This window comes from Saccostrea echinata, unplaced genomic scaffold, assembly GCF_033153115.1.
Source record: "Saccostrea echinata isolate AGI-Se365-2 ecotype Australia unplaced genomic scaffold, CSIRO_AGI_Sech_v1 ptg000004l, whole genome shotgun sequence".
Taxonomy (NCBI): domain Eukaryota; kingdom Metazoa; phylum Mollusca; class Bivalvia; order Ostreida; family Ostreidae; genus Saccostrea; species Saccostrea echinata.
In genome coordinates this window covers 11,226,349-11,287,928 of record NW_026889753.1, presented here as the reverse complement: position 1 = coordinate 11,287,928, position 61,580 = coordinate 11,226,349, and the positions used below count along the sequence as shown (strand labels likewise).

Here is a 61,580-nt window from a genome sequence, read left to right as displayed (position 1 = left end):
CTTTACTTCTGGGGGCTTTACCTCTGAGTGAGCTTGTTTCTGTGCATTCCCCTGATCTGCTACCTGCTTTACTTCGGGGCGAGCTTGGCTTTTTGCTTTCTCTGGATCTGCTACCTGCTTTACTTCTGGACGAGCTTGGTTTTTTGCATTTCCTGGTTCTGCTACCTGCTTTACCTCTGGGGGAGCGTTGTTCTTTGTGTTCCCCGAATCTGCCTTATTCTTTACTTCTTGAAGACTTTGGCTCTTTACTTCAAGGGGAACCTGTTTTTGCTCATTCCCCTGAGCTGCTTTATACTTTTCATGTTCCTTGTTATAAATATACATCTTCTTGCTTTGGTCCTTTGGTATTGGTTTGACAGTCTAAAAAATATAGTCAGAAATTTATAGAGCGCCACATTAATATTAAAAAAATCATCGAAGTTACATGTATTTAAGTTTATGTTTATTTGGAGCTCCATGAAAATCCGCCCTTTATTATTAAGGTCTTCCATCCATATGTATAATTGATCATTTTACCTCTGGTTTTATTTTCTGAAATCTGTTTCTTCTTTTTACTGAATGCTTCCTTGCTTCTTGTCTTGTTTTACTAAAATGTTCAAAAGGTTCTAAAATAAGAATGTCTTCCAGATTAATTTACGCCTGAGTATTTAATGCAACACAGCATTTTGTTATAGTTTCAAATTTGTATTTAAATATTTGCATCTATCCGTAATAGCCTCTTATATATTCAAATGAAATTGCGGAAGGAAGAAGGGGGCAGTGATCGGTTTGCTAGAACATTATTTTATAAGCCATCATGTAAGGAGTATCTTAGATCTTCTTTACATATATCTGTAGATGTAGAAAAAAAAATCCAATTGTTTGATCACTCAGAGATATAAATCATATCACAGAAAAAGAATCGTCTATTCCATACAATATTTGACAAAAAGAGAAGACTGAGCCAATACCTGTGACTGTCCAACTGCTGTCTACATCTGCTTCTCCGAGATTGATCAAGTCGATTTTTCTCCGTGTTTATTCTTTGTCCTACAGCATTCTCTTCCTATAAACAAAATAATGGCCTCAAAACATATTTGAATTATAAGATAAATGTGGTATATTTTTGTAGTTTATTTTAAAGTTTTTTGTGTATCATGTTTCATTTTATTTACATGATCATTGCGGATTGAAATAAAAGAATCAAACATGAACGTCTTTAAAAATATACGTGTAAGAAGTGATAAAATTTGCATCTCTCTGAAATACCTCAATTCTTTTCTTCTTCTCCTCCTCTACCCTCTCAGACCAGGAGTAATCGAATTTCAAAATCTGATACGTTGATCTCTGAAAGTAAAGAATAAATATTAGAAAAACGTAGAAAATGTGTAATTTATGTGCTTTATACATGTATTCAGATTTAGTGGTTTTGGATTAAATTAATTTTAAATCGCTGTCTACAATCTGTTTACCGTTCACGGTAGCTCAGTCGGTAGAGCGCTTCCTTCGTGATCTGGAGGTCTTGAGTTCGAATCATGGCCGCGACTGACCCAAGTCGATAAAAAATGGGTATAACGTAGCAACTGTCCCTTCGTCATGCGCTTGGCACTTTGAAGTGAAAGTTGCGGGTCCTTCGGATGAGACCTTAAAAGCCAAGCCCCCTTGTCACGGCAGGCGTTGGCACGATAAAGATCCCTCACTGCTCAATGGCCCTGAGTGCCGAGTAAAGGTCAAAATTTGAAGCCCTTCATCGGTATATGGTGACGTCTCAATATGAGTGAAAAGTTCTCGAATGGGACATAAAACAACATGCAATCAATCAATCTACAATCTGTTAATAAAAGATTAAACCCAGACTACACTTACCCAGTCTCTAACGGGTTCGTGTCCAAAATTTAAAATTGCTTCTTCTCTGCAAAAAGAATACAAATTATGTATTATATAATACATATGAATATTCACATATGAATACATATTAGAAAGCATGAAATGTGTCGTACCTAAAACAAATTCAGACATGTTTTTTTGCAGTGACAGTAGTACCTGCTGTTGTCAATGGTTTTGTCCCTCGTCTCCTCGCCTGTAATCTCTCTATTCATCACTCTCGCCATTTCTTCCTGCTGCTTTTGCGCCTGAAGATTCAATGTATATGTGGGCACAGATGAGAAAATTATTCATATTTCAAAAATTCATTGAAAAGTTTATCTTCTAAGCACATATTCAATACTGATCCAATATTGTTAAAAAACGCAATAAAAGTTAAGTAACATATTTTATTTTTTGAAAAATCCGCACTTGGTTCATAAATATGTACGTACCTCCAAACGTCTTTCACTTTCCTCAACTACATCTGCCCAGTTATAGTTAAATTTCAATATCTTGAGCTTTGATTCCTGGAAACAATTATTTAGTTGATTATTAGATTATATATTTACTTTATGAAATATTAAGAAAGGTGGAAGTGACACCAAGATAAATGAATACAAAAAAAAAAAATTGAACTTTTTCTGAAAAGCTGTATAATATGTTTTTGTGCTTTTTTAAGGATGACGTATAACGTGTATTTTCATTTCAGTTATTCATAAGAAAGACTTTCATAACAAACATCAAGACCCAACCACTCTTTCTGCTTTGGACATCCAAGATATATCAAATAAATAATAACTATACAGTATGTACTAAATTTGATTGCTTGTTTTGCAATCAAAAATCATGAAAATTACAACTAACGTCTTGCTTATATGTGAATATGTTTAACCGTACAGATTTTAATTTCTCATTTAAAGTTTCACAATAATGTGATTTAAAGTGACAAAAAGTTGTATAGATTAATAAGGATGATTGCAGAAAGATAGAATATTGAATATCATAGAAAGTTTACAATTTCTTAATATTTCAGAATTTAATATTCGCCTCATTTACGACCAAAATGTGTCCAAAAATATTGATAGCAACCCAGGCATCTATTTTGTTTTTTGTTTTGTATCATCTGTCTTTAATGACGTACTATAACTATAACCAGACTTAAATCCTGACTTTAAACACTCGCAATTTTTTTTTTAAAAAGAAGCAAATCAATTTAGTTAATACCAGGCCGTAGTACGAGGGGGGAGGGGGTAGTCCTTTGTTGTATAGTTTTATGTAAATGTTTGTTTAGGCCTTGTTGCCCCCACCCCAACACACTTTTTGTTGTTGCTGCAAGGTCGAACTCGGGAAAATTACAGCGTTTGAAAAAAAATTACCGAGAAGTCAGAAAGTTCCACCCCCCCCCCCCGGAATAGGATTTCAGGATTTTTAAGATTGAGCAGTTAACGTTTTTTTCCTTCTTTCTTTTTTTTTTTGCTTGTCAAATCCCCTCCCCTTTCCACTTTGAAAAACACAACCATGGGCATGACTACATGCAATGTGTTTTCAATGATAAACTTACAACATCTGTGACAGCATCTTCTCCGAAATCTAATATTTCATTCATGTCCATCTTTGTTTGCTCTACGATGAAGAAACAAATATATTTGTTAGAAAAGTTGAAATATATATGATACTGATCATAATAAATATATCCTCTGAAAAGAAGAGCTAAAAAATAGCTCTACAGTTTTAATTACCTTCCACTTCTAAACTCTACTTGGTTTAGTTTTGTTGGAGTGATGATTGTTACGTCACACTATTTGTGACGTCGAGCTCGTGAAATTATGACATCATAGTAGATATCTTAAACATTGTTACAATAATCAAAGATATAGATTACTAAATATTTTTATTAATAAAATACCATCAATACACTGAATATACTCGTGCTTAACTCACACGTACACCTGACAGCTTTTGGGTATCCATATTTTCGTGATTATCAAGGAATTACAATATTTTTTTTTTTTTAAATTATACGATCTTGATTTATATATACGTAAGTGTTATATTATATGTTGTAGCTAACTTGCGGAGACGAAATTATGCATTCCTGTCCGTCAGTAAACGTTGGTATTAACATAGCCGCATTAATATACAGGCGGATAAAAGCACATATAGCTGCGAATAGTACTTAATTTTATTTTAAGTTATCAATTAGTTTACGATCAAACAGAGATGGAAATTTAAATATACTAAGTGGATATCGGCAAATACAGAGAAATTTTTATTAATATGAATGCAATATGTACCATGACAACAATTGGCATTAAATTACTTTTTTACAAGACTAAAACTTTTCAAAAATGTCAAATGTTGGAAACCTATTAAATTATCCATTGCTTCCTATTGTATTGTTTATATTTCATAAAAGATAACAACAACAACAATAGATGCAGAAGAAAAAAAACTCCTACTCACTTTCTTTGCTCTTCTTTTGTTTGGTAGTGAAGTCAATAGTATTGTGACGTCAAAGATCGTCAACAAACACCCTGTAACGTCACAGTTAAACATAGCTAAAAAGTATATCCTATAATAAAATTGAAAACAATTTGTTGAGGCACACAGTAAGCGTACTGATCTACAGTGGAAAGGGGATGTTTTAAATTGTACACATATTAAAATTTGACTATTAATATAATTATAACATTTAAGGAAATGGCCAAACTTGTTTTTTTTTTTAAACTTGGCAAATGCTTATCCATCCGCCTTGATATCTATATGATTGTGTCTATATTTTGTACAAAGCTTCCCTGTGTTGAGGGAATTTATTAAGTTTATTCCAAAGAAATTACAAAACCCATTCGAAAGGCAGATAATGAAGAAATAAAGGATAAGGTTGGATCTTAAAAATCTTTCGTAGAACTAAATCATTTTTTTGTGATCGTTTTTCTTATAGAGTATACATTTAAGTTTGTTAAGAGCAATATTTCTGATTTAGGATGGAGGTACAAATGCGGCTGAAGATTCTCATTGGAGTATATACGGAATAATCTTATTCCAATTATTGAGCTTGAAAATATTCTCAAATCCTGAGAAGGTATTCTTCGATCGGCACTTATTCTTGGAATATTGAAACTTCCATTTAAAGCTTAAACAAATCTCCAACATATACGGCATATTATGTTTTTAACATTAACATTAACAGGGCTATGTCATCAAATCATGCGTCATTGATTCAAAATAAAATTAATCAGTATTTTGTAGTTTTACAAAGGCTATCACAAAATTTTAGTAAAAAAATCGAATGGCATAAAAAGAAGATCTATGTGTGATTTTATTGATCAACTCGCTGAAATAGCGAATATTTGAGAGGCTTGCTGAAAACAGAAGGGCCACATTAAGCCATATTATATTTCACACATCCCCATGTAGTGCAGAATAATGACACACAGGGCTACATTATATTATGCATTTCTTTAAAGTGGTTCTTGTAGCATTACGCAAGATTCTGAGCTATCCTTAGTTCTATTCTACCATTTTCGTTCCTGGCTGCTGATTAGCTGAAAATAAACAATATGTATAGGGCGACGGGTAACTAGGTATTACGCAGGAAATATGATAAACCGCCGTACAAGTTACTAAAATGAATTCGAAGTACAAAGGGGGTCAAAATTTACAAAAGGGGGCCAAAATTTTACAAAGTAGCATAGGTATATGGTTATATAGAGAGAAAAATTTCAATTAATAACTTCCTTGCAAGACCAGAAGGGGTATGATTAGTAAATTGAGAGGCATAGATGCCTCATGTATTCAAATCATGTCATTGTCCCTGGAGTAAGGGTGTTGCCGATTGGGGAAAAAAGTTTTACCTTGGAAATTATCAGGGGAAAACTATACAAATCTTAAATAAAGCAGGGCTAATGTACATGTATATTAGTTTGTGTTTTAGACAATAGACATTTTGTTAAAATACATTTTCATATTTGATTCTGACAAATTTGCATGAACGATTTACTACAGTACTGTACAACGCCAAACATTGCTGAATGTAATTCTTATAAGTAAATAGATATAGATGTACCTCAGGAAAGTTAGACTACAATGACATAAAGCTGTCCTGTGTCTGCTCAGTAATAAGACCAGGAATGTAAAATAGGTAATGGTAGGATCACTGTTCGCTATCTTCACAATTCATGACAGAAATAATAAACTTAGTCTATTTAAGCACCGATTTTTTACTTTTGGATGTCGTCGGTCGTTTTAGAGAACATGACCAAATCGACAAATTGAATACCGCACATTAGCGCGGTATGATAATTTGTCGGCAAGGACAGTTCTGTTATACGACTGACGACATTCAAAAATAAGAATTCAATGCTTATATTTACATTTAAGGAATGTTTTTAAGTTTTGAGTGAGTTATTGGTTTGTAAATCACACAGACTTGTCACCTAGGCATATTTCATGAAGCGCGCTAGCGTTTGAATTTCTCGCTGCCCTATATCGTCATATTTTTATTAACGTCTCTGTAGCCTCATTATGACGCCACTTTAGCGCGAGGTTCTCCATGTATATTTCAACGCGTGAGTATACCCAAAAATGGCTTTCAAATCAATTTCACAGTTGGTTTAGTAGAAAAACACAGCAAATGCAAATATTGTTTAATATTTTCTCTTCATTAAATGTTAATTTCATTCATATTACTCACAAATTAAGCGCCTTTCGGAACTGGTGTGTTTAATAGACGTTAGATCCGTTTTGGAAAGTTAAATAACGCAAATAAAAATTGTGAGTGATTTAAACGTACAACAGTTATATTTTTATAACAATTTCTTGTATAAAAAGCTACAGTAGAGGGGTATAAATCAAACAAAAAATATAAGATTAAATTTTGAGCAGATCTAACAAGTATTCTGCGAACACGTAGATTACAGTCTTCTGTGTATCTGTTTGATAAAATGTTTGTCCATCTACCAGTGGTTGGGATTTTCAGTCAGGGCGAGATTGCTTGCATGAAAAGAATCAAACAAATCATCCTACAGTTCACAAAGCTGTCATCTGATCTACACTTTTGATATTATAAGACTGAAAATCTTTAATTTATAGATTCTCAAAACACAATAGTATGCAAAATTCTATAACTATTTATTCATAAAAACTAACATAAATTACAAGTTAGTCTACACTGCTGGTGTGCCATATCATAAGTGAGCTTTTCGTCTGGAGAAGCGTTGCAGATCCCATAGATAAGGTTCCAGTTACTACAACCATCCATGGTATCTGTACAGGAAAATGTTTGGTCCTGTCCTCTAGTTGATTTAATTGTTGTTGAGAAAAAGGTATTGGTGGGTGTTAAGCTACTTTGGTTGGTTGCAACGGACGCATTTGTTGTTGAGGAAGCGGTATTGGTGGTTGTTAAGCTACTTTGGTTGGTTGAGGAAGAATTAACCTGGGTCATTACTGTCAAGAGTAACGCAGGATTTTGCAAAGGAGTCACAAAATGTGTCGAGTCGGCAGTAGAAGAGGGAGGCTGGGAGCTTGGTGTTCTGTTTGCTGTGTATAAGAATGACTGGGTTAAAACGGCTAAAAAGTGAACGATTTCATAAAGTAAACCTTCCTTCATAATAAGGTATCCTCCGGAAGATTAACTTTACAGTAGAGTATCCAAAATTTAAAATTTTGTAAAACGTTCCGAGAGTATTGCTCTCTGCTTTCAAACTCAACATTATACCGCTTTGGATGAGGGGACATACTTATGTTACAGCTTGCAAGAGCGATGTGTCGTTCTGTTTTCTTTCTGGTTTTGGCAAATACTCACAAAATAGTATCTTGAACCTATCAATAAATTAAATTTTAGAAATTTCCCTCACACTCTTTGTAAAAAAGCATCGATCCATAGGTAAAATACTGGGTCGTTAGAAGGCAAACACATTAAATCTCTAAAAGTGGCCTGATGTGCATCTTAAAAATTGGTGAACAAACCATCTTCGCTAGCCAAGGGTTTTCGGCTTATGGCGAACGGAGTGGACTGAAAACCCTTGGCTAGCGAAGATGTGAACAAACAGGTATCACTGCGCCTAGAGACGTGTTGAGACATGGAGTCTTACCTTTTTTCTGTTATTTTACAATATCCTATGAGTTAAAATTTTGGGTTGAGACTCATTGTTTTAGATTTCATACTAGATATGAACAATTCTTGAGTCGAAAACACTCATATTAATTTCAATTAAAAAATCAGTTGAAATTCATATAAACGTTTAGTTAAAATATGGACGATATGATTTTAGAATTGATAAAATAGGGGAAATTCTACTCTGGGAAAGAAAGTGGGGGGATTTGGCTCTAGTGTGAGATTCCCCCTGAGAAATCCCCAAGTCTAGAGACTGAGTACAGATTCCAGGGAGGAAGCTAGCTTTGGGGGGAAATCCTACTCTACAACACTGATCCCCATTTATGTCACACGGCCTTTTCCGACAAGTCGAGAATATCATCGGCTTTTTCCGTCTATAAAAAAGCATAGTTTCATATCGGCTGACGGTAAAGACAGAGTGATGTTCCTCATTTAAATTTTAGTTTGCATGATTAATGGAATTAATACATTTTGAAAGACTGTAATTGTCATGAGGTTATAAACATGTACATATAGGACTCATAATAAACGCTGGTTATAAACATGTACATATAGGACTCATAATAAACGCGTGTTATCAAAGCCCTCTCAAAATTAATACGACATAAAGAACTTGACGGTTAGGACTATTTTTGAAAAATAGGTCAAAGGTCAAGTGGACTGTAACCCTGATATTTTTCAAAATATAACAGCAGTGCCAAATAACACAGATTTACCTCTCAAAGGTCAAAGAATATGTGAATATCGGCACAGTGGTGTTATTTGAAAAGTAGATCAAAGGTAAAGTTCAAAGGTAACGAGGTGTATTCTTCCAACTTGAGCAAAATATCAAATCCATACTCTATCTGTTCTCAAAATACAAGGTTTGACAGACGGACAGCTAGGCAGACGCCGGGCAAATTAATCTCTTCTAAGTGTCGCTCTGTTCTGCCAGGCGACGCAGAAAGTGGAATAAATACTGATTTATTAAATGCATGTTACTGTGACATTTACAAACCAGTGGTGTAAACAATGTTTTCATGATGCTGTTTCTTATGATCATTGTTCTACAATGTCTCTGTAAAATAATCCATCCATGAATGCATTCCATATACATGTATAAAATTTAAATTTGAAAATTTTTTCAACATAAAATTTCATACCCCTATTCTCGCGACCATGTTATATATATAATTATAATCCTTCGTAAAAAATAAAATTCCCTTGTATTTGAAAATTAATACATTTTTTAGTTAAATGTTCAGGTCCAAAACTATTAAAATATACGTAATTCTGAATAATCTTTGAGTATTTTACAATATCGTGGCCAGTGGAAAACATATAGTATTTCCTTACAGAGTACTATATAGTATATGGATAAAAATTATTTTAGCTTTAAAATTTGAAATTGATTTCCACGTACCTGAGCTTGAAGTGCTCCTATGAGTGCTGAAGGATAAGGCTAAATCTGAAGGTCCTCCAGTATTCACGTTGTTGGTATGACCGACGTCTAAAAGTCAGATATGGTTTGAGAAATAAAGACAATTGCTTGAAAATGCTAAAAATTACTTACAAACTTAAGGATGACGTTTACTCAGGGTTTTGAATGAGAGAAACGGAATGCTATAAAGTACAATATGTTAAATAAAAAATGTTCTAAATAAGCAAAATAACCAAGTTATAACTCAATATCAATTTAAAAATTAAATATTTTATTATTTGTAGAAAATATGCAAGAACAAAAATAAATCATATGTTGATGCAGAGGAAATTCGGACTAAACTTCAATTTTTCATTTTTATCATAATTTTTTTTCTTGCAATATCATTCACAAAGTTAAAATTCTATGTGTTTTTAAACATAATTTTGCAAAAATTATGAGTGTTAAAGTCCCTGTATTATTTAAAATAATTAAATGACATGCAACGAGGAATTTCAAAAATATGAACGAAAACCACTCCAGACAACATATCTCAATAATTTGATCATTGACCTCATATAATTTTTATACCAGCAGAATAAGGCCAACAAAAGTAAACTGATCATTCAGATTTTTTGAAATATTGGATTAAAAATGGGTAAAAATTAGAAAACTGACAGAGAAAATTCGGAATGTAATTCACAAGTTTATGGTTCAAACTCTAATTGGTTATTTACATTAGGAAAGCTATTCCATTCCTATTATATTTCGTTATTGAAAGAATTTGATTGCTTTTAATATTTTGTGAGTAAAGAAAATATTGGACAGAGTGTGAAAAATTGAGGTATTTTCCGAGAAATACTCCGGGGCCACATGAAAAGTAGGTCATTGACCTGGTTATTTGAAAGTGAATAATAATACTACCATTAAAGGTCTACAATGTCAATAGGTGGTTTTTTCGTTTTTAGCTGTGGAATATTTTGTCATGTGAGTAGACGTCACTCTTAAATGTTTAAAACTTAATGGTTCTATTTCTATTTTCAACAATCGATGATGCCACGTTACCATAAATAGAAACGTCAGAAATTCTTTCAAAACATTACTCCTCCTACAGTTTTTGTCGGATTTCAAATAGACTTAGCACACAAGTAGGCAATACTAAGATACATCTTTCATTATTATAGGTACACAACAGTCTTGTCAGAGAATTCTGGTATCTTAGTTTACGGTTTTGAAAACTTGAGAATCCCAATGCACAATAGGGTAATGATTTAAACAAATTTGTATTTTAAGATAAAAATGAAGAAATTCGCAATATAAAGAAACCATTTTAATCCTTGCTTTAAAGATTTTTTTTCAAAGATCCTTTCTAATACAAAATAAAACAATGACTCCCCCCTCACCCCCGCTCTTGATTTGATTCTGCACTTTATAATGATGACTGCACATTAATTTGATAATATGAAGACCTGTATCCTTGAGATGAAACATTCCAAAAACCAGAAGAGCTTATGCGATAGTAAGGTGTCCGTCGTCTGTCTGTAAACAATTTTTCAAAACATTACTCCTCCTACAGTTTTGGTGTGATTTCAATAAAACTTGGCACAAAAGTAGACTACACCAAGATGCATAATTAAGTGCATCGGTTTTTGATTTCAATGAACAGTGTTGCCATGGTTAATAAAAATAGAAATTTCTGTGGAATTCCTTTAAAACGCTACTCCTGCTACAGTTTTGGTCTGATTTCAATATAACTTGGCACACAGGCTAACTACACAAGGATACATAATGTAGTGCATCGGTTTTTGAATTGATGAACGTTGTTGCCATGGTTACTAGAATAGAAATTCCTGTGAAGTTACTTTAAAACGCTACTACTGTTACAGTTTTGGTTTGATTTTAATGTAAATTGGCATACAAGTAGACTCTACTAAGATACACAATAAGATGCATCGATATTTCGATGAAGGGTGTTGCCATGGTTACAAAAATAGAAATTTCTGTGAAAATCTTATAAAACGCTACTCTTCCTACAGTTTTGGTCTGATTTCAATATGACTTGGCACACAAGTAGACTACTCTCAGATGCATAATTTAGTGCATCGGTTTTTGATTTCGATGAACGGTGTTGCCATAGTTACTAAAGATAGAATTTTCTGTGAGATTAATTTAAAACGCTACTCCTCCTACAGTTCTGGTCTGATTTCAATATAACTTGGCACACAAGTAGACTACACTATGATGCATAATTCAGTGCATCGGTTTTTGATTTCGATGAACGGTGTTGCCATGGTTACTAAATATAGAAATTTCTGTGAAATTACTTTAAAAAGCTACTCGTCCTACAGGTTTGGTCTGATTTCAATATAATATGGCAGACAAGCAGATTACACTACGATACATAATTTAGTGCATCGGTATTTGATTTCGATGAACGGTTTTGCCATGGTTATTAAAAATAGAAATTTCTGTGAAATTCCTTGAAAACGCAATTCCTCCTAAAGTTTTAGTCTGATTTTAAAATAACGTGGCACACAAATAGACTACACTAAGATGCATAATTTAGTGCATCGGTTTTTGATTTTTATGAATGGTTTTGCCATGGTTACTAAAATAGAAATTTCTGTAAAATCCCTTTAAAACATTACTCCTGCTACAGTTGTGGTCACAATTAGACTACACTATGATACATAATTATGTGTATCGGTTTTTGATTTCAGGGAATGGTGTTGTCATGGTTACTTAAACTAGAAATTTCTGTGAAATACTTTCAAAACACTACTCCTCATACAGTTTTCGTTTGATTTTGATATAACTTGGCACACAAGTAGACTACATTAAGATACATCATTCTATTTATTGCTGCGTTGCAAAGTTTCAAATCCAAGTGCTACTTTTCATTTGTCATACGTACAGACCAGTAGAGCCGCAGTCTCATCAGAGACTTCTGGTTTTACATCTACATGTACTAATTTCTTTGTAAAACTTTGTTACTCTATTTGCCTCAGTAGCCATAGCTTGTCCACTACATCAAGATGCTTGAATATAATATTGGCAGAGACTTTTGTAGCCTCGTAATTGTTAGGAGAGTATCTTTAAAGATTATTCGTATTGACTTATTCGTAATGATATAAATCATTGTGATGGCCTCATCCCTGCCTCAGTGGCCAAGGTTTGAAAAACAAACTGTAATTTCCAAAAGATCAAGATGCTTGCCTATAAATTTGGAATACAATTTGTAGCCCATTGTTGTTTAGTTTGTGTTAAAAGATTTATCCTATATATACAGCTTTCAAACGGTGCACTATCATTCCCCAGGGGCCATGGTTTGAACAAACTCAAATCTACATTTTATGCTAATGTTTGTACTTTTTGACAATCTGTATCCATTTATTTCTTGAGAAAATTCTTAAAGATTTTTTTCAGTACATTTTAAGGAAAACTTTGTGGCAACCTTACCCAAAATTGCCGAATGGTTCTGCAGAAGTTGAAAGTGTAAAAAAAAAAGTTTATGCAAAATGCACAACAGTGGATGAAAAGAGATGACAATTGGTCACTAGTCTTGGATGATTGAGGCGAAGTAATTATTTAAATGTTTAGTCTTTACCTTTACAGAAAAGACAGAATCTTGGACAATTGGAGATGGCCCAGTGTCTGTAATTGTGGCACATATCATCACCATAAGAGGCACAGTTGTTGATTTTGTCGATACACGGCCCTTTGTGAAACAATGCAGATACATGTACATCAGTGTGAAGCATATAATTATGTTTCAAGAAGTATTTTTTTAATAAAAGGGAATTTCAATTTTCTTGTTGTTGAGAAAATTAAGTTCCAATCTTTGACGGTTGCAACGTTGCCATTTTAAAATTTATAACATGCCGACGTTGTGTGAAGTAATTTTGACTGTTTTGGATTTGATAATGCTGCACCTATAAAAAGTCCGGAAAACTTACAATTGGAAAAAAATCGGTGTATATTTGTTTGCACAATAATAATGTTCGTGTGTAGAAAAAAGGAAAGTAAATTTTTACCTTCTGGTATTAGTGATGGTGTTATTTCTGAAAAAAAAAATTGTTCATCAACAGTATCCCTTTACTTCCATGCTATTATAATATATCATAAATGCCAGGAAAATACTTAATTCAAACCTTTCGTCTGGAGAGGTGTTGTCATCCTTGTTTTCGTTGCCGTTATTCTTCTAGTAGGCCCCGTTCCAGTATCTGAATATTGAGCCAATATTCATTTTTGAGTTACGAATAATCCAAGGGTCTTTATGTAGTAAGGTCAGATTAATACAATTTTGTGAAAATATTGAATTGTTTGTTTATTTACTTCAATGTTTACCTGGCCATGTGGTTATTTTGTTCAATTTGGTAGTGTCATGTGATGTATTATTTACTATTATTATTGAGGTCTTGCCCTGTCCTGCTATTGATTAGGTCATTTTTGTATAGCTTAACCGGTCAGTCAGGCGGTAGATTTATTCCATGCAGTTCATGCTTTTCATTTTTCTAGCCAGACCTTGGTCCTGATACAGCAGCAGGTGATGGGTTATCATATAATTTTGATGTACGGTAAATTAATTCTGAATCAGTGAGCCTCCAGACACATTGTCTTTGGGCTCAATCAGTCAATCAATCAAGATTTATTAAAACAAAAAGAACCCTCACAGCGTCTTATTTTTATTGGACCTGTAACATTTATGATCATTTGAACTTTTTGCAGACGTGCCTTTGTTTTCTTTTAAATAGATATGATCCCAATACGAAAAATGATTGCGTAAATAAATCTAAATAGTTCACATTGCACCAAAAAATTGTATGTTACATTAATCATTTTGGTCGCACACGTGGCTCAATGATTAGTGCGTTTACTCGAGAGTCGCAGAGTGTGTGACACGGAGACCCGTCCTTCTTATTAACTGAGGTCCCGTGTCGCAGTAGGTGCTGGCACGAAATCGATCCCTCACTGCTCAAAGACCGGAAGTGCCGAGTACAAATCTAAATTTGCAGTCCTCCACCGGCTAGCGTTGGCGTATCACATGGCCGTAGGAACCGGGGGTGGGGGCACGGAGGCATGCCCCCAATAATTTTGCCGATATATAGAATACTATAGAAAACATACCTACTATGTGCTTATGCCCCCTCAATAATAACGTTTGATGACCCTTTTTTGTCAAGAAATTTCGGTAGTTGATAGTGCCCCCCTCCACCTCCCAACTGAAAATGTATGGTTGTGCCCCTTCAAAGTGACTTTGCTTCCTACGGGCATGTATCAATATGAGTGAGAATTTCTTGCAGGAACTTTAAACAAACAAAGAAACAAACTAATATATGGAGATAACGAACAGTATTCAAGCTCAAAAGTCCATTAAACAATACAAAATAGGAGCAGAACAAACACGGACCTCCAAAACATCAGAGATGGGATCAGGTGCCATGGAGGAGTGAGCATCCCCTGCCGACCGGTCATACCCGCCGTGTGCTCCTTGTCATGATCGGGAAATAACGGAAAAATCCGTCGACAATTCTGTGTGTAAATAATGGCATAACAATTAGTATGAAAAACGTCAGTTAGCATTTGACTCAATGAAAAATTGTATTGCTGACAAGGTCATGGTATCGACCATAGAACTTACGAAATGATGACTTTAAACGAGACTGCTGATATTCTTGTTTCATCAACTTGATTGTCAATAATTTACCTCGTTTTAGAAATCGTACATACGTAGAGCATGCTCTTGCGTATCGAATCAACTGAGAGATATAAACCTATACTTTGAATAAAATTATTTTAGTATAAAATGCTTCCTATCCTGACAATATGAGAGTAAACAAATAATTATTTTCATTTCAGCCTATATTTGAGTTGCATATTAATTTATCAATTGCTTCGTCAATCTGGATCTTTTTAATTTGATTTATTGCTAATGAAGAAATACTACCGTGACAAAACAAACAAAACCGTGCGCAGTTTATGACCGACCACTTCCTGTAAGTAACACACACGTTATCTCCATAACTAGCACAGTTTCCTATTTTGTCTACACAGGGACCTGCAAATGGATCTTCATTAATTTTTGTGATTGATATTGCACATTGATACACAGTAAAAGTCATAAATTTAATCTTTACAATATACCGTCTTTAAATTTTGTTCAGTATACGCAACTTCTGGATTTTTACAACGTGTTAAACATACCATTAGGAATGGGAGGCGGTGTTTCAACTGTAAGTAAACAAGATCATTATTATACAGTCTGAAAATTAACCCTGATGTCTGAATTTTGTTTTGACTTAAGAACATTTGCCACATGATAGAATAAATCTGAAGTCACTGCGTTTTGTGCCATATTACATTGGACACCTCCAACTGAGAACTGAATTTTAAGGTTATATTTTTTGGGAAGATTGTAATAGAATATTTTGATTCTATTATAATCAAAAGTTTTTAAGTGTTTAGGGGTTATCAATATTCTAGATCATAAAAGCATTACGCTGTATATCGTCATTTTCAAATTATAGGACATCGGTATGTTTTCTTATAAAATAGCATCCATATGTAAAATATGATCTAGTCTTCTTAAATAGCGAAAAGCTCATAAACCAATAAGACTTTCTGAAAATAAAAGTTAATTTTCGACTGTACTTGTTGATGATGAAGCTGTTGTCGATTTTGTTGTCATTGTTGATGGTGGTGTTGGAGATGTTGTTGCAGACGATGCTTTGACAACTGTCGTCTGCGTTGTTGGTGTTGTTGCAGACGATGCTGTGACAACTGTCGTCTGCGTTGTGGGTATTGTTGATATTGGTGCAGTTCTTCCTATAGAATGGGCTGTAACAGTTGGAGATGCTGCAATGGTAGAAATAGATAGCAATATTGATGTTGATTTCAGAGTTGCTTCTGATATTCTTGTTTCATCAGCCGTTTTAGAAATTGTATATACGTAGAGCATGCTCTTGCGTATCGAATGAACTGAGAGATATAAACCTCGTATGCAGGTGATGAGGGTATATTGCTGCATAAGTAAGGGAAGTTGACGATTGAAAAGTTAAAGTCATCACGTTTATCATAAAGCTTGGTTGTTAGATTACCATTACCGTCTTTTTCAAGTAAAATATCCAAATATGAAACATACGTGTCAGACTCTTGGTATCTTTTATCTCAAGCTCACCAGGATATATCGTATCGACATAAGAATGGAAATAACCGTTGTTAATTGACAATACGTCGTCGATATATCTAAATGTCGAGTTGAGGGCCACAGAAAGTGTTTTCTTCTTTTCACGTATAAGATTTTGGACAAATTCTGCTTCATATGAATACAAAAAAAGTCTGCTAATAACGGGGCGCAATTGGTACCCATGGAAATTCCAATAGATTATTGGAAGACCTAGTGTCCAAAAACCACATAGATATTGTCAATCAGAAACTCAAGCATCTTTTTAATGTCAACTTCAGAGTACTTGTGTGTACAATCAGAATGTTTTTAACAAAATAATTTTGCAAATGACCAATGACAAGGTGAGTAAATTTACGAGTTCCATTTTTATTTTGCAAATTACCAATGACAAGGTGAGTAAATTTACGAGTTCCATTTTTATTGAAAAAGCGGATGTCAATATAAAAAAAGCCTGGACTTTATTTTATCGTGTTTGTTTGTTTGTTTGTATATTGTTTAACGTCCCTCTCGAGAATTTTTCACTCATATGGAGACGCCACCACTTGCCGGTGGAGAGCTGCAAATTTTGTCCTATACTCGGCACTTACGACCATTGAACAGTGAGGGATCTTTTTCGTGCCAGCACCTACTGTGACACGGGACCTCGGTTTATACGGTCTCATCCGAATGACCGGTCTCCACGTCCCACAGTGGGATTCGAACCCGTGACGTAAGGATCAACTCCTTACTTCGCTACTCTAGAGCAGACGCTCTAACCACTGCGCCACGCGGGCGACTACTTAATGTAACGAGCCTTACAAACAAAGACAGTGCTGTTACCTGCTTTGTCAGCAGGAACCAGTACGTACTGATCATGTAATCTATCTAATTCTTTTTTCACTTCTGGATTATTGAATACAGAAGGATAGATGGTTCTCATATTGCCACTCAATCTTTTAATACGCGGTTTTAACATACATCTGATACATTTAATCCATTCTGACAAAGTATCAAGGTCTTCTTTTTCATGTCTGGCCAATCGTCTGGCATAATCCTCTACAGAATCCACAATATTTATGAAATTCCGACGCCAGTTGAAGGATCGGGAGGATCCCTATATTTAGGACCTTTTAAAGTTAGTGATCGTAGGTCCTCATGATTAACTTTATTTACGTCACCAGTAATAACGAGTCCAGCAGGACTATAGTTATAAGGTGAAGAAGAACATGAACACGATGGAGGATTATGTTTCAGATATTCGATATACGAGCCCTGTAAAGTTTTCTTGTAATTAAAAAGTTTGGAAGCAATAGTCGATATGTATATTTGTAGGAAATACAAGGTGTAGTCTTTAACTTGAAATATGGTGGAATATAAGACTGGATCCTTTTGTGATTAAGAATATTACTTATATTAACCACGTCAATCCCTTTGTTGGCATATTAAAGTTTAAGGAAAAAACGGATTGTTTTAGCTGCATTTAAAAACAATTTGCAGCATTACTATTGTTCTTTTATAATTGGAACCTTACTTGGCCACTTCTCCGCCATGATGCCCAAGATTCGAACAAATTAAAATCATCATAAGGCTTCTAGCCAATTTATTCATTAGATAATCTACTGAACAGTTGCGGATTGTCAGGTCTTGAGAAAAGCGGCTACTTTTTAAAAATAAAATATTGCGTAAAAAATGTGTAATCTTTCCTCTGACATCATCCCTACACTTGGAGGCCATGGCATGGAAAATTCTCAACATAAACGCATTTCAGGTGGGGTATGATTTTGCGAATTTTCTCTGATTGCGAATAACGCAAAATTGTAACCCAAAAGCAAACATTTTCACATTTACAGTAGCATCGTCATCATTAATATTCTTAGTCTTTTTGTACATTTTTGCCCAAACGCAAAAGTTTTAAATGTTAAAGTAATGAATATGTTCAGATTTTCATTTTCTATAAAACCCCTTAGTATATTTGATTTTTGAAACAAAATTTCTCCATCAAAGTTTGATCATGGGGGCAGATAATGGCAAATATTTGGATAGAGTCCTTTGATATGAAAATCTTACCCTCACAAAAGACACAGAATTTTGGACATTGAACAGCCGCCCATGATGTATACTTAAAACAGATCTCAGGTCCGTAATTGATGCACGTCGGTACCTTGTCTTCACAAACTGTGTACACTCCTTTCAATTAAAAAGAAAGTTAACAAACATACCTGTTATGTGTTAGTACCTTTTTCTAACAAATATTATTATAGTTTATATATATATTATTATAACAGTAACTTGATCCGAGGAGTCGTATCACGTCAAGTTGACAGGCGCGGATCATCAGATCAAACGAGACGCGAAGCGTCGAGTTTGATCTGATGATCCGCGCCTGTCAACGAGACGTGATACGACTCTTCGGATCAAGTTACTGTTATAATGATAAATTTATTATATACCCCTTTCCAACTAGCAAAATATAATAATAGGAAGCTTTTTGGATCAATTACTTAACTTTTATCCATTAAACAATCCATTTTGTAAAGGAACTTTTTGATACGCGAGAATAAAAACGTCATTTATCTGTGTACTACGTCATCAGTTTCAGAGAGGGGTGATATGGATTCAGAAAACCACAGTGTGGTGATCCGGAACGTCGGATCACACCGTCACATGATTGCATAAATTCAACAGTAAAACTGAGTGACAAACAGTTGGGTATATAATAAATATATTTATTATATATTTTATATATTTATTAGCAAAACCAAAGCACAAAGATGAAATATAAATATCCTACTTGTGGTTGGGACTGGAGTCTGTGGTGTCGTGGTTGAGGTGGTAGTGGTGGTTTGTCTCGTTACCACATCTACAATGACACACAGTCTGGGATAACAAGTGTACAGAACGATGTACATTTATTTTAGAGAGACTGTTAGTTTTTAAAATCATGTATTCACATCCACTGGATATTCTCTCCTTTATTTCCTTTGAAAAACAGCTCCCTTAGTCAATATATTAACGCTTAATCAGTTTAGAATTTCAATGTATAAAATAAATGCAAATATTTTACATGTTTGAATAAATATAAGATTAATTGAATACATACCGTGACAAAACACACAGAATCCAGCACAATTTTCTATGGACCAACGTCTGTAAATAGTGCACACAGAGTCTCCATAGGCAGCACAGTTTGTAATCTTGTCTACGCACGGTCCTGGTTTACGAAGACAAAATAAATGAGTAATTAATTAAATGAGAATGTTTTCTCAGGTTTTGAAACTTAAATTTTTTTTTAAAAATTCAAATTTTGGCCACTATTATTTCTAATCTTTGTGTCTTCTTTTAAATATTTGTAATCTACACGAATCATCGATGTTCTAGTCTTACTCTCTGATTTATACATGTATTGTGGGAAAGGTCCAAAGGTTAAAGGAATTATGATAAAAATGCAACAGTAGTCAGTTACTATCATTGTAAGAATACAAGTTTGTTATAATACTAGTAATCGTATGTTCCTTTCTTACCCTTTATTGATGATGTTTTTATCGTTGATGATGTCAGTTTATTTGTTGTCGAAGATAGAGTAGTTGTTGTCACTGATATAACCGTTGTTGATTTAATTTTTGGTATGGTTGTCAATTGTACTGTTGGTGGAACGGTAGAGTGAACTTAGAAAAAGAAAAAAAAAGATAATTTTAGCAATTGAAAATCTATTTGATCTCATGTGTCACATTTTTATACATGAAATGAAATTGCTGAAACCCTTACTCTGACAAAATCCGCATTAGTTAGGACAATTCATTTGTACCCACGCCACAAATCTAGGTTCCAAGCATTTGCTCTTAGAATATTTATAACAGCTTGAAATCTTGTCAATACACAACGTTCAATTTATAACTAAAATCAAAATAAAATACGCTTAATTAACACATTTCATCAAAATAAAAAGCGGTCACTTCAAAAGAATTGACATCATTATCAACCTTTTTGGTGTTACTATTTTTCCATTGATTGATTGTATGTTGTTTTACGTCCCATTCGAGAATTTTTAACTCATATAGAGACGTCACCATATACCTGTGAAGGGCTTCAAATTTTGACCTTTACTCGGCACTCAGGGCCATAGAGCAGTGAGGGATCTTTATCGTGCCAACGCCTACCGTGACACGGGGCCTCGGTTTTTAAGGTCTCATCCGAAGGAACCGCAACTTTCACTTCAAAGTGCCGAGCGCATGGCGAAGGAACAGTTGCTACCCATTTTTTTTTATCGACTTAGGTCAGTCGCGGCCGAGATTCGAACTCACGACCTCCCGATCACGGAGCTAGCGCTCTACCGACTGAGCTACCGTGAACGGTACTATTTTTCGAATACCAGCGGTCGGCTTTAGCAAATGAAAGTCAAGTACCTTTTGAATGATATGTGTTTTAGAGAGAGAGAGGTTAGAGGGCAAAACAGGGGTTGGAACAATTGTTAATTTGATACCGGAGAAATCCTCCATTGGTGATAAAATGTTGGGTGGCATTACTTTATTAATAATGTATTGAAAAGGACTTGAAATTCTCTATTGCATTGCACATCACTGCTATTCTAAAACTAGTTTTTGAATACTTCTCGGTAATGTTTTTGTTATACCTTTAAAAATTGTTTCCTACATGAATACATACTAAAGAAGTCGAACAATTCCTAACGGTTTCAGGCAAACTTTTTTTTTCAGGTCCGACAAAACAATTCTTGACCTCAAACCCATTCAAAAGATGTAACATTCAATCTTTTTTTTAATATGCGTATTAAATAAGTTACCGTCACAATATTTTGTCTGCACTAGGTGCTGTATAGATTCTAGATCAGTAAAACTGTTCACAGTAAACACGTGTTCATGATCTGTTGCCATGGCAATCAGTTCATTCATAGAAACATGGCCGACTCCAATGGCAAACACCTTAGCCCCAGTGCCTTTGAGATGCTGTGCTGCTATATGTGTATGATATTGGCTATCGGACTCTCCGTCTGTCAGGACGTATACTATGTTTGGAGCAGAGGGACGATCGCCATTTTTTGGAGTAAATGTATAGTGTTCAGCCATATCCAAAGCGAGATCTGTATGCGAGGCTCCAGGTAGGTATGGTATCTATCATGAAGAAAAAAGGACATATCCTTATTTATAATCAATGAAACTCAGTTCTTATATATATGAAAGCGTAAGAAATTAAATTGATTGACCTATTAAATGCTCTCACATTTAGAGGTAACTTTGGGGTATTATGAAAGTATGAACAACGAAGATACTTCAGCAGTAACTGTTTTTTAAATAATTTTTTTCACCAGAAATGATAAGGAGAACGTGTTTAAAAGATGATAATAGTTATTTAAACATTAAAATTATTTCTTTGGTTGTTAGTACGGGAATCTACGAAAGCCGGATAGGCTCATTTTTGACAAGATAAAAAAATAATTAACTCGTTATAACGAGATAGTTATCTCGTTATAACGAGTTAGTATCTCGTTATAACGAGTTAGTTATCTCGTTATAACGAGTTAGTATCTCGTTATAACGAGATAATTATCTCCTTATAACGAGTTAGTATCTCGTTATAACGAGATAATTATCTCGTTATAACGAGTTAGTATCTCGTTATAACGAGTTAGTTATCTCGTTATAACGAGTTAGTTATCTCGTTATAACGAGATAATTATCTCGTTATAACGAGTTAGTTATCTCGTTATAACGAGATAATTATCTCGTTATAACGAGTTAGTTATGTCGTTATAACGAGATAATTATCTCGTTATAACGAGTTAGTTATGTCGTTATAACGAGACAGTTTTTTTGTTATTTCGAGACTTAATAGCAATATAGGAATAAAAATGGCTGCAGTTTTAAATGCCGTTGAATTTTTAGCAAGTAATTATCAGTCAAATTTAACTTGAACAATTGATAAATGGTTGAAAATTTAATTTGCTCTTGGGTTTACTTATAATTAAGAGGCAGTCCACCGAAAAACCAGGCAATGGGTGGCACATCGCATGTCATGGATTTTAATTATTTTTTGCATGTAGACTTATTAAAGCAAGTGTTTACACATGACAACATTAAAAAAAATTTTAGTGCTCCTCTAGTCCTATTTTTGGTAAATGCTTAATTTTAAGTGCAAAAAGGTCAACATAAGGGTAAAAAAAAATACTACGTTTTTATTTTGTTTTATATGTAACAGATACTCAAAAGCTGGATGTGTCGATGAATATTATTTATAGCATAGACTCTTATATTTTATTTTATTAATGAATAAGACTCCAATTTATACTTCTTTAGAAAAAATTTTAAGGTCCAGATTTGAGTTAAGCAAGTAACTTTTTGAATTCAGTATCCAGTTTTCATTACGTTATAAAACCCAATACATTACAAGGACAGATTTTTTTTCTTATGTTATTATGAATACAAAGTACAAACTTTTGAATCACTCAATAAAATCAGTGGGAACAGGTATATTGAAAGAAATAAAAGGAGTCAAATTTACCTATTTTTTTTTTTTTTTTTTTTTTTTTTTTTTTTATAATTTTCCCAAATGAAACCGATCCCGACCGGAATTATATAAAGAAAAAAATACTATAATTGTAATGTTAAATCTGGCTCTTTTGTTGTAATATGAGTAAAAACTTACTTGATTTATTTTTTTAACATGTTATATAGGTGGCAGGTGCCTATAGTTTGATAAATTTGTTAATTTTGCATTATTTTCGATCGGATCGGGATCGGTTTTTACTGTAAATTTAGAAACATTTCCAAAATTTGGCTCTTCATTTTAATTCATCAGAAAAATATGCTTGTCTTTTATTTCTTTTCAGTCAGTTAACTGTTTTTAAATGAGTGTAACCATAGATTCAAATTTATATTATTCAAATTACTAATGTCTTTTACGTACATGAAGATTACATGTAAAACATCTGATTGAATTCTTAATAGATACTCGGTATTTAAAAAAAAGTATTTGTACATGCATTATGCAACAAATGAGAGCAGACAGCTTTCTAGTTTTATTATTTATCTTATTTCCAAGTAAAATTTTTTTTTTATTTCCTCAGGAATTAAAGAGTAAATATTCTATCAGTGGCGAAATTAAACTTGCCTAAATACAGGAAATATTTTTATGTGTACAGTCTCGACTTTATCCAATTTTTTTTTATCTGTCATCTGTAAAGCCTTTTCCTCTTTTACAAAATTTGATTTTATATAAATAAGAAAATAAGTTCTTTCATATATAGTATCATTATTCAAGAGCCGATAAATCGCAAGCAAAAAGCGGGGGGGTGGGGGGGGGGGTGGGGGGTCATGACATCATTATTTTTAAAAATTGGTTTCATAAACGTGAAAACATTTTAGAATTGGCCAACATAGTCACATGTTTAAACTCCATATTAAATGTGAGTGTGTGATTGTTTCAATCGCCAAATTAAAAAAATAAATAAGTAAAATAAAAAAAAACGTAATGTTTCACTAAACCATCTTCCGTTTTAGTGCCAAATTATAGTGGGGAGTTCAGCAGTAGTTTAACTCAATAAATATATTTTTATAACTTATTTTTCAGGGTTTTTTTCATTTTTAATCGTACTTCGGATTGTTTATTTTGATTTGACTGCATAGATAAGTATATTTAAGTTTTTACAAATATCATGAAGTAAACATCTCAACTTCGTTGAATTAAGTGTTGCGTAAATCTAAAACATTCATCATTGATTCCCTATTTTATAAGAAATGTTCATGATAAACACTTCATTAATTATTTTTACGCATATCCTAGTAAATCAGTTTAAAAAAATTAGTTCCCAGACATGTATAAAATTACTTATCAAAACGTCATCTAGCTGAGACACCGCCCGTGTATAAAATACATTTTGATATTAAAATATTATTTAACATTTAGAATAATGCACTCTGAAGAGTAATTAAACAGAAAAAGAAAAATCATTTAAAAAAAAAATCTTTTTCTTTACACTTTTACGCAAAGAATTTACAAACTTCTCTGGAAACTTGTAACTATTTCATTGTGACGCAATATTAGTCAGGTATATGACGTCACTGATACATCAATGGAAACGTGGATTCAACCTGAATAATAGAGCCAATTTTAATCTAAATATTACGTCTGGAGGCGAAAATGAATTATATTTTGAAAATAAATTATTTAGTTTTTTGTTTAATTATTTTCTTTAGTGTATCGATTCTAAATATTTCACTAGGATTCCGATAAAAAGGTGTTGAGCAGATTTATCGATGCCACGGGAGATAACTCTTGCATCGCAAAATTTCATTAAAACGTCCTTATATTTTGCCAGAAAACTACTATCAAAAGTGTTTTTCCCACCGATTTTATTTTTTAAACAAAAAGTTGAAATATTTCTAGATTTAGTTAAGTGTGAATTATAGTCCTGTTAAAAATGTATTAGAAATTACAGTTCTTTGTTTCTGACCTACATTCAATGGTTTATATAGGGGCATTCAAAAACACAAAACACAAGGATATTTTACTAAATAAGCAATTATCAAACAAATCTTCAATTACATTATTCCTTTTGGGCTACATTGATATTGTTTTTAATAAAATATCAAATATTCCTCACATTCGATGTTCCGCCTATTAATACAATACTGTCTGGTTTTTCGGTGGACTGCCTCTTAAATCTTGAACTATCTCGCTGTCAATAATCATAGCAACTCTAAGGCGAACACATTTACACATTTTCATGAACTCCTCCTCAATTTGTTGCATTAGGACGCGATATTTTCTTAAAATAATATTGCCAAACATACTTGCTTCAAAACTTTGGCAATTTATTTATGACAACTATTTCTGATGAATGACACTATTTCGATATGTTTTGGACGACTTACTGGTATACACTTTCATATATCAATTTCTATACCGCTAAAATTAAATATCAGAGACAATATAAGTGCAACATATCGTTTATGCAACATATAATATATAGATTACAGTGTTATACATATGTTACTTCTGAGATTCAGAAATGTTTTGAAGAAGGGGGATGGTGAGACATCAGCAGTAAGATCAGAGGCGTAGTAATAGAGGGGCTAATGTCCACACTACCACTTTTGAAAAGGGGGCGGTCAAGAGTATCTTTGTGCCCCTTCCTCCATATTTTTTTACCTGAGTATATATCTCCCGAAAATAATGGCGAATACTCGTAGTTGGAATATCAAATCTATCTTTTTTTCTTTTTACTTGTCAAATATTTTACTTGGTTTACCCCCCTCCCCCCCCTTTGAACTTCGTGACTTATGCATATTGTCCACGATAATGAGGAATGGTGAAGCAAAAATGATATTACATCCTTTTAAAGTAATAAGACGTTAAATCTGATCTGCTGATATTGACATTTTATCTAATATTCTGTCATGATTCACTGTTTATATTTTTTGCAGGGGGGGGGGGGGGGGAGGAGGGGCCAAGTTGTGGAGATTCACACTTTCACGGAGACCTATTGGAGATTCACGTCTATTTGGCGGATCCTATATGTTTACCACATAGTGTCAGAACGTCAAACCAGAGTTTACAAAACAAAAAAAATTTACAGAGTTTACAAAGCCAGTTTACTTTTATAATCTTTTTACTTAGGATTGATCAACGAATAGGCCTAATGCTACATATGTACATCTATATTATTAATACAACATTGAAGCAATGACGTTAATTATTTTCCTCATCACAATATTTATTATGTATACTTTACAAGCATATAATTTTTATTTCAAAAAGAGATTGATGATTTTTTTGGGGGGGAGGGGGGGTAATAAATAGAGGATATTCAATGTTTTGTAGTTGATATGGAATTTATTTCACGAGTGGGACAGGAATTTTTTTTTATATTTTCATGAGTGCGAAGCACGAGTGAAAATATCAAAAATCCTGTCTCAACATACAATACACATTTCTTGGCAAAATTTATGCTTGAAATACACCTTAAGTAATGCTTATCATATTGTAAACTTTAGATATTAAATAAAGAGCTCCGAAAGTTTTTTTAATTCTACCACATTGATAATAACGCAAAAATTACATATTGTAATTTAAGATTCCATGCCAAATTGGTAAATTAAAATGTTTCTTTCTTTTAATAAACAGAAGAAATATATAAATTATTAAGTGATAAGTACAGTATTAGTTCTTGATATTCATCATATTTATTATTGAGGGGAAGGAGGGATTGATGATAAAAACAACGTGAATTTAGTTTTTTGTCAGACATTGAATTTTGATCTTGCCCCTTTAAGACGATAAAATTGAACTGGTATTCCTTGTTAACAGGCAAGGAATTATCAAAATATGATCGTTAAAGCCTAACAAATGGTTTCATATCCACATGATTTATTCGGAATATTCAAAATAATGGGATTATTTCTATGCATTTTTTATTGCGACAAATATTACGCAAACATTATTATAATTTTAGCAAATTCAAGAAAGCTTGAACAGGGCAGTTAAATCAGCCAGAGTATAACATTTTTTTCTGATCTCCTTGTACAAGTTGACAAAATTTTGATGTTATATACATTCCATTTGAAGATGACACTAATTCTATTTTGCAATTTTAAGGTACAACACAACAACATGAGGCGGTCACAAGTTTCCGTATATTTGTCTTTGGTCTTTCCTATAAACAATACTAATCAAAGGCATAACACAAAAAAACTAGTATGCTGTTCCATAGAATCTTTATCACGCACACTTCAAACAAATTTGATCGACTTGCTTCTGTATATTTCCTATAAATAATGGTCTATTCTTTACTTAAATATATCAATTCTAGATCAATTTTTATCTCGTTATAACGAGATAATTATCTCGTTATAACGAGATAACTAACTCGTTATAACGAGAAAATTATCTCGTTATAACGAGATAACTAACTCGTTATAACGAGATACTAACTCGTTATACCGAGATAACTAACTCGTTATAACGAGATAACTAACTCGTTATAACGAGATAACTAACTCGTTATAACGAGATAATTTTCTCGTTATAACGAGATAACAAACTCGTTATAACGAGATAACTAACTCGTTATAACGAGATAACTAACTCGTTATAACGAGATACTAACTCGTTATAACGAGATACTAACTCGTTATAACGAGATAACTAACTCGTTATAACGAGATACTAACTCGTTATAACGAGATAACTAACTCGTTATAACGAGATAATTATCTCGTTATAACGAGATAACTTACTCGTTATAACGAGATATTAACTTGTTATAACGAGATACTAACTCGTTATAACGAGATACTAACTCGTTATTACGAGATAATTATCTCGTTATAACGAGTTAAATATTTTTTTTGTCTTGTCAAAAATGAGCCTATCCGGCTTTCGTAGGAATCAATGTTGTAGCTGTTGCAGAAAAAAAAAAATGCATAACCCGCGTAAGCGGGTTATTTTTTTTTCTACAATAGGTTCAACGTTAATTCACATACTAACAAACAAAGAAAGACATTTTATTGTTTATATTAACATCTGTACAAATAATCATTTATAGTAGGATTTAGTAGATGAAATATTGTATTATTGATTTGTACGTTTCATTGATGGAACAGACACTGCTCAAGAAATCTGTAGAGGTGATGTGCTAAGCGGTGTTTACTGACTGATAAACGGCAATGGTTTTCTTAAGAAATAAAGGAGATAATATTCAGTGGATGTAAATATTTAAAATGTGTTCTTTGTGCACAAAAAAAATTAAAACAGTTACTTTGAATTAAACAAGACGATGAAGTAACATATTGCCTGTATAAGACTGTGTCAACATGTTACTTTTTTACTTTCGTGAATTAAAGATATACATGTACGAATTGTAATTAGTCCCCTACCGGTGATACTGGAGGGGACTATAGGTTTCCTCTGAGTCTGTCCGTCCGTCTGTCTGTCTGTCCCTCTGTCTGTCCGTCCGTCTGTCTGTCCCTCTGTCTGTCAGTCTGTCCCACTTGGTTTTCCGCACTTTTTTCCTAAACGCTTGCAGATATTGAGCTGATTTTTGGTGTGTGAGTGTATCTTGATGAGTAACAGAACAAGTTTGCATTTCGTTCCGCTTCATTGATTTTTGAAAGAATTACGACCTTTTCAATTTTTAAGGGTTTTCCGCAATTTTTTCCTAAACGCTTGGAGATATTGAGCTGATTTTTGGTATGTGTCTTTACCTTGATTACGTATAGATCAAGTCTGCATTTCGTTCCGCTTCAATGATTTTTGACGGAATTATGGCATTTTCAATTTTTAACGGGAACCAGATTACACTTGCCGGTAGGGGACTAGTATTGCTAATGCAATACTCGCAGAATGCTTTTTTTTTTTTATCCCTGAAGTACTCTTAACAGGAATTTATAACAAAGTACAAACACTGTATGATGGTAAGTAAACTGATAACAGATATTACCGCTACTTTTCTAAAATATAAATAAGAAAAATAAAGTGTTGCAAAAATACACTATTGGGATGTCTGTATACTTTTATTACTTACCCGTGCTATTGCATTTAGGAGACTGTATTGATTGTGATAGGAGTTGAGTAAAAAGAAGCTGTTAGCGTGTGTGGAGAATGTTCCTACAGAGACTTGAGAGTCATTTGGTCCGATGCTCAAAAATGTGACAAATTTTGAGACAAAATTCTTCTGTAGTTCAAAGTTGTGATATCCCTCACTTCTGGAAGAATCCAGTAGAAACAGGATGTCTGCTGGCGTCGCCGCGCATGCTGAAACCCAATAGGTATCATTAAATGTATCTTGACTATAGGAATCAAATTTGTGAATCTATATAATATTTGAAAGTTTTGTTTGTGGTATTATGTTTTTCATATAGAGGGAAATTTCTTTCTATTTTTTGAAGTACAATAAATTATGAATTTATCAATTGTCGTGTTTTTTCATGTTGTTGTAGCTTAATAGCTCATGTTGTATTCAAATATTCATGAATATTGTAAATGTCAAAAATGGATTAAGCATAAATATTATAAAAAAAAAAAATATTCCCTTTAATGCAACATGAAGAAATTTCAAGTCCAAATAAATGTTGTCAACATGGAAATGTGAAGATATCGAACAACAATCAAACTTCACATTCATTTTAACAATACAAAATGAGAACAGGTCGGGAAACCCGGAAACAAGAGTGGGATGCCTTGTCACACCGACCCCTGTTACCAGGAGAGGGATCAGGTACCACGGAGGAGTAAGCATGCCCTGTCGACAGGTCACACTTTGTCATGATCAGGAAAACAGAGTAATCCGTAGGTGAATGCGTACGAAAACAATGGCTTAGCGATGTAGAGAAAATGATTTATTACTTTATATAAAGATAGAACTTTTCTGTAAATTACACAATTTAAATCAACCGCGTTTCAAAGATATCAAAAAATGAAAACAATAACCGATTTATTTACCGACTCCACATTTAAGTAAAAGACACCTTTCAAGTCAATTTAAGTATAGAAACGTGAGGTTATTCAAGTTCAAAATCGGTGAAATCTAAATTTGAACGTAAATAACATTATGTCATGTGACGTCACAAACACGGAGCAAAACATTATTTAACATCTGTTATTTATAGAACATATGTATGATTATATGTATGCCAAATTTCATTCTGATCTGAATTGTGGTTTTGTAAATATAGAAATAGTTCGCGAACTTTTTGATCACCCCTCTGCATCGTTTTAGGACGACTGAAAGAAAGATTTAAACAGGAATCATACATTTGTAAAACCAAAATTAACAGTCAAACAATTAGATGCTTAGGCATATATATTGGAAACGATCAAATTGAATGTAATGAAAAGAATTGGCTGAGTAAACTTAAAGAGTTTGAAAAGATACTAGACTCTTGGAGAAACCGAAAACTTACTATTTTTGGAAAATGTCAGATAATAAATTCATTAATTTTATCAAAACTCATATACACAGCTAGTGTTTTAGATAATCCTGATGGAAATTTTCTTAAAAAATTAAACAGATTGATATTTTCATTTCTTTGGGGAAATCGTGAACGTATTAAACGAAATACACTCATTCGCGAAGTTAATAATGGAGGAATAGGAATCATTGACTTTGAAACGAAAGTAAAGGCATTAAAAGCGGCATGGGTTTCCAAAATTATAAATAATGAAAGTAGCTTGAAAGAACTTTTAAATGCATGTTTAGCGCAACAAGGACTTGAAATACCCTACTTAGTGCGATCAAACATTACTGATATTGCAGACTTTAATATACTTTATAAGTTACCTCGCTTTTACAAGGAAGTTCTTTGTGCGTTTAATCAGTGTAAAACACGAAATGAAATAAATGTATCAGACCAATTCTTACGTGAAAATATATGGTTTAACAAGGACTTTAAATATAAAGGTAAAATGATTTTTTTTTAAGAATTGGATCGAAAGTGGATACAAATATGTAAAAGATCTTTTTGATGAAAACGGTCTCAAATCTCTCACAGAAATTCAGAAAAAAACTTAATAAAACGCAAAACTATCTTTGTGAGTACTTAGTTATTAAAACAATCTTTAGTAAATGGCATGATATTAATTCGTGTAATATTCCATATATCAATATTAACAACGCATGGAATTCATTTTCCTTTAAATTTCAAAATAAAAAAGAAAATATTGAAGAAAAAACATCAAAATTCTTCTACAAAATTTTATTACAACAAAAGTCCCAAAGGCCAATTATGGAAAATATCTGGTCAAAAGAATTTGATATTAACTTTTCAAATCAATGGCAAAAAGTATATGATGAAAAAATTAAAAAAATTCTTGATAAAAATGTTGCCGAGTTTAATTACAAATTATTACATAACTTGTTACCAAATAATCTCTATCTTAGTAAATGGAATAAAGATATTGATAAATACTGTTCTGTATGTCTTTGTGAAGAGAATTCTAAGCACTTGATCTTTGATTGCAGACAAGTTAAATCAATATGGAACAGAGTCTCTGAAGTCATAGGTATAGATATTAGTTGGAGAAATATTGTTGTGGGTTTCAGTCATGGGATTAACCAAAATACTTTCGTTTTGAATAATGTCATATCCTTTATTGCTTGTAAAATGTTTAAATATAAAATGAAATGTAGAATTCTGCAAAATAACATTACAAATGAAGACATGCTTATTTTTTTGAAAAATGCTCTTATGAAATTTTTTCTAGTGACCAAACGATCTCGAAGTATCACATGCAATTTTCATATTATGCAATCCTTAGCATTAAACTTGTAATAATTGCCATTCTTTTTTCCCATTTTTGATATATACATATGTATTTATATTTATATACATTATAATATAATCTTTGTATGAAGTATAAGAGGGTGACCTGGCCCTCTATATATACATGTTGCTAAGGGGTGTGTTGGACAATACTTTAAGTGTTCCCCTTGCAACATACATGTATAAATATCTATCTATATAAATATTATGTCACTATAAAAAAAAAATAATAATAATAATTTCATATCAATTGTAGGTTACAAAATATACAAGTATGAAATGAAATGTAGATTATAAAATGAAAATGTAAATGTATATGCATTGTCTTTTTTTTTTAAATCATCATTATATCAGTATTATTTATTAGCAAAGGTTAAATCAAATTACCTTCTTTAAAAAAAAAAAAAAATTAGCTGACCAAATATGATTTTCTTTGTGTTTTGTACAATATAGATGTTTCATCTACAATATTCATTTTATTTACAAAAACATATGTATAGAAATGAAATGTTAAAAATGATATATATACATATATTTTTCTTGATCTAATATTTATAATTTTGTATATTAAATATTGAAAAAATACCGATCCAGGGAGCTCCTGGCACCCCAGGTAAGGTATATACAGAGGGCTTCTGCGGAAGTTTTGCCTCGATATTTTGTTGTATGATATTGAAAATAAATACATGTATATTTAAAAAAAAAAAAAAAAAAAAAAAAAAAAAAAACATTATGTCATGTATATCTACACTCAATCTCGTATTATCATTTTTCAGTTCAGATACGCCATATATAGCTTTAAATTAGATAAGCATTTATTACAATGAATGTATTTTATGTGAAATGAGAAAAAAAATTAAGTCAAACAATATTGCTTACCATCAGGAATCGGTGGAGGTGTCGATACTGTAAAAAGGAAACTAATATTATGTATTTCTTTATGTAATATGTTATGTATTACGTAAGATTCTAAACTATCCTTCGTTCTATTCGAACATTTTCGTTTATTGGCCGTTTTCCAGGCTGCTGATTCGTTGAAAATAAAAATCTTGTCCATGACAACGGGTAACTAGGTATTACGCAGGAGATTTGACAAACCGCAGTACAATCAATTTGCAGTAGGCGGAGCTAGTTCTGCACTTCTCCACATTGTCTATTTATAGATCATTAAAGAAATGTAAATGTAGTTTTTCAACTCTCTACAGTGCCAAATATCGACAAGACACGCTCCTGTGGACTAATAGTACAGTATATAGGTCCCTGATGTCAGGGACTGTAGATGTGAAGTTTCTTTTTTGATAAAATAGTACACAAATGAAAATCTATTTATGACTATCTGTACATGTATTTTATGCTCACTGTTAACGGAGTTATCAACGACAAATGCGGTCTAATTACGAATAATGCTGAAAATTTTTTAATTCATAACGTGTATTTCAATAACTATAGAAATATGAACTAGTCCTAAGGTATAAGGTTTTTGTAATACTTTTGTTTTTTATTCTAAGCTTTTAGAATCTGTAGATCTGATTACAGTAATTTTTTTATGATGGGGAAATTATTTTTTTCAGTCCGCCAGCCTTTACTTACATAAATTAATATTATAATAGAAATGAACAAAGAAAGTTGTATAATGTTAATCTTGTGAATAAAATTGGTTAATACGTGTAACAAAATGAAAAATCAAGTTGCCTTGTGGACGAGTTTCCTCGTCTTCGCCACGTCTCCCTGATATCTAAATTCATATCGACAAAATCAGTGATTTGGTTCCTCATAACGCAGAAAATCCAGGTTGTATCGCGTATATTTTAGTAAGATTAACGTGAAGAGCTGATCAGCCATTGTCCTCCTTGACATCACACGGTCACATGATCGATATCTAATTAACTTGGATTTTTAAACCAGCGGGTTTCATTTAATCAATTAGAGTTTAGTTACCGCGGTATATCCGCAGTAAAAACATAACATTTATAAACTGTGATTATAAGAAACGTAATTTACACTTTTAATTTCAAGTTATTGAGAAACATACGATAAGCCCTTTAAACCAAGCATTTAAAAGTTATGGCCAAGGTTAAAGTTTTTCAAAAGTACGTCAAACTCCAATGCAAAAGTCAACTGGTCAAAATTGTTGTTACCTTAAGGAAGTTCTTGTCACAAGAATTACACATACGAAATATGAAAGCCCTAGCAACAAAATCAAACGTTATGGCCAAGGTTTAAGTTTTTCAAAAGTAGGTCAAACTCAAAGGTCAAGGTCGTCAAAAGATCAAAATTGTCGGGTACCTAAGAGAAGGTTTTGTTACAAGAAATATCATGTGAAATATGAAAGTCCTAGTTCCAACCATTCGAAAAATGGCCAAGGTTAAAGTTTTTCAAAAATAGGTCAAACTCCAAGGTCAAGGTAAAAAGGTCAACACCATTTGTACTTAAGAAAAAGTCACATGGAATACACATGTGAAGTATTAAAGCCACTAGCACCAACTGTTCAAAAGTTTTGGCCAAGGTTAAAATTTGGTAAAATTTTGCAAAAGTGTATCAAACTCCAAGGTCAAAGTCAAGACGTCAAATTTATTGGTACCCAAAGAAAGGTCTTGTCATAAGGAATACACATATAAAATATGAAAGCCATATGTCCAACCAATCATAAGTTATGGGCAAGGTTTAAGTTTTTGCGGATAGACAAACAGACAGAGCAAAAACTATATGCTCCCGAATCTTCGATTATGGGGGCATAAAAAGGACTGCAAAACATGGACCATTTGCATGTATTTCTAACAAAAATCGGAAGAAAAGTTTTTAGATTATATTGAAAAAATGTATTAAATGTATATAGAAAAATATTTTACTTTCATCTTGAAGAAGTATTAGTTCTAAGTTAAGCTGTTATTATAAACAATGAAAGTAGGGTCATAATATCAAATAAATGTTAATCTAGGTATCTTTTATTGTAATAAAGCCATGATTATTAACCTCAGAATTTAAAGGGGGTTTCAGGTGTCATAGTAGTGTATCATGTATAAAATATGTAGATGTTGAGCTTTTTTTTAATAATTTAAACAGGAATCAAAAACTAGTCCCAACCCCCTCCCCACCACAACGCCCCAGAAAAAAATCATTCTTCATTCCCTACAAGTTTATACCATAGGCAACCCCATTTTAATTGGTGGAAATAAATATTTCTACTAACGGTACACTCAAGTAGAAAAACTAGACATATTTTTATTTACTAATGAAATATATGGAGATAACGAACAGTATTCGAACTCAAAAGTCCATTAAACATTACAAAATAGGAGCAGACAAAGACGGACCTCTAAAACAACAGAGGTGGGATCAGGTAGTTAAGATATATATCTTTGGAGCTAGCATACGCTAATAAATATATACCGATATTTATAATTGTTGTTATCATTTAGATTAAAAGAAATGAAAACTGCGCGTTTACATGCAAGTAGATCTCGTAAAATAGCCAATTTATAATATTTCAATTTCCCTTCTCTGTCATTTGTATGTAGTTGTTATGGTTTCAGACCAGTGATGATGCCATGGTTTCTAAAAATAGGAATTTCTTTAAAATTCTTTCAAAACACTACTCTCAAAGATGCATCTTTATTACAAGTTTACACCAGTAAAGCTACAATCTCGTCAGAGACTTCTGGCTAATTATGCTCAAAGTGTTCTATTGGGTAAGTATCGCCAGGGTCATATAACCCCTCTCATTTTATAATTGTTTAAATATCTTAAAAATGGCTGAGATTCAAACCCTTCAAGCTTATATATTTTTGTTGCAAATGACACGATGCACTGAGCATCAGGTTTTTGTGCATCATTTTCAACCCTCTAATTGGCCCCTTGAGTGAAAATTCTGAAACTTTCTTGCACAACTACAGGACACAAGCAGTCATCTTCCAAAGGATTACATGGGTATTGTACAAAATGCAAGAGGAGTTCTGGGAACTCTTTTTTTTAAGAACCTTGTTTTTCGACCCCATTTGACCACCAGAGTGAAAATCAAAATTTTAAAACCCTATTGCATATCTACAGGGGACCACCATTCATCTTCCAAGAGATGATTTGGCTTCAATCTGCCTAAAAAGTAAAAGGAGTTGTGGGAACCAAGATTTTTTTTTGTAGAAAAAGCCTCATTTTTTTACCCTCATTTGACCTCCAACGTTAATACGAAAATACCGAAATCTTATTGCAGATCTCCAGAACACTATCAATCATCTTCCAGAAGATGATTTGGCTACTGTATAAAATGTGAGACGAGTTCTGGGAACCAGGTTTTTTTTGTAGAAAAAACGTCATATTTTGACCCCTGTTTGGGCCCCAGAATGAAAATGAATTATGAAACCATATTGCTCATGTACAGGAAACCGCCTGTCATTGTCCAAAAGATGATTTGGCTACTCCAATAAATAAATAATAATAATAATAAAAGCTTTTTGTAGAAAAAGACTCATTTTTCTAACTTCATTTGCATGACCCCTAGGGTGGAAATGAAAATTGCGAAACCTTATTTCACATCTACAAGACACCAGCAGGCATCTTCCAAAATATGATCTGCCTACTGCGTAAAATGAAAGAGGGGTTCTGGGAACCAAGTTTTTGTAGAAAAATAAACGTCATTTTCGATCCCCATTTGGCCACACGGGTGAAAATGAAAATTCCGAAACCCTATTACATACTACAGGACACCAGGTATCATCTTTAAAAAGATGATTTGTTAGTGCATAAAATGCAAGAGGATTATCGACCCCTATGTGACCCCAGGTTGAAAATGAAAATTCCGAAATCTTATTTCATGTCTACAGGACAGCACCAATCATCTTAGAAAAGATGATTTGGCTACTGTGTTAAATGTAAAAGGTCTGGGAAACAGATGTTTTAGAGAAAAAAAAAACGTCGCTTATCGACCCCCATTTGACCACTAGGGTGTAAATGAAAATTATGAAATCTTACTGCACATCTGCATTACACTAAAAACCATCTTCCAAAAGATGATTTGGCTACTGCTGAAATGTAAGAGGAGATCTGGAAACCAGGTTTTTGTAGAAAAAAAAAACGTCATTTTTGATCCCCATTTGGGCCCCAGGGTGAAAATAAAAATTTCGGGACCTTATTGCACATCTACAGTAACCATCTATCATATTCCAAAAGATCATTTGGCTACTGCGTAAAATATGAGGAGTTAATTTTTTTGGAACCAGGTTTTTGTAGAAAAACGCCATTTTCGACCCCTCTGTGGTCCCCAGATTAAAAATGAAAATCCCGAAACTTTATTGCCTATCTACAGGACACCATCAATCATCTTCCAAAAGATAATTTGGCTACTGTGTTCAATGTAAGAGGAGTTCAGGTAACCAGGCCTGTGTAGAAAAAAAAATCATTTTTTGAACCCCGTTTGGCCCAAGGGTAAAAATGAAAATTCAAAAACCTTATTGCACATCTGCAGGACACTACCTATCATACTGTAAAAGATTAAGTCTTAAAATAAAACAGGAGTTTGAAGAACGTGTGACAGACCCACGGACGGACCAGATTAACAACAATATATGCGATCTTTCTGTAGAAAGTGCGGGTATAATCATGCCCCCAATCACCCATAGGGCACAGAGCCTGATTTTTTTCCTGAGTGGATTAAAAGAGGTGAGAATAATGACAAATTTCTTACAATGAGTTGAATATATAGTCATTTGACTCTACTTCTTAAAATTTCGGTAATTAGTAACAAGTAAACAACGGGAAACTGAGGTACTAAGACTTAATTTATATTAACGAATTTAGATTTATCCGCTAATTCATGACAGAGTCTTTTTATCCTTATTGGATGAGTGTGATTATTTTTCCGCTTATAATTTTTAATCATTAGTGTACATCATGTTAAGCCTCTTTTGAAAAATGTTAACATTCGTGAATGTTTTATCATTAGTGCTTATGATGGGATATCATTAATATCATTAGTTTAAAATATATTTATTCATTACAAATGAAATGGATTGAACATCATTACCGCCCCCCCCCCAACCCAATTCATTCACTAATGCAACAATTTATCAATATTGGATTTTTTAAAATCATTAATGGTTGCTACAGAGCAACATAAAAAGCCATACTGAATAATAATTTTCATGTCCATAAACGTCTGGTTTCAGATTAAAAAATTTAGTAATTCAATAATAGTTTTATCATTATGTTATAAGTACATTATATTATGCTTTAATTGTAAGAATTACTAATAAGGATCGATATACTCGTATATGACATTACTTTCGCAGTACGTTCTCTGCACAAGGCTATGTATAGATGACAAATCGGCGAAGCTGTCCACCATAAAGACATGACCACTGTCACTGGCTATGTCCTGTAGTTCGCTTTTTCGAACATGTCCTCCTACTCCAATAGCATATATCCTTACACCAGCATCCTTTAATTTTTGAGCCCCTAGCAAAGTAACTGTATGATTTTGAGATTGGCCGTTAGTTAAAAGAAATAATATATTGGTAGCCCAAACCCTGTCTCCACTCCTGTTTGTGAAAATATACTGTTCCGCCAGTTGGAAAGCAAGATGTATGTGTGTTTGTCCGAACTCATATGGAATCTGATAAATACGAAAAAAATGTTCAGCATTACAGGATACTCAACGAACTGAGAAGAAGAGATAAAAACAATTAAATAAAGAATGAGGACCCGGTATGAAATAATATTTTATTTTGTAATTTTAAATGATAAAACAATATTTTGTGAAGATTGTCATTTCTCATTGGAAACGTCGATGATTACCAAATAAGCATGCGTGATTTGGGATTTTTCATACATTGTGAAATATTTCATCACATAATTAAAAACAATTCAATGTATTTACCAAAATGTAAATCATAGAAATAACGTCATCACAGAGGTTATTACAGATTAAGAGCTTAATATTTCAAACGTGAAGAGTTTGAAAATTGCCATGCATATTTATAATGCACAGTGTATTACAAAATTATTATTAGTACTCGAATTTGTTATCTATCGGATTTGAGAAACCCTAATCTATTCATTTCAAGATCAATCTCCATCTTTTTTCTGTCAATTACTTATACTCAGTTAAAAGAAAAAACACAATCTCTAGAGAGACTTAGGTTTTACTTGTTTGACTGTGTAGTAGATTTCACTTTTGGCGTTCCATAGAATTAAAGGTATTCAGTTTAATACAGCCTTATCGAGAGATATACTTCGGCTATCGATGGTCAATTGTCAGTCAAACATAAAAAATGTCTATTGGTCACTTTCATTTCTTTTATTCTCCTGGCTATTTAAATCATAACAGACCTTTAAATTGTCAATAGCCCGCGTGGCGCAGTGGTTAAAGCGTCTGCTCTAGAGTCGCGAAGTAAGGAGTTGATCCTTACGTCGCGGGTTCGAATCCCACTGTGGGACGTGGAGACCGGTCCTTCGGATGAGACCGTATAAACCGAGGTCCCGTGTCGCAGTAGGTGCTGGCACGAAAAAGACCCCTCAATGCTCAATGGCCGTAAGTGCAGAGTATAGGACAAAATTTGCAGCTCTCCACCGGCACGTGGTGGCGTCTCCATTTGAATGAAAAACAACATACAGACAAACATATAAAGTGTCAGTAGTGTATCTACTCAAAGACTAGGGTTGAGACCTGTTTCACCTGAATCAGGTATTACATGATTTTCAGTAATATTGCATGTTTATAGTCATAATAAATTGTTGAAAACTTAACAAGTTGTTTTATTTAGGGAAAGTTAACCTTGGTCCACAACAATTATATTTCGGAACGAACCTGGGTGAAAATGAAAATATTTTAGAGTTGGAATTAACTCCTACAACTAAGAAGTCTGGGTCACTTGCACCTGCAATGTTTCTTTTTTTTCTAAAAAGAACCACCTGGTCCTTGAGATAAGATAAAAACGAGTTAAAAAAATGTATTATGATGTCGTCTAATATTTTTTTTCACATAAAATACATTGAAATTATTTGTTTAAAAAGTGAATGTGACTTTACAAATTTAACTTTGTGTAGATGTTGATTTAACTCAAAGTTTTGAAGAGAACTACGGGTAAAACGTTTTCAAATTAAAATTCCTGAATATTATCAGCGAAAGAAATTTTTCGGGTGCATGCTTTTCATCAGCAAGTTTGAATTAAAAACCTACTAAAGAGCAGAATTATTAAAATATTGGATATCAGCACTTAATGTTAAATGGACTAACCTTTTGAATTGCGTTCAAAAGATCTGTCTTATTTTGATGTGTATGTAAATAAAAGTATCCACGTGCACTATCAGAAAATGTCCCCACAGAAACTTGTACATCATTAGGTCCAACGTCCAAATCATTCACAAAGCCTGCCACAAAATTCCTCTCTTTTTCAAAGTCCTTGATTCCTATGCTAGTAGAACCATCAAGCACAAATAAGATATCAGCCGGTGTTTTAGCACAGGCTGAAAAGTACATGTAGAAAATGATATATATTGATGATTTTTTAAAAGTAGAATTAAATCTAAATATGTTTTAGAGTAAGTAATATCTTACCAGCAAGACTTGCATAGGATGAATCAGTGATGCAAACAGCAATTAAGCAGTAAAACAGAATGTACACAAAATAATTTGTCAATGTATATTTCAATATTAGGGTTCCGTGTGCCATCTTATCACAATGTTCATTTCTTGTCCCATTTATTGTCCTGGTTATCTAATCCATTGACCTTTAATTTTCCTATTCATTAAGTTTATTAAATATCATTTAATTTTATTAATTATCTATAAGTTCTGATATTCGACAGAACGGAAATCCTAATTCATGATTTCACCGACAAAGTAACTGTGTACAAATTTGAATCTGAATACAAATTATTTATATCCACAAATTTTGCTAAGTGGAACTCATGTCAAAACTGGCAATTCGCAGCTATTTTTTGCTGGATCCCATACATCATAAAATAAGAGGAACTACGTTATGTGAGTGAAAATGCTACTTAATCAAATAAATGACGTAAAAGGACAACATATACCCATAGTTCCCTTTCTAAGGAGGAAATTCTTCAAAATTATATGTCAGTTTTAAAGATTTTTAATATTCCCAACAACCCAAATGAAATTTAATTAGCATATCTATATTGGATTCTGAAACTTCATAAAAATCCTTACAAACAAAGATACATAGCGGGTTCCAGTAAATGTTCTACCAAGCCTCTTTCTTTACTCCTCACTAAATTATTAACAGTAGTGAAGGAGGAACGTGTGCAATATATTCGAGAAATGATGTAAATCAGATGTGGATATAAAAAAATTCCAAGGAACTTTTGGAAAATTTGTAATCAAGCAAAATTTTACCAAAATCAACAGCATAAAAACTTACGACTTTTCAACTTTATATACAACCATTTCCCACGATAAATTAAAGTCCATGGTTTTAAGACATCATTGACAGCTGCTTTTACAATAAGAATGGACTCGTAAATTTACTAACCTCCTTATTGGTTATTAAGAAAATTTTTTTTATCAAAAAAAATTCTGATTATACACACAAGTACTCTGAAGTTGGTATTAAAAAGATGCTTGGGTTTCTAATTGACATTATCTATGTGGTTTTTGAAGACCAGGTCTTTCAACAATCTATTGGAATCCCCATGGGTACCAATTGCTCCCCGTTATTAGTAGACCTATTTTTGTATCCACATGAAGCAGAATTTGTTTAAAACCTTATACATGAAAAGAAGAAAACACTTGCTGTGGTCTTTAGCTCGACATTTTGATATATCGACGACGTATTGTCAATTAACAATGGTTATTGCCACTCTTATGTCGATACGATATATCACGGTGAACTTGAAGTAAAAGAAACCAGAGTCTGGCACATCTGTTTTATATTTGGATATTTTACTAGAAAAAGACGTTAATTGTTATCTAACAACAAAGCTTTTTGATAAACGTGATGACTTAACCTTTTCAATCGTCAACTTCCCTTACTTATGCAGCAATATACCTTTATCACCTGCATATGGGGTTTATATCTTTCAGCTGATTCGAAGTGCAAGAGCATGCTCTACGTTTGACCAATGTCTAAGTCAAATGCTGACTGACGTTTTTCATACTAATTGTTAGGCCATTATTTACACACTGAATTGTCGACGGGTTTTTCTGTTATTTCCCGATCATGACAAGGAGCACACGGCGGGTTTGACCAGTAGGCAGGGGATGCTCACTCCTCCACGGCACCTGATCCCACCTCTGATGTTTTAGAGGTCCTTGTTTGATCTGCTCCAAAATGTGTATTGTTTAATGGACTTTTGAGCTTGAATACTGTTCGTTATCTCCATATATTTCATAACACAATTGATTGTGCCAATAAATGATTATTTATTCGAGAAAAGCTCAGTACTATTTGATTATATAGTTTTAGTTAAAGTCGTGAAACTAATGCAAGTGATTCTGACCAATTACAAACAAGGCTTTTTTTTCAATGTAGAAATGTATCTTGAACATTGCATCAATTATAAATACAAGTTTTTGGACAATGTTGTCAAATAAATGTATTAACCTTCAGAATACACAGAAATAATTTAATTTTGTTTGTATACTAGCCTCTGATTGGTTAATATCCAAAAAGGAACACAAATTATTTCTGTATAACCTGGTTTGGTATGGGGACACACCCTCCTGACAACCAGCTGAATCATCTGTATCCATACAATCCTCTCATTTCCAGTCCTCGGGATTCATGGAAAATTCCAGATTTAATAAATGTACCTTTAATTTCAAACAATAATTCGATCTTACCACATGTAACCAAACAACATGGCTGCTATGCCTATGTATCAGTTTTTACCTCCCCTCGATTCCCATCACTTCCGTTACTTCCGTTACTATGGTTGTATTATTGAGCGGCAAATTTGAACTAATAAAAAGTAACGAAATTTTACACCAAATAGTTATTTAATGATTTTAAAATTAAATTATAAGGAATAACTCTAATTCTTGGCCAAATTATTCGAGTATAACCTGGTTTGGGTCAGTTTACGCTGTTTTATAATCCGCTTCGCGGATTATAAAGCGTAAACTGACCCAAACCAGGTTATACTCGAATAATATGGCCAAGAATTAGAGTCATTCCTAAAATATCTCACTTGAGGATGTGAATAATCTTCATTACCCCCTTGCAGATATCTCAGAAGAAAGAAATAAAGCTTCGGATCTCAAAAAATGTTACGATTTTATTGAAATGTATTGCAAATATGTTCTGTAATTTGTGGGAAAATGAGTATTTATTGTGTGATTCATAGGTATAGATGAAGTAAGTTTAAAATTTTTTCCATTTGAACATCAATACTCTAGTAAATCATTATTTTTCACTTTGCACCACTCTTTCTCTCATTGAATTCTATAAAGATGCAATTTGTTTTATGTAAAAGTCTTTTTTAAAAGCGTGGAAATTCGGGACCATTCACGGTGGTTTTAAGGACGTTTGCCTACATATTAACTTTTGTCTTTTTATGTTGGAGAAAATAATCTTACAGTGTGTCAAAAATTAACTAGTTGTAATGATATAGGAAAATATGTTTCAGTGTATTAGAAATTGGAAAGATATAATGCCATATTTTCATGTCGTCAAAAGTCAGATCTCAAGCACAGATAGTTACACATTTTATTTATAAATCAAGAAAGTGCAACATCTCGTTCTATTCTCCACCCAAATATGTAATTTGTTTACTACTGTGGAACAAATGTTCAGTTTCTAACTGATTTTCTGTATCCAGACAGTCTTCTGTAGAGTTTGTCGTGTCGTTTTTTTCCTATCACTATAACATCAGGATTTGTAGCTGAAACAGAAGGGAAAATTTGTGTTATATCAATAAAATGATTTATCTAAATATCACTAAACCAGTAAAAGACAAATAAAATAGAAGAAAAGTGATTAATGAAACTGACACAATTGTGTATACTGTAATCCGAACAGTAAAACAACGCATACCGAATGTGTCCATAAAAAACTTCAATAAAGTGTTTTTGCTATTGATTTTAGTATTCTTAGATAAAGTTTCTAAATGATAGAAAGGGAAGGAAACATAGTATCTTCATATTTCATTTTTCTTGATAATTTTATTGTTATTTTGTATAGATAAATAATCATGTGTTAAGAAAATCAATATTATATTAATATTAATCATGTATTAAGAAAATTAATATTCATTTATGATCTTGAATAAAAGTAGGTTATTAAATTACTAAGTACCGGTATTCAAAATATTTGATTTACGAAATGCACAAAAAGTTTAAGATTTATTGCTCTCAGTTATTGCTCATAAAATACATTTCCAGTTCATATGTGGGGGATATTTACTCAAGATCTTTCTTACCGCCTTTTTAGCATAAAATGAATTATCCCAATGCGTAAATTTCAACGTTTTCAGTATTTTAGTGCAGTATTCCTGTGTAAATCAGACCGAAATTGTAGAATGAGTAGCCTATTGAAAGAATTTTCGTAAGACCGTTCGTCAAAATCAAAAACCGATATACAGATTTATATATCTTAGTGAAATCTACTTGTGAAATACGTTTTATTTAAATTAACCACAACTGTACGAAGAGAAGCCTTTTGAACGAATTACAGAAATTTCTATTTTTTGCAACCATGCCAATACCGATCAGAGAAATCCAAAACCGATAAAAAGAATTATGTATCTAACTCTAGTCTGGTTGTGTACCAACTTTAATTGAAATCAGATCAAAAGTGTAGGATGAGTAGCCTTTTGAAAAGATGTTTATAGACAGACAGATAGACAAACAGTCAGCTAGACATACTGACGGATGGAGAGCGGAAGTTTTACTATCGCATAAACTCTTCTGGTTCTAGAGCTAAAAATGGATATCAAAAGTTTCATTTTTATGGATTTTTTAACCCTTCAGTTACACTTGTAACACCGTTTATTGAAATTAAAAATCCGTAATTAGAATAAAATGTATCCTGGTATGGTCTACTTATATGCAAATTTTTATTTAGATCAGATTTAAAACTGTTTAATGAGTTAATTTTTGAAAATTTGTTCACAGACAGAAGAAACACATTCTTTATGCATATGCATAAAATATTCTGATCTTTGACCAGTATACAAGTAACCAGATAAATTAATTATGGATAGTTGCAGATTTTCTTTAAGCAAATTTGATTGATGCCTGTATAGAAGATGAAGACAAATGATATTTTGATTATTAAAAAAAACCGATAAACTTATTATGAATATTATGTATTTTACATTATTATTTGATTGTCTCTATTTATAATTTCTATGACAAGCATTGTTTAGAGTTGATGCTCGGAAAATTTCAGTGTTTATTTAGTGGATAAAGTGGTTTTTGCTTGCATTATTGACATGCGATGTGATACAGATTTTATATCAAGTACATGTAGGTTCTGAAGACCTCAAAGAAGATAGAAGAACTTTGACTCACTCATAGGTTTGGATGTTGTACTGGATTGAAATGCTGGAAGGGCAGTCACTCCTAGGGTTATAACCGGGGCTATAACATTAAACATATCACTATTATAAATAAAGGAATTTTATTGATATTAATGTCACAATTTACAATGTCCTCTGTAAAACTCAAAGTACAGGAAAAGCAGTGGTATGTTTGGCCATTCTGCTATGAAAGATTCAATCATCCTTATAGCATGATTACGAATTTTCTCTAGCAGATCTGTATGGCCCGTCTGCGAATTGGATTTCAAATTATAACAATTTAAAGACGGATATTGTCCTGTTAAAGCCTTAAATTGCTGATTTGTCTTTGACATATTTGTGTTCTGGTCTTGATGTTCCACACGAGAGCCACAGCATGTTTTTCAAGTTTTCACACATTTTACTAGTATTTGATTATTTTCAATTAAGAAGAAACTTGTCCTTTTTTTCATTTTTTTTCTTCAGTAACGGAACATACGATGGCCGTTCAAAAATTACGCAGACTTGTTGCACAGAAAAAAATATGTGACGTCGGACATAATCAAGCAGAAAGTCATACATAATGGAAAAGAATCTTTACTTATATGGTCATCAAAATTTCTTATCAAAATGTTTTGAATTGATATCACTTTTAGGTGATTTAACAGGATTTATCAGGAAGTCACGGTGCAGTAAAATCTTCAACGTCACAGGCATAAAAAAAAATGTGAGCATTTTTTCAACATTTTCCCTTAATATTTGATACTGTACAGTTTGAATTATCTTATCCACTCAACTTAAACATCCATTTACCACTTCTTGTTCAGCATAAAAACTGTAAAAATAGTATAGTATGATTGTTTTTGCTTGTTTTAAACCCAAAATGCTGGTATTTCTGAAATATTGTGTGACGTCGGTCACTCAATCACGTTCTTACATGTATCAGCCCAGATCAAGTTTTCGTTGATGATCCTCTTTCATCCCCTCTTAAATTGCTATTAGAAGACATATGTTTGGAATACAACTGGTTTATTATATGTTTCATCAAGTATATTTGGGTCCATGCTGGCGTTTTCTCGAGCACAAAAAGTGCGCGTTTCCGACAATCACTAATAGTCATTTTTGCAGTTGTTTTCATTGGAACCATATCGGTAAAAAATCACAATGTTTCTTTTAGTACTTCAAATATTACTTCAGAAATCAAAATATTACATGATAATGGAACAATAAAAAGAAATTTTAGAGAAATTTTAGCGAATAATATCGCGAATTATAGAAAATAAATGAGTAAAATTTTGTCGTACAAAAAATCGACTGGATTCTTTAAGAAATATGTTTCTGTGAATTTTCCATATAATTTGACGTCTGTAAGAGTAGATAATAGCCGAGTCCGAGTTATTTTTGAGCGGCCCTCGTATAAACATGCACTGCTCACCCATTGAGAGCTATGAACTTTTATATCCAGCTTTAAGTCGTATAGTATATATTTATTGAATGACTAACACAATGTAGACAAAATGATATATCCTAAAGAAATTTTTAAACAGGAAACATACGTGTGCAGAAATTACAGAATACAGGGCAGTTGTTTTCTGCATACACCTGATTTTCAAAGCAGATAATTGGACCAGCAGTGCTGCAGTTGTTATTCTCGGTATCAGCACAGATACGTGGGGAGGTGGGAGATGGCATGGTGGTGGTCGTGGTAGTTGTGGTGCTCGTAGTGGTTGTAGTATCGGTGGCTATTGTGTTACATAATCACACATTGCTATTTTTTTTATCTTAAAAAATGTTTACATTGTTTGCATGACTTTTTAACTGTTATTACTCGCATATTGGCAGAAATGATTGCAATTGCAAAACAGCGCGTCCATATTTGTGCTTATCAATGGAATAAGAAAACTTACCCTTACAAAATACACAAAATTTTGGACACTGAACAGCCGCCCATGAAGTATACTTAAAACAAATCTCAGGGCCGTAATTGATGCACGTTGGTACCTTATCTTCACACACTGTATAGTTTCCTTAAATCAAAATGGAGGTTAACAAACTCATCTGGTGTTTGTTACAAATATGAGAAATTCTTGACTTATTTGACGAATTTATTTGTAAATTGATTACTAATAATAATCAAAGGTAGAGTCCAATAAAAAACAAATATAACAAGCATTCTGAGAGTATTGCATTAGCAATACTACTCCCCTACGGCAAGTGTAATCTGGTTCCCGTTAAAAATTGACAATGCCATAATTCCGTCAAAAAACAAAGAAACGGAACGAAATGCGAACTTAATCTATGACTCGTCGAGGTAAAGTCACATACAAAAAATCAACTCAATATCTGCAAGCATTTAGAAAAAAAAATTGCGGAAAACCCTGAAAAATTGAAAAGGTCGTAATTCCGTCAAAAATCATTGAAGCGAAACGAAATGCAAACTTGATCTATAACTCATCAAGATACACTCACACACCAAAAATCAGCTCAATACCTGCAAGCGTTTAGAAAAAAAGTGCGGAAAACTAAGTGGGACAGACTGACAGACAGACAGACAGAGGGACAGACAGACAGACAGACGGACGGACAGACTCAGAGGAAACCTAAAGTCCCCTCCGGTTTTACCGGTAGGTGACTTATAAGATACATGTATCCTACTTGTGGTTAGGGGTGGAGTCGGTGGGGGTGTGGTGGTTTGTGTGGTTCCTGTATCTACAATTAAAAATGATGTTCGAAATCAGGTATACAGCATAAGAAAAGGAGATCTGAATTTCTTACTGTGTGAAAAAACAGAATTCATCATGTAGGTATTATTTTAACATGTTTGATGTTTTTCATAAACATATAATGCCCAAAACACTTTTAAATAGATACACTTTTTGTACCATTATATTTTTGGACTAAGCTTAATTGTCATATACATGTATTGAACCATCATATTAAAGTCCTCTATAGTTTCTGTTTATATGATGTAACAATTTTTATTTATTTCAAATATTGTCGGAATGTTTGTAGCAATTTTTTATATAGATTTGAAATAAAGTGTCTATATTATCTATAGTTTGAGCATTATATTCCAGTATAAAATACTTGCTATCCTGACAATATGAAAGTAAACAAATATGTTTCATTTCAATATTTGAGTTGCATTTTAATTTATCAATGGTTTTGTTAACCTGGATTTTTTTTTAAATCAAAAACTAATAAAAGAAATACTACCGTGACAAAACAAACAAAACCGTGCACAGTTCATGACCGACCACTTCCTGTAAGTTAAACAAACGCCATCTCCATAACCAGCACAGTTTCCTATTTTGTCTACACAGGGACCTGCAATGGGTCTTAATTAATTTTATTTATAATATTACACATTACTAAATATAAACAGCAAAAGACAAAATAACATTTAACCTTTACAATACACCGTCTTCAAATTTTGTTCAGTATACACAACTTGTGGATTTTTTCTTGTTAAACATACCACTAGGAATAGGAGGTGGTGTTGCAACTGTAAGTAAACAAGATCCTTATTATACAGTCTGAAAATTAACCCTGATTTCTGGATTTTTTTTGAATAAAGAACATTTGCCACATGATAGAATACATTTGAAGTCACTGTGGTTTGTGCCCCATATTACTTTGGGACACCTCCTACTGAAAAACTGAATTTTAAGGTTGTATGTCGAGTTAAATAAATATATAAGATTGTAATAGAATAGTATGATTCTATTATAATCATCATTTTTTAAATGTTTTGGGAGTATCAATTTTCTAGATCATAAAAGCATTACATTGTATATCGTCATTTTCAAATAATAGGACATCAATGTTTTCTTATAAAATCCATATATAAAATACTGTATAGTCTTTTCTTCTTTAATCAATGACTTTCGGAAATAAAAGTTAATTTTCGACTGTACTTGTTGTTGATGAAGCTGTTGTCGATTTTGTTGTCACTGTTGATGTTGGTGTTGGAGATGTTGTTGCAGACGATGCTGTGGCAACTGTCGTCTGCGTTGTTGGTGTTATTGCAGACGATGCTGTGACAACTGTCGTCTGCGATGTGGGTGTTGTTGATATCGGTGCAGTTGTTCCTACAGATTGGGTCGTAATAGTTGGAGATGCCGTTATCGTCGATTTGGTCATCGTTTCGCTTGCTGATTTGCTAGTAATTGAGGTGGTTGATTTTGCTGGCGAGGATGATGTTGATTTCTGAGTTGTTGACGAGCTGACAGTAACAGGGGTTTTGACTGTACTTGAATAGCCTTAAGGGGGGATATTTATACATTCATTGATAAATACTTATCTAGGTAACTAAATAAAACATTCAATACTCATTTTTAAAATATTTCGTTTGTCTCATAAGAATGCATAATAACTTAACTTTAAAAAGTAAATTCTCCTTTCCGATTACTGCATGACTATATCAATATCATAAAAATTCAAATTATAGCAAACTATATTTGACAGTATGTGAAAATTTCAATATCATACATTATCGGATAAACATCTGTAATATTTTTACTTCATTGAAAGGAAGTTAACCGAAAGACAAGCAAATTCTAATGTGACTTTGAATACCTTCGCAGTACGTTCTCTGCACGAGGTTATGTATAGATGGTAAATCGGCGAAGCTGTCCACCATAAAGACATGACCACTGTCACTGGCTATGTCCTGTAGTTCGCTTTTTTGAACATGTCCTCCTATTCCAATAGCATATATCTTTACACCAGCATCCTTTAATTTTTGAGCCCCTAAGAAAGTAGCCGTATGATTTTGAGATTGGCCGTCAGTTAAAACAAAAACGATGTTTGTAGCTGATGGTCTATCTCCACTGAAGTTTGTGAAAATATACTGTTCTGCCAGTTGGAAAGCAAGATGTGTATGCGTTTGTCCGTACTCATACGGAATCTACAATAATGAACAACAAGCAAATTTAAGAATTGTGGTTCCCCGCTTTCGGTGCCTTAGTAGTTGGGATGCAATTATTTATGGCTTATTGTAACTGTCTCGTTTCTGCTTCCTGTCTTGTGTGTCTGTCATTCAAAAAAGATTAAAAAAAATTAATTATTAAAATTTATGGCAAAGATTAAAGCTTCTCAAAACTGCATTAAACTTCAAGATCAACATCATGAGGTCAAATATCATGATACAATTCGAAAGGTCTTGTCATAAGTAATGCACATGTAAAAAAAATATGAAAGCCCTTTCTCGTCTGGAGCAAAAGTTATGGCCAAAGTTAAAATTTTTGATTTTGTAAAAATAAGGTAAATTTTCAAGGTCACAGGGTCAAAAATCATTGCATATTTGGAATCGGCTTGTCACAGGTAATGATGCACATGTCGAATATGAACGCCCTTTCTTCTCTCATTCAAAAATTATCAGCAATGTTGCAATTTTTGAAAATTAGGCCAAACTTCAAGGTCAAGGTCATGGGGTTAAAAATTATATTTCATTTGAAAAGTCTTGTCACAGCTAATGCACAAATGACGCAATTCATGACACTATAATGCATTGACTAGCAAAAAATTACGTGATTTTCAATATATATGCAGTCACGATGGTTCCAAGTGATATTTAAAGCATTGTCAACTAAAATTGAGCAGTTTTGATTTTTTAGTAATGCACAGGGACAAAAGGGTCCTAAGTGAACTTTGCCCTTAATTAAATGTATTTCTTTCTTATTTAAAGTAACAGGGGTCGTCAACTACCCCTTCTGTAGAATACTGTCATGTACATGTATTTCTTTCTGTTCAGGGTAAACGTTTGACTAGTGTTGAAGATGAATTTAAACTATAAATAAAGAACACAACTACATTTAGTGATAAAAAACAACAATGCAGAGTCCAGTTTATATAAACAACTTTTTTTGGTCAACGGACACCAAAATTCCTAATGCATAAAGAAAAAATTAGAAGATTTACAATTGTAGGAGATATATTGTTTTATTTCATAGAAATTCATTGTATACTGTCAGTAAAATAATATACTGTCGCTAAAATATTGTCACTAAAATAGGCTAAAATTTTTTTTTTTTATAAAAATAAAAATAGAAATGAATAAAAAATTGCGAAACTGTAAGAAAGAATAATAGAGCATGGATATCCTATAGAAAGTCTCAAATATAGGCATACAAGTAACGACTGTCGGTTAAAGAGCGGAAGCCTTATATGACATATTGAATAAAAATGATAAAGGATGTTTTTCTTACGTCAGGAAATTATGGCTTCTTCGATGTTCTTACCCATTTTAGAACATACGTTCTGGAACTGTCAGCTTTATAGAATATATAAATATCAATACTCTGTGTTACTTACGTTTCGAATTGCGTTCAAAAGATCTGTCTTATTTTGATGTGTATGTAAGTAAAAGTATCCACGTGCATTATCAGAAAATGTCCCTACAGAAACTTGTACATCATTAGGTCCAATGTCCAGATCATTCACGAAGCCTGCCACGAAATTCCTCTCTTTTTCAAAGTTAGTGATTTTTATGCTAGTGGACGCATCAAGCACAAATAAGATATCAGCTGGGGTTTTAGCACAGGCTGAAAAGCATAGTAATATTCAAAGAATCTCTTTGATTAATACATCATTTTGTGCAATACAATTACGTCATTATATGGTTTAGGAAAAAAAGTACATTGAAAATTTTTTATCTTACCAGCAAGATCCGCGTATGAAGAACCATAAATGGAAAATACAAGGAAGCATAGGAAAAGAATATAAACAAAACTATTTGTTATGTATTCCATGAGAGAGGTTATATGTGGCACCAGCTTATCAACACACAACAACACTGAGTCCCATTTAATGATATTGTCTCTTTTCCTATCGGGTCTGTAAATGCTCTATTTCTATAGAGTATTATATCATTTCAGAAACCCAATACACTTGAAATTCTTAATTACTATCTTGATGATAAATAGAATATTTTAATGCCTAAAAAGTTATATCACGAACCTCTAATGACAGAAACTAGGTTAAATTTATCTACATATCTACATGTATGTACATTAAATTTACTCGACATTGTTGTACATGTAAAATGTAGCAGTGGTACTTCATTGGGCGCCAAATTTTAAGATAATCTCAAAAGAATTGAAAATCATTTATTATTTGAAAATATCCCCAGTTCTAAATTATTGTGCGCATATCTCTTTCAATTGTTGATATAATTAATTAATTTGCTTAATTGATGAACGCAATAATTGTATCCTTGCTCCCTTAAGCTTCTAATGAATCAATAGAAACAAATGCATTGATGTACTCAATTAGGGCAAGAATTAAATTTATGCGCACAAAAATTGAACCATTGGCTATCTTCAGATTGAATCACTGCTGTCTTCTATTGAATTTATAATATCATTTACTCAATAAATATGCGCAGCAATTCTTCTAGAGAAAGCAACAGTTTTTTTCAAAAGTAAGTGTTATCTTCAATTCAACATTTCGCATTTTAAATAATGATCCCTTTCATTGAATTCTAGCTCTCCTTAAAGAATCGATGCGGGCATTAATTACTTTAACAAAATCGATGTAAAATAATTAGATATAATTTCAATTAAAGAAATCAACGAATCATCTATACCGAGGTCCAGGTTAATTCACACGACCAATAATTCCACCACGTTGTTACCGTTCACGATAGCTCAGTCGGTAGAGCGCTTCCTTCGTGATCGGGAGGTCGTGAGTTCGAATCTCGGCCGCGACTTACATAAGTCGATAAAAAATGGGTAGCAACTGTTCCTTCGCCATGCGCTCGGCACTTTGAAGTGAAAGTTGCGGGTCCTTCGGATGAGACCTTAAAAACCGAGGCCCCGTGTCACGGCAGGCGTTGGCAGGATAAAGATCCCTCATTGCTCAATGGCCCTGAGTGCCGAGTAAAGGTCAAAATTTGAAGCCCTTCACCGGTATATGGTGACGTCTCTATATGAGTGAAAAATGCTCGAATGGGACCTAAAACAACATGCAATCAATCAATCAATCCACCACATTGTTTAACTCAACAATTGAATTAATGCGCGCTCTAATTTTCAATTGACGACAGCAATAATGGTCCCTAGAAAATTTAACTTCAAAGAAGCAATCATGCATTCGACAGACCTTTTCTTGATGAATTTGATTTGCACTGAAAATCAACCAACTTTAGTTTCTCCAATTTTGATCAAAACGACTACCATTATGACAAAGTATATAGCCTTAACATTCGGAAGAAGTGGACTCGATCACATCAGCTTATGTGGTCGGAGAGATCACATCAGCTTATGTGGTCGGAAATGAAAGAAAACTGCAGTATTACACAATTTAAAGACATTTATTAGATTCTCCAAAAACTTGTTGCCATTCTTACATCATCATCCAATAACAATAATTTTTGGATTGGTAGCTGAAATATAAAAAGAATGGTATTGAAAAGTATACCGTCGTAATTATACAAGCACCTTTTTATGACTTTAAGCCAAGGAAAACTTAAAAAAAAAACATTAAAAAATCACGACTACTTTAATGAACAACAGTTGAATTCTTGAGTTAATTGTTCTGAAACAGGTCGTATGTTCTAACTTTTGATGAAACTTAAAATAAGGTTAAAATAATGAAGAAAACAAAATCTATGAATCACAACTCTCACTCATTGTTGAGGAATAAAGTGTACTGGTAAATCCATTCAGTTCTGGAGATGTCTGAGGACTTTGTTCTCCAGTGACCTCTGTAATTGTTGGAGTAGTTGTCAAAGAGTCCGTTAATGCTATAGCTGCAGAAGAAGACGTGTTTGGACATTAGTTTTATCAGAGGATCAGATTCCGTAGGTCGAGAGTTCAACCCCGGGTTGGGGCGGAAGTGGGTATCCTTATAAAAGTGAATTTCTCTGTGCTTTCTATATATATATATATATATATATACATATATATATATATATATATGTATATATATATCATCTGATTTATCAAGTATAAAGCAACTACTTAGAATGCAAATTGCACAAGAGTATTAGATCTTAAAATATGATGGCAGCTCGTGGTCAAGCTTCAAATTTTCAAAAGTAGGTCAAACTCCAAGGACAATGGCATGAGGTCAAAGATATTGGTACCCGAAAAAAGTCTTATCACGTGGAATACATATGTAAAATATAAAAACCCTAGCAAAAACTATTCAAAAGCTATGGCAGACAGACATGCAACAAACATACAGACAGAAATCTCCCATTAGGGAGACATATAGCTAAATTACTATTATTACCTTGACTACAATGCCCGCGCCACATAAGCAAACTTTAATTTAAGTTTTTCTTTGCAACTTTAAATTTATTTCTATCTCAAGGATTCAAGACTGAGATTTCTATTTATGAGAGAGAGAGAGAGAGAGAGAGAGAGAGAGAGAGAGAGAGAGAGAGAGATGTTAGACTCAGTCATTGTAATACACCTACAATTACAAAAATTACAGAACAGGGCACAGTTTTCTTCGGCGTAAGTTTGGTTTGTAAAACAAATAATAAGCCCCAGATTAGCACAGTCCTTCCTGGTGTTGAGGCATGGTTTTTGTGTAGCGGACGGTGGTGTGGTCACCGTGTCTAGAGAAGCGGACGGTGGTGTGGTCACCGTGTCTAGAGAAGTGGATGATGGCGCGGTAGTTGTTGATGGTAGTATTGTTGTGGTGTACTGTGTTGAAATCGAGGCAGATGGCAGCAAGGTAGATGTGGTTGGTGTTGTTATGTGTCGTGTTAAGGTCGAAGTAGATCGTGGCATTGTTGTGGTTGCTGTTTTGATTGTAGTGGGTTGCTGTGAAGGTGAGGTTGAGGTTGGTGAAAATGTAGTTGTTGTAGACGATAGTTGTGTTGTTTGAGTAGTAGTTATGTTGGTTGAAGCTATAAGTAAGCAAATGTGCAATCACTGCAATGTATCAAATGGTTCGGATATTCAACAGACCTTCCTTTATTAAAAAGTACACATTTTACCGCATTGATTGATACCAAGACCATCTCTTTTACTATTGTGATCAAACAGTTGATGAATATATGCTTTCAATTAGCGTTTTAAATATCATTTTCGAATAAAATGTACTAATACGTACGTGTGCAAAACCGACAGAACTTTGGACATTGAACTGCTGCCCAAGATGCGTATTTGACACAGATATCTATTCCATAGGTACTACATTTTGCAAGTTTGTCTTCACAGACGTCATAAACTCCTTAAAAAAGATATTGAATGACAAGCATTTCATATAAAAAAAAAAAAATAAAATCCGGAAAACGCAAAGGTGTCAAACATCAAATAAACATGTGTATTCATTATGGATAAGAGGACGAAATAATTGTCATTGGACTAAGTATGAACAAAATAAATGTAAACATAACGTCAATATCTAAGACATGAAACCTGATAATTCTGTGTTCTAACTATTACGTAGTCATTACAAAATGAAAAAGTTACAAATAGCTAAGAATTCTATTATGATCTGATGATGTGATACCTGTATTTAACTGATGAACTCTGTTAAAGGGCAATTTTAAGACATGAAATAAGGAGATAAAGAAGATTCAAAGGATATGATATTAATTGATGAAGGTAACGAATCAACCTGAAAATTAATTGTGTGCAAGTGCATGGAAACGATCGACCAAAGTTTGACTGCTTCAGGGATTACGTACTTCTTCACAAGTAATGAAAAATAGACTACTTCAAAAAATTTAATCTTGCAGGATGTTGATGCTAATTACGTTGCTCGAGCTGAGGAAGTTGCGTGCTTCAAAAAGATTGCTCTAAATTTAATCGTATGTGTACTAAAGTCATTTACATGTGATATGATAGGTATAAATAGTTGGTTGTCAAAATGAATTCAAGGACCAACTTTTACAGACTTACTACCGATCTAGGATGAAAAGACGAACATTTCAACAACAAACAGTATTCAAGCTCAAAGTCCATTAAAACAATACAAATCGGGAGCAGAGCAGACCAGACCTCCAAGAACAGACGTGGGATCAGGTGTCATGGAGGAGTGAGCATCTCCTGCCGACCGGTCACACCCGCCTCGTGCTCCTTGTAATGATCGATAAATAACATGATGACTTTAACTTTTCAATCGTCAACTTTCCTTACTTTTGCAACAATATATCCTTATCACTTGCAAGATGGGGTGTATATCTCTTAGTTGATTCGATACGCAAGAGCATGCTCTACGTATGAACAATTTCTAAAACGAAGTAAGTTATTGACTAACAAGTTGATGAAACAAGAATATTAACAGTCTCGTTTAAAGTCGTCATTACGTTAGCCCTATGGTGGATACAATGGCCTTGTCAGTAAATACAATCTATCATTAAGTCATATGCTGACTAACGTTTTCACACTAATTGTTGGCCATTATTTACACACTTAATTGTCAACGGATTTTCCTTTATTTACCGATTATGACAAGGAGCACAAGGAGGGTGTGACCGGTTGGCAGGGGATACTCACTCTTCCATGGCACCTGATTCCACCTCTGTTTTTGGAGGTCCGTGTTTGCTCTGCTCCCGATTTGTATTGTTTAGTGGACTTTGAGCTTGAATACTGGTCGTTATCTCCATATTTCATGCAAGACCATGCTGTTAGTAATATTACGTCATTAGTTGGTATATAATTAAAACTGTGATTACTGAATGTAAGTATACTCATTTGCTTAAACAGAATGATTTTTAAACTGTCATGAACTCATGATTATTCTAATTATCAGATGCCAGCATCGTAAGGTCAAACTTCTGTATACATTATACTTACTTTGTGAAGTGGATGTTGCTGCATTAGTGGTCTTTACTGATGTTTGTGTCGTTGGTGTCATATTTTTATCTTTAAATAAAAAGAAGGTTGATAATAAGAACAACGTTCCCTAATTAAGTTAGTGAATGCCTGAAAAATATTTAAACATGGATGAAATAAAATTAGTTGCTATCACATATAATAATTTTTTTCTTTTTTAGAAAAAAGATAAGGCTCATACCATGACAAAACACACAGAATCTAGCACAATTTTCTATGGACCAAAGTCTGTAAGTAGTGCACACAGAGTCTCCATAGGCAGCACAGTTTGTAATTTTGTCTACGCATGGTCCTTAATTTTGAAAACAATGAAAAACAAGAGGCCCATGGACTGCAACGCTCACCCGAGTCACTATTGCACAGCTGTTCCTTATAAGTAGATTTTTCGTAATACATTCCCATGTTAATCTTTGATCACCCATGGTCATGATTTGAATAAACTTGAATTTACACTATGTAATGAATCTGGTTCTAGAGGTGAAGAATTTTAAAATATGCCATTTTTTCACTTATTCTTAATTTTCTACTCTTGAAAGAAGTTGTGGCTTTTCATCTGAATAAACTTAAATTATCCAAAGATGATTTGTGACAGGTTTGGTATAAATTTGCCCAATGGTTATTGTGGAAAAAGTCGAACATTTGAAAAAAATTACAGACAGACGGGAGAACAGACATGCACACTAACGGACAGGTGCACGCTGGACAAAACTTGATCAGAATCTCACTTGAGCCTTTAACTCAGGTGAACAAAAAAAAAACTATCAACAAAACATTTCAAACCATTTTTCTTAGTTTTTTTAATCCCTCCCTCAAAAATTGAAGAAAGTTTATGTTAAACATTTAAGCTATTTCTACCCCTACCCCTAATTTGATTAATTAAATGTTCTAGTACAATATTTGTATTCTATTTTAACTACTGATGCCCTACACTTACCCTCCGGTATACGTTGTGGAGCAGACCCTTAGATAAGAAGAAAGGCGTAATAAGTTTTAGAATTTGTGCCTAATCTCTTTGTAATTATAAATAACAATAAAATATGTTCAAATCAAATCAAGAAGGAATAGGATGTAGGGAACCGGTTTTTTTTAAATCATGAACGTTACAATGGTTGAGTGTTAATATTCTACCCTTTGTTGTTGATGTTTTAATCGTTGATGTTGTCAATTTAATTGTTGTCGAAGGTAAAGGAGTTGCTTTTGTCGCTGGTAAAACTGTTGTTGATTTAGCTGATGGGATGGTTGGAATCTGTATTGTTGGTGGAATCGGTGTGTTTACTTGAAGCAAATTATATATATATATATATATATATATATATATATATATATATATATATATATATATATATATATATATATATATATATATATATATATATATATATATGAAAATGAAAGGTTTAAATTATCTCAGATATAATTATGTCAGATATTAATGCATAAATAGACTTTACACTGCTAACACTCTTACTCTGACAAAATCCGCAGTAGTCAGGACAATTCATCTGTGCCCAGGCCACAAAACTAGGTTCTAAGCAAACACTCTTAGAATATGTATAACAGCTTGAAATCTTGTCGATACATAAGGTTCCACTTATTACTGAAAATAAAGAAATATAAGAAATAGAACAGGAAATGTCAACACAAGGATATTGGTATCTTACAACTAATTTGTCATGAGTTGAAGGATTGTTTTATTTCTGTACGTTGATTATTTAGAAGAAAATAGAAGCGAGACCGACCGTGGGTTTCCGACGATGACCCAATGAATAGTGCATGATGTCTAATATGAGAGGAGCAATATTACTAGAATATTGCCTGCCTTAGTAAAGATATCATATGGACACATAATTATTAAACTCAACCTGACTGCAAATCTCATTTAGCTCTATAATTGCATTATCATCTGGCTGAACAGCACACAATATGATCCATGATCATGTTTAAAGATTTTTTTTTAGATTTAGACTGTTTAAAAATGAGTTACCGTCACAATATGTTGCCTGCACTAGGTGCTGTATAGATTCTAGATCAGTAAAACTGTTCACAGTAAACACGTGTTCATGATCTGTAGCCATAGCAATCAGTTCATTCATAGAAACATGGCCGACTCCAATGGCAAACACCTTAGCCCCAGTGCCTTTGAGATGTTGTGCTGCTATATGTGTATGATATTGGCTATCGGACTCTCCGTCTGTCAGGACGTATACTATGTTTGGAGCAGTGAGACGGTCGCCATTCTTTGGAGTAAATGTGTAGTGTTCAGCCATATATAAAGCATAATCCGTGTGTGTTCCTCCAGGTAGGTATGGTATCTATCATAATGGAGATCATAGCATTGGAAAGATTCAATATTTTATAAAACACAGTAGGCAATACAGTAAATACAGAATGTAACTCAGTAATCTGTATATCAATTAATCGCAATTCCGAAATCAACATCGACAGAAATTTATATACTACTTGTTTCAACAATTATCAAAAGCTCAGATATAGTAATAGGGAGAAGACTTGAGATTGATGAAAATATCGGGCTTGTATAAGATATTTTCCAAAATTTACAAGCATTCTAGCATTACTTTGATATTTCAAATTGAAATGGTTTACCACTCCCCATTAATTTACAATTGTACAATGCGTCCATTGTTTTTGCTTGATCAAGTTGAATTATCAGGTAGTATTTATGATTAATGTTTTATTTCTCAATCTAAATATTCAGCTTTCTTTTCTGCTTAAACTTGTCTATTTTGATCGAATCCGGGAAACTCTCTGCACATTCTGTAACAAAACAATTTTTATATAGAATATAAAATAATGTAATGTTATTTTTAGATCAATGGAAAATTTAATTTTTGAATGCCTTTATGTAAAAAAGGATGCTTGTGATTTGCTAGATGGAAGCATATTACGTCAAATAAATATTATTTTATCTGGTCCTTCAACGGCGCCGTAGCACTTTGATATTGTCGTGCAATACTGCGTAAATAAAACTAAAACTTGTAGGAGACACATTGTAGGATTTCAATGATTTATTTTTTGTTTTCTTGTGGATATTTTTTTTAAACAAATTTTGCAGGTAAAAAAGTTTGGGTATGGCATATTATCATTTATTCTCTGATTATCTTTACAATATGAGTATTTCAATTTCTGGACGCTTTAGCAAACATATATTCTTTGAAGGATCAATGGGTTTTTTTCCATTTGTAACTTAGCCAATATGAAAAGTTTAAAACTGATATGGAAGATTTTAGCACGTGGACCTCTAATAAAGTGGTCAATGGAGAATCACTCTTGCTAAAGAAAATATATTATTGCTAGATTTGAAGGCAACGTACGTAAATCAAACCAAACAAAACCGGTATCTGGCTAATAGTACAGACAACAACATCAAGCAGAATGAAGTCGCAAAGATAATATTCTGTCCTATATACTTTTACTACTTACCCGTGCAATGGCATTTAGGAGACTGTATTGATTGTGATAAGAGTTGAGTAAAAAGAAGCTGTTAGCGTGTGTGGAGAATGTTCCTACAGAGACTTGAGCGTCATTTGGTCCGATGTTTAAGAATGTGACAAACTTTGAGACAAAATTCTTCTGAAGTTCAAAGTTATAGAATCCCTCACTTCTGGAAGAATCCAGGAGGAACAGGATGTCTGCTGGTGCCGCTGCGCATGCTGAAATAGATAGCAATACGATTTATAAAATTAATGTAAGAAACATAAAGTTATGAACCAAGTCATAAGGTACGTTTTAGTTTTTGTATTATATTTTAAAGAACTTATTTTTTTAACCTTGTAAATTTTCGGGTTTTTTTTAAATAAAAAAACATACCTATGTTGTTGGAGTTTGTTCAGTAATATGCTTTTGCATTTAAACAAATCATAAAAAATATAACTATCAAATAAGTCACACAATATGATAAAGAGCTACTCAAGAAAAATGTAATCTTATGAAAATTCAGCTATATATTTATAAACAAATCAAATGAATTTGCATGTTATTCTACTTGTTAGTGATTTATTTATAACTGCGATTGATATATACTAGTAAATTGACATATGTCCACTCATACAAACCCTGTGAACGCCGAGGCAAGATATGTGTATTACAGAGCTGGATAATACCCAGAATGGTTATCACAAGAACATCTAATCCACTTATTCTGATCATTGTCTTCCAGACCTATCACTAATTGATAGGTCAGTACATGATAAGAAAAATAGGTTTATAGGGGGTCATGCTATTTGTCTATTTCCTTTTGAAGATATATGATTATAATATTAAAATATGATTATAATATCAAAATATCAAAAATAAACATTCGGCGAATTATAATGGTGAGACTGTCCGCTGGAAATAAGAATGGAATTAATTGCACTATTCTGCGAAGTGCTTAATATCATCTTTATTTTCCACGGTCTGTACGAAAGGAAAACAGGAATTTTTTTCGAAAACAAAATACATGTATGAATGATTCTTATCTCCTGAACTAGCTCAAATACCAGTAAACCAACAAGTGACAAATTTAGTGTTGTAA

The 61,580-nt window shown here is 33.0% G+C and overlaps 2 protein-coding genes across 2 annotated transcripts; both read right to left on the bottom strand.

The window, feature by feature from the left end:
- Nucleotides 1–38,034: 38,034 nt before the first annotated feature.
- Nucleotides 38,035–40,266, bottom strand: LOC133179331 (cartilage matrix protein-like). The gene is made up of 2 exons (XM_061314112.1): nt 40,024–40,266; nt 38,035–38,400 (listed from the first exon to the last, which is right to left on the bottom strand). The coding sequence occupies exons 1-2, from the start codon at nt 40,264–40,266 to the stop codon at nt 38,035–38,037; spliced, it is 609 nt and encodes a 202-aa protein (XP_061170096.1).
- Nucleotides 40,267–43,539: 3,273 nt separating this feature from the next.
- LOC133179330 (mucin-5AC-like) lies at nt 43,540–61,213 on the bottom strand. The gene is made up of 20 exons (XM_061314111.1): nt 61,120–61,213; nt 60,488–60,717; nt 59,031–59,358; nt 58,515–58,643; nt 58,175–58,321; nt 57,228–57,338; nt 57,008–57,076; nt 55,317–55,436; nt 54,778–54,849; nt 51,564–51,793; nt 49,827–50,157; nt 49,166–49,510; nt 48,727–48,753; nt 48,460–48,575; nt 48,340–48,343; nt 47,904–47,957; nt 47,156–47,275; nt 46,805–46,990; nt 45,262–45,330; nt 43,540–43,631 (listed from the first exon to the last, which is right to left on the bottom strand). Exons 1-20 carry the CDS (start codon nt 61,211–61,213, stop codon nt 43,540–43,542), a joined length of 2,874 nt encoding a protein of 957 aa, XP_061170095.1.
- Nucleotides 61,214–61,580: the final 367 nt, after the last annotated feature.

Bases quoted from the DNA above. Each gene is read 5' to 3' on its own strand.
- LOC133179331 (XM_061314112.1), bottom strand. From the start codon at position 40,266: ATGTACTTTTCAGCCTGTGCTAAAACACCGGCTGATATCTTATTTGTG. The intron at 38,401-40,023 runs GTTAGTCCATTT...CGTATTTATCAG, and splicing joins TTTTGAACGCAATTCAAAAG to ATTCCATATGAGTTCGGACA.
- LOC133179330 (XM_061314111.1), bottom strand. From the start codon at position 61,213: ATGATCAGAATAAGTGGATTAGATGTTCTTGTGATAACCATTCTGGGT. The intron at 57,339-58,174 runs GTAGAATATTAA...TTCAAAATTAAG, and splicing joins TAAAACATCAACAACAAAGG to GACCATGCGTAGACAAAATT. The intron at 48,576-48,726 runs GTATGTTTAACA...GACCCATTGCAG, and splicing joins ACCACCTCCTATTCCTAGTG to GTCCCTGTGTAGACAAAATA.